Source organism: Grus americana, chromosome 2, assembly GCF_028858705.1.
Source record: "Grus americana isolate bGruAme1 chromosome 2, bGruAme1.mat, whole genome shotgun sequence".
In the NCBI taxonomy this organism is placed as follows: domain Eukaryota; kingdom Metazoa; phylum Chordata; class Aves; order Gruiformes; family Gruidae; genus Grus; species Grus americana.
Genome location: NC_072853.1, coordinates 141203469 through 141264416, shown reverse-complemented (window position 1 = coordinate 141264416; position 60948 = coordinate 141203469). Strand labels below are relative to the sequence as shown.

Here is a 60948-nt window from a genome sequence, read left to right as displayed (position 1 = left end):
AACTTCAGTTTTTCATCACCATAGTGCTGGGTAGAATAAAAAAACATCGAGAAATACTAGAGAGTGAAATAGTCTGAAGTTTGCTCTTTCCTCTCTTGCTCACATATAATGACTTGGGCTTTCGACCAGGAAGGACATTTCTATGACATTTCTGCGTATCCTGGAAAAGCTTAACACTCCCTGGGCCTACGGAAACCTTTCCTTTTTGTTTTGAAGTGATTTGCCTGCCTGGAAGGAGCTTGACAGGCACCCGTGATGAGGCAGGACTTTCGCCACTGCTGCCACCGCCTGATTTTCAGGCTCTTTGCTTTTTTCAGAATACCCACGACTGTTGACATTTGCAGATTCTTCCATGTGGGTCGGTTGGATGTGATGTTAAACAGCTGAAAAAACTTTACGGAGAGCTGAGGAGTCCCAGCTCGGGCTGTAGGTAACAGAAAGCGGGACCACAAAGTCCTGAGCAGCCCCACGGAGGCAGTGAGGTTTCTTACATCTCCTCTCTTCTTTCACCAGCGCTTAAAAATGCAAATAAATCAAATTTAAGCTTACGAAGCTTGGGTTTAACGGAGTAATTAATTTCAAAATTTACCCCGGTGTAAAGTGCACAGCTCTTTATTTTCTGACATATAAAGCAGAACTTTAGTTTCAAGACGCGCTTATACTCTGCAGTCGCTGAGGTCGGCAAGCAGTACTTCCCTCCCGGTAGCAGACGAACCCCGTTCTTGTCCACCCCGTCCCGTCCCTTCCCGTCCCGGAGCTCGGCCCCCTCGCCCCGCCCCCGGTGCGGCCGCCTCAGGGCTCCGCCGGGCCCTGCTCCGCCGCCATGCCGGGCGGTGCTCGGGGTCTGTACCGGCGGATCCTGCTGCTGCACCGGGCGCTGCCCGCCGCCCTGCGGGCGCTGGGGGACCGCTACGTGAAGGAGGAGTTCAGGAAGCACAAGGCCGCCGGGCCCGCCGAGGCCCAGCGCTTCCTGCGGGAATGGGAGGCAAGTGCCCGCCGCCCCGCCGGGTCTGACAGGGCGACCGCCTCCCCAGCCGCGGGCCCCTCGGGTGGTTCCCAGCCTCGCCCTCGCTTCCGGCGGGCGCCGCGCAGCCGCCGCGGGCCTTCCCCTGGCCGGGAGCGGCGGGGCCCGCCGGTGCGCGGGGGAGGCGCGGCGGAGGCTCAGGCGCGGCACAGGCGCCCGGCCCGGTAAGGGGGAGCGGCCTCTCGCAGGCCGCCCGTTAGCCGGCGCCTGGCTTGGCCTCTCTGGCAGCCCTGCTGTTGCCTGCCAGCTGCTGCTCGCTGGACATCGCGTTGTTTAAGGATGTGTGTCAGGGAAAGGGAGGTAGAAAATGCCTGTCGGCTTCTTCGCTGCTAATTACCACTGAGGTGTCGATTGCTGGTTCGTGTGCTTGGAGCGTTTTCCTCTGGCACACTCCCCTGCAGGGCAAACTCCTTACGGAGTTACAGAATTCCTTGTAATTCTGCAGGTTATCTTTTATAGTTCTTACTTCCTTGCCTCATCTATATGTGATTATAACTATGCACACACAAGTATGTATAACAATTATATCGTTAGTTATATATACATATATAAAAATATATACACAAAATTATCATTTATAATAATACATTATATAAATGTGTATATATATTTATAACTACATACATAGCTAATTGTATAATTATAATTAAATACATAGGTATAAATAGCTTCCCAGTGAACTTGTATTTAATTTCTGAGTGACATTTTTTCAGAGTGTTTCCTGAGGAAACAACTCCTATGTGAACATTGCTTCTCTGCTTACCACCCCCCCCCCCCCGCCTCTCCCCCTGAACTTAGTGGCTGGTTTCACCTAGGACAGAAAAGCAGGTCGCTTATGAGCAATAATGATGTAACAAGTTTCAGGAGTAGCAGAGGAGGGAGACTTGAGGTGCTTTCTTTACATGCCTGAATTCCAGCAGACACAGGCATGTTCATAGACCCCCAAAAACCCACACAACAGGCAAATGCTAAAGACACTTTGTAGAGGAAAAAACTTCAATTAAAGCGTGAAATCAATGGCAAGAGACAGATCTGTAGACAAGCTTCCCAGTAATTTTCATTTTCATTGAACTGCTGGTTTGGTAGTATTTTTGAATCTCAAAACTGTTTTCCTTTCTGTGGAAGAAAATTGTATTCTGCTCTGCCCTGGAAGCTGGTTAGCTGGTAGCATCCAGTGCTTCCCAGTTTACTGACAGAAGGACAATGGGGGGAGATCTGACCCATCCCTTCTACCCACTGAAGCTGAAATCTTGGGGGTAAAGCAACTCCATTACCCTTGCACTGGGGCATCAGGAACCAGCAGGGAAAACACCGCCTGGTATTCTCTTCAGAGGAAAGGAATAAGTGTATTTTAATTGTCTCTTGCCAACTGATAGATCCTGAAATCAGGAAAATTTGTATCTACCTCTCAAATACCCGATGATATTGTAATTCTCAATTCCTGTTTAGTTGACATTGCCAAAATGTTTCCACATCGCTGCTTCCAATTTTAACATGAGCTAAAAAGACAAGTTACAGGTTACTATTTTCAGTGCTAAAAATCTTCCTTAAAATAGTTTTAGAAAAGGAAGAAAATTTTTACATTGAAATATCTTTAGCCATTTCTGTGAAGTAAACAAATAGTGAAAATATTTCTCAGATTTAAAATGTTTTAAAAGTAGATTATAGGGAAAACTGGAAAAAAATTAGACTACAGGGAACAGAAGTCAAATTTTGAAACCTGACATTTAGTTCTATTAGGTATGATACGTTCAAGGAGAGGAAACTAATAACTGTTTTGAGTGTGTGTGTATAAAGGACTTTGCAAATATGTCTTCTAACAAGATGTTGGGAGATATTAGCACATAGGTGATGTCCCTCTTCTCATCTTTAATTTTTGTTTTGTTCTGGGATTTTTTTCTCCCCCAAATAATAATCTGTTTCAAGGGTGGAATTTAAAGCAGACTTTCATCACATTTTTGGCCTGTGGGACTTGCTCTGCATCTTATGCTGTGCTGTGGTTCCCAGCCCCTTGAAGACTTGAACTAGTAACTGAGGAAGGTGGACTGTAGACAACTGGGGTTGGGTAACAGAGAAAGATGCTCTAATTCATGTTGGAGTCCTCTTTGCACCCTTCCTGGGCAGCAGGACACTCTTTTAATCACAAGTAGGCTGGAGGCTCTACAATGATTCTTGCAAAACAAACCAGCATACCTGTGAAGCGCCCAGTTCTTCAGTTGCACAGTCAGCAGTGCACAAAGCTGTGATATGCTGCTTCATATACATGAACTGTAACTGTACTTCTTGCGTCTGTATCTATTTTTATTAAAAAACCCAGAACCAAACCAAATGAAAAACCCTCAGGCAAATCACTACAACATTAATACAAAATGATGTTTATGTTCCCTGCTAAGTGTTAGCCATTTTTAGGGGAAATATGCAAAGTTACATCTCTGTTAACAGTATTCTGGCATGTTGTACATGTCAAGCACTTTTCTTCTCAATTTGCTTGTTCATTAAGGTCCGTCTATACCTTACTGTGTGCACTTTAGTGTTGTGAAAATTCAGCTCCCATCTGGAAATGTTCTTACCTTGTGTCTTCTATTGCATGCAGGGTGTCTGGTACAGAGTGGTGTGATGTCTCATATTACAGAAAAATAGTACTCATAATTTTATATTAAAATAGTATATCTTAATGTATATTCACCAGAGGTTAAAGATGATGGATGTGATGTTTCTTGACTTTGAATAAGGACTTCAATATGAAGTGTAATCTTAATAAGCCACCCCATCTGCTTTTTGAATGAAAATTCGCAAGGATGACTTATTTTAACATGAGACTACTTGACTTCTGTTAAAACTCTTCAGGCTTTTTTGGATAGTCAGACCTTCTGTGTGTGCTTGAATATACAAGTTCGTAGCCTGTGGTATGCTTTCTTGTCCTCCAATTTGGTTTGTATTTGCTAATTGTTTAGTTAACAGGGCTGGCATTTTAATCGCATTATGGTTGTGCCAAATGAGGTTTTTTTCCCTTGGTATTTAAATCATGATGATTCGAGGGAACTGGGCACATTGATTGTTTATCAAAGAAAATAAGCTGAGCAAATTCCCTTTATTTCTTGTGAAACGTGGTGAAAAACCTGTAGGATTTTACTGTTAAAAGCTTTAAAAGAGCTGTTAAAGGAATCTTAATTTTACAGGGTGTTCAGGCAACTGTAGCTTATAGTATTTAATATTAGGTTCAATTCTGTGGCTTTTGGGAGGAACCCGAATATCAGTGCAGGACCTGAATACTCAGCCTAATTCTCAAACAGGGCTACAGGCATTTTGAATATCCTTACAGTCCACAAAAGCACAGGTGGAACATTAAAGGGAGATTTCTAAGATTAACTTTAAAAAGAAATGGGGAAAAAAAGAGGTAAAAAGGCTCCCAGATGATATTGTCTGAGTATGTGAATGATTCGTATTGTTTTCCTGTAAAGGAGATGAGAAAGGATCCCCTTGTTTGCTATGCACAGGAATTGAGGGCTTAAGGGTTAGAACGCAAATGCGTAGATGGCTAATGTCATTTTATGGGAAACCTAAACTGACCTGTTTGCATTTACAAAATAGGGAAACTATCCTTTGAATATTCTTGGAAGAGTTCTTAAGTGAGTAAGACTGATAGAAATAGTCTGCAAGTACGCATACATTTATATAAAAGAAGAACAATAAATTTTGCATTTTTCCTATCATTGGTTTTGGATCAATGCATCTTGAAACCTGCTGGAAAGTATTAAAGAGGGGTTGCAAAGAAAGCAAGCTTTGTTGTTCAGGAATCATGCTTGTTCAGGTAGATTCAAATTAAGTATATAAATTATTAATATATGTTCCTTTCTATTTTCTAAATATTTAATATTTTAATTAAAATAATTGGTACTCATTTACAGGAGATGGCTGATATAATTAGATTGATAGTGATTATTACCTTGGAATGCCATTGAATTAATGTTGACAGATATGATAAGTGAATTAGTTCAACAGTCTTCTAATATGGTAGCTGATGAGAATGCTTACTTAAGGATAGGTAACATAAAGATAATATTGATTACTTTATTCCAGTTCACAAATGATATAATGTAGAATATTCAGCTAAGTAATTTCAGTAATCGTTTGTTTTACATAATTTAAATTAATTCTTCTTTTAATTTTGAAAATGACCATTTTGCATTTAGCTTGTTTAAAAAGCCTGACCCTGTAGATGGGAAGGTCTGGACTATCTTGAGATGAGCAGAATCATTCTGCAGAATTACGTGACATTTTCTCACATTTAATAAATTGAATAAATTGCCTTTGAAATGCTTTGGCCACTCTTGACTCTGAAAGCCTTTTTATAAGCTTTCAAATGAACTGAGACTGATTTGGGAGCTGGCTGTTGTATACTTGGAAGAAAGGTGACATTTTTTTCATTCCTGATAACAAATCTAGGCATTATATTGGTAAAATTAAAGCAGAACTGTACCTCTCTGGGGAACCTAGTCACGTAGCCTCTCAAGAATAGTGAATTTTTTGAATCAGTATGATGTTTGATATGATACAAATAATTATAATTCATCAAATTTGTTTTCAGTTTCCTATGTCACTTGCAGTATTTAGTTTGCTGGGGTGATTGTGGGATGGTCTCATGATGTTTCCCAGGACACAGTTGTCCTGATAGATCTTTTTCTGCTCGTGAGCTGATACGCTTACAGAATTTTTTGCTTCTTAATTCTTTGGGCTAGTATGACCTTCCTTACTCTTCTGATTTATTTTTAAACTCCTGGCACTCAAAAATACATTGAGATGTTGAAAGGAGAATTTGAAGAGCAAATAGCCAAAGAAAGTTGCATGGGTGGAAGAGGAAGCTGTGGCCAGTACTGGAGTCAGACTGGGATGGGAATGGGATGTGTGGATTGCCCTTTGTACTGTCCGTCAGCAAATACGTAGGTTGCATAAGTATAAAACTGCTGCTGACTTTCTGTATTCTGCTCTCAGTTTCAGTGAAGTACATTATATAAGTGATCTTTTCTTTGCTTGACAAAGACATTTTTTTTGGAAGTGAAATATGACTTTAAGGTTTTTGCCATTTTATGACTTTTATTAAAGTTGTGAAATAGGATTTAAGAGTAGTATTTCATTGTAACATTACCGGACACATTGGAATTTGCTTTTAGTGATTTTTATGGCTATCTGGATGAAACCCTTCTTATTAAGAGTAAATTCCTACTGAGACTTATGTATTTAGCCTCCACTTAGGGTGTTCACTGGGTATTAATTTGTAAGAACTAAATTGGAGACAATTTCCTCTATTTTCTTTGATATTTCTCAAAAGGCAGGAAAGAATTTCTCACTTTTCTGAGAGCTGCAGAGTTGTGGCTGATAAATTGAAGAGCATGTGGGATTCAGGTCTGATCAGCCACAGGAAATCAGCCTGCTGCTCTGACCTGGTGTTCCTGGTGGCCTGCTTTGCTGTAAGATTTGAAGTCTACCTGTGTAAGAAGGCAATTTTGCCTTGGTACACCCATGATTTGGTGAGTTTCCTGAACCAGCATTCATGTGCAATTGTCTCTTTGACCAAGAAAATAAAGGCAAAGGTTGACCACATGAATCCCTATAGCACGGGATAAATTAATATATTATATTCGCAGTAATAACATCCTTTTCATGTTATGACATCACTTCAATCCTTTCAGTCCTCCTTCAAATTTGGATTTAGAAGCAGAAGCTGGTGTCTGCTTGTCTTCCATGGAGAATCTGGGTGGTCTGGGAGGTTTCTCCTGCAGAGACACTTGGTGTAACCTGGCGGATACCTGCTGGCTTGTACGTGGTGCACACCCATCACGGGAAGGGGCATTTGGTACTTCTCATCTGGAGAGCAGCGTCATTCTCTTTCAGATTCATCTGCCCACAGCTAAAGCCAGCGATTTCTTGGTTTTTTTTCCTGTGTACATATTGGTGTGGGATAGCATTTAATGAACTTCTTTTGTTTAACTTTGTTATGTGTAAATACACTGCATTTTTTTCCCCCTATTTCAAAAGTGGTGTGGTCTGGGGAATAAGACTGGAAAATAAGACTTAAAGGCAAATGTGGGATTTTGTTTTAGACCTTTACTGTATTTTCCAAATTCGAAATTTCATAAGCTGTGGCATCAGTACTCTCAATGGCATAGCAGCATGACAGAAGCTTTATATTATCATATCTGTGATTGCATGTAGCTGGTCAGATGACTGTCCTGATAACTGTGCCTGACTGCTAGTTGAAGTTTTTATTTACACCTGTTTTTACACAGCAGGAAACAATATCTGAGTTGTTGGGATCACATCAGTCACTTGCATGTGTCAGTCACCTCCGGTTATAATACATCACACAGTAAATTCCATTGAAGTGATGGAACTTTGTATAAATATGTGTGCAAATAGGTTTTTAAATTTCAGGTGATTTGATCATTGCATGTATTGGTAAAGTATGTAACATGCCTTTGATATTTAAAGTGTGGCATTAAATAAATCCCAACTGAGATTTGTCGGGGTTGTACAGCAATTTTTGTTAGTTATAACTTAGATTGAGAAGTTTAAATTGTCTGTAGAAATGGAGTAAATCTCTAATTTGCCTAAGAGTTTATTCCTTGTATTGAGTAGCACCAACTTGGGAAATGAGTAGGGTGTTTTTATGTTAATGCTCTCAGATTTGAAGACACTGTACCAGTTTTGTGTATGCCTGCTCATGGATACTTTCTTAATGTGTACAGGTTTGTGACAGCCAGTGTGTGATTAGATCTCTAAATCAGAAAATAGGAATGGTCAGACACAGTAGAAGCGGAACCAGCAATGGAGCATTTACAGAATTGTCAGTTTAAAAGGTAATTCAGGTTTCCATCTAGTGGTGGTATAAAATTCTGTCCAAGCCATAGGAGACACAGCATATACATAACCATGCTAGCCAACATACAGTAATACTTGTGTGTGTGTTTGAAACTTAGGAAATTGGAAGTCTTTATTATGTATAAATTATATACATTATATATAAATTATATACATAATAGCATGTAATTCTCAGGGCTTCCAGATTTTTTTAAGTTAGAGCTGTAACGATCAGGAATCCCTTATTTTGGCAGTGTGCATTCAGATTCCTGAGTACTCTTTGAATCTAACAATTTATCTTATTTGCTACATATTAGCCTGATTCTGCTTTTTCAGTGTTCCTTAACAGCCATTTCAAAAAAGTTTAAGTCGGTACAGGTTACAGAAAGAAAATTGATGTCTTAAAAAGTTGTCTTTAAGTTGTATGTGTGCAAGTATGAGTCTTGTTACATTTCTTATTTCCTCTTAGACTTAAAAAAAAAAAAGGAAAGACGAGGAGATAGGAGATGACTATTCTGTTTGCTTTGCCCACATCTTAGTGTTCCTGCACTGTCTATTTTTATTTTTAAAAATATTTTACAGTAGAATTTAGAGAACCTTACCAGGTTAGGTTTTCAGATGAAGGTAACATCAAGGTAACTAATCCACAAATCTTTTGAATTTTGTTGTATGCAGCGTATCAAACAGACAAACTGAATATGAATTGGAATTGCAAATTTATAAGAATTTCTGCTTGTTTGTATTTTATTGACACCTTCTAGCATTTGTTTGGTACTTGTGTGAATATTGTCAGCTCGTAGTGTTTTGTAAGCATGGTAGGTTTTGCTGTGTTTGCAGTGCATTTCCACTATCAACACTATAAACACTGCCAACTTTCCACAAGTGCTGTCAAGTACCATATTTTGTAATTACAGCAATAATATTATGAGTGCTGTAATTGCACATACTGTATAGATGTGCTTTTCTGTCCTGTGTAGACACAAAATTGATATTTTCTGCAAGTTAAAATGGAATCTGGAGCACATCTGAATAATTGTTTTGGAATTTTTTTTTCTTCAGCATAATGTGAGGTGTCTGCACAAGTAGTGCTATACAAATTGGAGGATTTTTTAAATCCCCAGATGTATTACATCTGAATATAGAACTGTATTTGGGACACACTGATGTGTTTGGACGCATTGAGGAATGGAGGCTTTTCTATACAGTTCACTAATATTAAAGTCAGTTAATCAAATATGATTTTTGCAAGAAACAACCTCAGATTTCAATTTAATAGCATCTTTATCAATCTTCATGTTGTTTTAGCCACCTTTTCCTAATGGCAACAGCTTTGGCTGTTTTAAAGCTGAAGCTGACTGTATCTACAACCATATATCTTCTAATTGGTATCCTGCTGTTTATGCAGCTCATTCCTGCGAATACACTGAGCAGAAAATTTCTACTGAAATATTTTTATTTCCGTGTCTCAAAGCTGCTAATTTCAAACTGTATTTTTTGAAAGATATGATTTGGAAAATGTGTTTAATCATAGTGTCTGATAAAATGTATGAATTTATAGGTTTTTAAAGGTCATTTCCAGAAGTAATGTTAATGAGATATTTCTAATAAAGTGTTTGTTATACTAAAAGTAAGTTAGAAGTGATACTAGAAGGAGCGTTACTGAGTGTTGGGTTTTAGGCTTAGTGATATGTGGGGAGCTTGACTCCTGTTAATGTGCTCATTTTTTGTTGTTTCAGGGTGTGGTGGGTTGACCCTGGCTGGAGGCCAGGTGCCCCCCAAAGCCACTCTATCACTCCCCTTTCGCAGCTGGACAGGAGAGAGAAAATGTAACGAAGAGGCTTGTGGGTCGAGATAAGGACAGGGAGAGATCATTCACCAGTGACCATCATGGGTAAAACAGACTCAACTTAGAAAAAATGAATCTAATTTATTACCAGGAAAAACACAGTAGAGTAATAAGAAATAAAACCAAATCTTAAAACACCTCCCTCCACCCCTCCCTTCTTCCTGGGCTTAACTTCACTCCCAATTTCTCTACATCCTCACCCCTCGGAGGCGCAGGGGGACGGGGAATGGGGGTTGTGGTCAGTTCATCACACGTCGTCTCTGCCGCTCCTTCCTCCTCAGGAGCAGGACTCCTCACACTCTGCCCCTGCTCCATTGTGGGGTCCCTCCCCTGAGAGAGAGTCCTCCATGAACTTCTCCAATGTGAGTCCTTCGCACGGGCTGCAGTTCTTCACAAACTGCTCCAGCATGGGTCCTTTCCACAGGGTGCAGTGCTTTAGGACCAGACTGCTCCAGCCTGGGTCCCCCATGGGGTCACAAGTCCTCCCAGCAAACCTGTTCTGGCGTGGGCTTCTCTCTCCAGGGGTCCACAGGTCCTGCCAGGAGCCTGCTCCAACGTGGGCTTCCCACGGGGTCACAGCCTCCTTCAGGTGCCTCCATGTGCTCCAGCCTGGGGTCCTCATGGGCTGCAGGTGAAATCTCTGCCCCCCATCATCTTCCACGGGCTGCAGGGGGACAGCCTGCCTCACCATGGTCTTTTCCATGGGCTGCAGGGGAATCTCTGTTCCAGCGTCTGGAGCACCTCCTCCTCCTTCTTCACTGACCTTGGTGCCTGCAAAGTTGTTTCTCACGTCTTCTCACTTCTCTCTTCTGGCTGCAAAAGCTGCTGCTCCTTTTTTTCCCCCCCTTCTTAACTGTAATCCCAGAGGCGCTACCACCATCACTGATGGGCTTGGCCTTGGCCAGCAGCAAGTCTGGCATTGGCTCTGTCGAACATGGGAGAACCTTCTAGCAGCTTCTCGCAGAAGCCACCCCTGTAGCCCCCCTGCTACCAAAACTTGCCACACAAACCCAAGACACAGGGATATTAGTGAGCGACAGAGCAGGCTGAGGCAAAAGAGAGAATGATGCACTTCCTCTCCCCCCTGCAGTAACTAGTTAAATCTGTAGAATACCTTCTAAATTGATCTTGTACCCATCTTTCAAGACTGGCTAGCAAGTAATCCTTAAAATGTAGATACATATTCCCTTGCTCCGCAGGAATTCCTGAATGATGCAAATTTGATACACTAATTTTATGCTATTTTAATCTATTTTCTCTTCTTCCTGAGGTCACTGCAACATTCTTTTCTTTTTCTTTTTTTTCTTTTTTTTGAAACTGAACCAGGAGCAGATGGGTGGAAGGGTTTGAGCTTAAGTCTTCTGTCACTGTTGCTTCTTTGGACATGTCATGACTGGAGGTATTGAATTGTGTTGGTAGTATTGATATCTGCATATAATGATGCAGAGCAGTTGGTTTGTTTTCTGTGGACCACCAAATACCATTTAGCTCATAATCACTTTCTTGCTTTTTATGATTGTGTAGCGGAAGCGTGCAGTCTTTGTAATTGAATTGAGTTTGTATGCTGTTTAATGTATATGCAATCTGTACTGAGGGAAGAATTCATATTACATTAGCAGTCTTTGAAACTTCATCACCTTCTAACTGAAGTCTGTAATGCCCTCTTATGTAGTCTGATAGCTGATTTTTGACTTGATAAATGAAAAGTATCCTTCATAAGATTGCAGTTTTTGAAGTGTACACATGATGGCAGCAAATACTTAAATTGAGAAGGCTTGTTCCTGTGCTAGATACAAGTAAGTCATTGAATTTTCTAATATAAAGTAGAATTTTCACAAATTCAATTCTTGTTAAATTGTTTATTAAAGTACATCTTGAGATTTGTTAACATACTGCGTTTTAATTCAAAAACTTTACGGTGATTTCCATCTGGTTTAGCCATAATGTTTCTATAATGTGCTTTCTCGTTTTGATTTGCGTTGGGGCAGTTTGCTACCCCAGTGGCGAAACACAGCAGCTGCCCCAGTAGTTTGCAGTGTTTAGCATGGCCACCCTTTGATACCCGAGCAAGAAGAAGGGATCTCGTATATTCCTCTTTCACGCTTCCTTTTTTAGAGTGCTGATTTCTCATTTTGTGATGATTTTTACTCAAATTGCTTTTCACAATTGGATTTGTAGATGAGTCAAACCTGCAATGGAGAACCAGCCTAAGATAAACACCCTGCACTAGCTTCCACGATATTTAAAAAATTTAAAAAAAAGAGTCCTAATTGCATTCTAGGAACTTTATATGACTCTGCATTTTTCAACAGATACTGGCATGGTAAAAGTCCCTTTCTTCCTGCAATTGGAAAGTTTTTGGAGTTCTTCAAAGTCTTTTTCTCACAGTCTTGTGATTAAACAGTCCAACATGATAGGTTTGCTTCGTTCATTCCTCTTCAGGCTTTTCTCTGGCACATTTATCAGCTTAAATACTTTCTTCTTCCTGTACTCCGTAATAGATGTATATTTTTGACACACTGCATAGAATTTTATTCTTTATTTTTCCCATTGCAGTCTTTCTTTGCAAGTTCTCATCTTGTAATCTAGATCAGTAATGTAAATTTTCCAGCAAGTGTTCTTGGCCCAATGAACTACCCTTAGTACCTCCATCAGTGATCGTGTCTAGGCTATGTCTCGGACTCTGCACTGAGACATGCACAGCAGCTCTCCGGTTTCCATCTATAGGCTTCTAATGTCTTGGACTGGAGGGGAGTTGGGAAGTGCTGGGACCAGGTCCCCGGGGGGTGATGAGGACACCAGCGCCGAGTTTTACTGAGAGCATGGTTTGTGTTTGCCAACGGCAGCCTCCCTTAATTTCTAAAAGTCTAACAAGTGGATGATTGTTGATGTTTCAAATCAACATTGGATAATGGTAGTTGAATAACCAGCTGGTTTTTTAGCTGCAGATCTGATGTCAGATGTTGTATATTATAACATACATGACATAAGAGCACAGTGTGGCTTGCTTCTGTGGTATCAGGAAGGGAGATAATTATCACAGTAGCTTTCTGCTGTGGTTTCATCTGACTAACCTGGCAGCTGAGAAGAGTCGTTACAAAATTCTGATCAGCCACGGTAGCCCCCAGTAAAGTATGCCTGGAGGAGATGGAGCCTTGGCATGTAGACACAAAACAATCTTTTTAAAAAATTGTATTTTATTTTATTGTATTTTATTGTATTTAGAGATCTATTGAATTTTAAAGTGATTATATTTTTGAAAGCGTATAGTAATAGCCCAATATGCATATTTTTTTCACCAAAAGAAAAACTTTATTGTTAATAATGGCACATTTTAGATGCTGTTGCAAAGTACGTTGCTATCGCATGGTGCTGTTAAGAGTAGGAAGTTTTCTTTAAAAATGAAAATATAGTATAAAACCACATTTATTCCTACTTTCATTCCTAGACATGGTTGAAACATTTAAATTGAATTTCTTTCTCCTTTTTTCTTTCCCTTCCAAAACAAATATGGCATGTGTCAGTCATCCACCATATTTTAAGCCAAAAAGCTATTGTCTGTGACAGTTACAGGAACTATGGCTTATAAGAATAGCACCTCGTGGAAAGTGTACATCAGCTTTAGGTACAACCAGGTTGCTCTAAAATTAAGGATATTCTGGTTCATGTTGAACTGACTTATTCTGTGTATGTACTTAATTTACAGAAATTTAAATTTGATTTCATGCTTAGAATTAATTTTAAGGTGTACAGCAAATCACAATATTCGGTGGTTTTCTGGGCTTCTTGAATTTTTACATTCAGTTGATTGTTTGCAGTGAAGCACACTAGCAATGTTTTTAATGACCATTACAGTGAGTCATTGTAAGAACTTATTTGAGAGATGCATGATACGAAGAATTTTAATGAAATAACAAATGTGTATTATGTCCTTAGTGGTTTACAAAGATGAGATCTTGTATAGTTGTGGGGTTTTTTCACTAGATCTGCCGCTGATTGACTAGTGAAAAGAAATTTCGTAGGCAGCGCTGGCCGTATTGTTCTGGTTCATGGGCAATTCAGGACCATCACCAGAACTGAAAGGAGTTACATTGTTAAGAGAAACATCATCATCCTGTCAGTCAAGAAGCAAGTGAAAGTTGCTTTGTGAATAATGTGAACTCTGATTTTCCTTTTTCTCTTTCTTTTTTTTATTTTATTTTATTGGTGAATGTGATTTTTGTGGAGTGCCTGTCTGCCAGCAGATGCCACTCCACAGCAGCAGACTAGTTTCCCAAACTTGACCAGATAGAGGAAAATAGTTGTGGTAGACCTTTGTTTTTAGAAACATTGATGGCAGTTTGCCTGGGATTGCCTTTGTTTTCCTTTATAAGAACAACTTATGCTATAAACAATTAAATATTTATCTTTTACAATGGTGCTGCTTAAAGTTTTGTTTCCTGCTGATGCATTAAACCCCAAGGCTGGAAAAATGGCAGTAATAGAGTAAGATGCCTTTGTTCTTCAAAATTTTGTGTAGAGCAGTATTTTAGGATGACCCAGAAATCTTTTACGACTTGGGAAGGTTCATTATGGAAGGACCTGGAGTGGTGGAAAGGTGTCTGTATTGGGTTTGCTGAAGAAGTGTAATGAGGAGGATGACAACTTAGAAGCCCAAGTCTCAGTGGCTTGGAATAAGACAAGTCCTTATAAAACCTTTAGGCGTATTGAAAAACAGCTGGCCAAGCTGTAAGTGCATCTGCCAAGAAAGAACTCAGAAGCTGTGCAGTGAATATAGACAAGAGAATTGTGGGCAAGAATATTCTGTTGTTGGTCCTTTCTAAATTTTGGAAAGGTATTTTCCTGGGATTAGCTGTCCTGGGATGCCTTCTGTCTGTGCGGATCCAGTCTGCCCATAATGGAAGGCTTCCTGGTGTGGCTAACCAATTGTGGATTTTTGTGTGTGGTGTTCTAAAGGGGTTAGTTTTATGTTCGTGGTGAGAGAAGATCTGTTAACTATATATCTATATATATTCCCCCCACCACTTTAAAAATAACACGGACCATTTTCTAGTTGCTGGTGGGAAACCTGCGATGATTGGGGGATACCATTTGAACCCTGGAGATCTAACTGTGAAAAAAGCCATTTGTGCCAGTATCATTGCATTCCTGTGTGTTTCCTGGGAAAGGGCTCCTTTAAATTGTAGTTTGGGTTTTATAACTTGAGTTTTGCTAGAAAGGCAGCCCAAGAACCTGCAGGATTGGAGCAGACCATGTGTCAGTTTAGATACAGCCCTTGCCCCTTCACTGCTGTCTGGTCCTTGCTGCTAGTTTTACAACACTGATGCCTTTTGGTTTTCTGGAAGAACCTAATTGCAAGATGAAAATATTTCATCTTTCTCAGACACTTTCTGTGTCTGAGATGTTTAAAAACTAGGATGTTTTAATTGTCGTAAGTTTATGTTTTTCCAGTGGTAAAGATTAATTTCTGTGGTCATTTATATTCAATTTATTCTGAATGGAAGAAAATAAAGGGATGCTTAAAATGTTTTAGTCCAGTGGAGAATAATGAAACAATTAAATTTGAAAGATTAAGGTGGAAGGTCAACATTGCCAACTACAGGTCCTTCTCCTGAGTGTATATTGCCCAATCCTAGATAAATAGGTATTAAGCTGTTTTGTAAGAAATGGGAAAATACGGAAATGGTATTTCTGAACTATTTTATGACTGATGTGTTCATCAAGCAGTAGAGGTTGGCTGTGTATCAAAACTTGCATCCTACAATAAGGTTTAACTAATTTAACTAATGAATGTCAAAACAGGAATGTCACCATTAACTTTCTAAAGTTGAATGAACTTATTATCATGGAGTGATTATTTTATGTGTGTCTAGCTTGAAAACCTATTTGAGAATTTTTTATCAGCATTTGTTTAATAATTATGTATTACTTTTTCTTAAAGGATAATACGGAGTTGTTCACGTTTCTGGACCTTGCTTTTATATTCCAGTTCTTCCTAGGAAATTTTATATTCTGCATTTTGTTTTATTTGCATCGTTTCATGAAAAAGTTTTTCTGATGTCATTTGACATTACAAAAAACTTGCTTCTGTTCTTAAGGACATTTTCTGTAGCATTGATTAGAATTAACTCTCCGGTATTAACAGGTATTTCACAAACTGAATTTTCTAGATGTTAACTACTTCCAGCCCTTTAGGATAGTGCTTTTTTTCCTAACACAATATACATATATGGTGTATTTCAGGGGCTTGGTGCCATTCACTTCTTTGAGTATTTAATAGTTATGACCTGCAGCAAAGCATGTTGAAATTATAAGATGATTTCACTGGGTTCTTCTGAAATTGCAGATGTGCCAGATGGTCTTCTCAACGGACAATAGCAATGTTGTGCTGCCTCCTGTAGGCATGTGGTTCAGTCATGGCCACCTGATCGGTAGCATCAGTCACAAACAATGGGAAAATGTTCCCTTTTTTTCCTGAGTTCATGGTGGCAGAATTGCCTGTCATTGAGAATGTTGATAAGTGCTTTAGGTTGGAAGGCGGCCAGTTTGTGGTGATGCCAGCAGAGGGGCAGTGAGTGAAATCTGAAGGAGCAAAAGGAAGTGTAACAAGATGTTGGTTGCCTCAATTGTGGAATAGTTCCCAAAGGAAACCGAGATCCGACTGAAGAGCTTTTAGGTTAGTAAGAAGGAAAATAATCTTGAAATTGCTGTACTTTCAGTACAGAGTATTTTGGACAAAATAATCAACTTTCCAACATGCTGCAGTTTGTAACACTGTTGGTTGAAATAGAGGCAGAAGCCTGCAGGGGGTCTGTTAAACGCTTTATAGCTTTCTTGCTGTTTTGTTTTGACTTTGCTAAATTAACACACATCAAACTTTCAAACTCTATTATTGAAATTGTGATTGATTTTGCAGTGATTGGCCTTTTTGAAGACCACTGGGTACTTCTTGCAACATACTCTACGGAGAACAAACTTGAGGGATTTTGTTGCCATATTGTCATTAATACTTGGAAGGTATTTCTTCTGTTAATGAAATAAACATGTACAACAGAATATGAGGAATACTTAGTATAGTACTAATTTTGGGTTTTGTTTTACTAAATAGAATTGAAAATTTGCAAATAGAAGACAAATTTGTATTTTGCTTAAGGAAGGATCAGTACCTGAAGGGGCCTACAAGAAATCTGGAGAGGGACTGTTTACAAGGGCATGTAGTAATAAGACCAAGGGGTAATGGGTTTAAGCTGAAGGAGGGTTGATTTAGATTAGATGTTAGAAAGAAATTCTTTACTGTTAGAGTGGTGAGGCACTGGAACAGGTTGCCCAGAGAGGTTGTGGATGCCCCATCCCTGGAAGTGTTTAAGACCAGGTTGGATGAGGTTTTGGGCAACATGGTCTAGTGGAGGGTGTCCCTGCCCACAGCAGGGGGGTTGGAACTACATGATCTTTATGGTCCCTTCCAAGCCAAACCATTCTATGAAGTAAAATACTTTTTTTGTTGTGTTCAATACAGCACAGTTTTAAACAGTAACTTTTATTTAAGCCACACATAAGTATTGCTTAGGGATGAGACAGGAAACCAGATAGACAAGGAATGACAAGGAAGATAGAAAAAAGAAAACAGTGAATTTTTTTTTAACTGGAAGTAAGTTGAGGCATTGCCGTACAATAGTAAGGAGGAAAATAGTAAGGATTAATGTGCCTACCAATCTCTTGCTATTGCTTACCTCGCTTGCTGTAGGTGAAGGTGATGTTTCAGCTCTTTTACTGAAGTATGAAGGTAAAGTCATTCATGTATCAGAGTATTTGGTTAAGGTAAAGGAGTCTGAATTTTGCAGGTGAAGAACTTAAACATTTACATGTTTACATTGAAGCAAACCTTTGTATTAAATCTGCGTGATAAGGTACTGCTAAATCCCGTCCCTTTCAGATGGTGTACTCTGCCACCCGGAGTCTTTACAAGATGAGCGATAAGGTTTTGGAAGAAACTACCCCAGTACAAAAACTGCATATCACAGAGGAGATTCTAAGCCAAAATAAAGCAGTGTGTGAATTAAGGATTTGACTTGGGAATACCCCTCTTGCAGAGCACGGTGGGATCTGTTAGTTTGACTGTTAGGCCCTAGTAGTGCTGGGCTAAAGCTGTGTCTGTACTACTGAATCGGATGTGCCTGGGGCAGCTTTGCAGTGGAACAGCCCATGTCCATGCTGTGAAACTGTTACCCTCCAAAGCGGGGTGGCCCCATCCAAACTGCCTGCTGGGAGCAGTCCCTGTCTATGCCAGCTCACCAGCCTGCGAGTTGTCTGGGAGAAAGCTAGTTATCCTTAATCAAAACCTGCGCCAGGGACTGTGGCATCCAGCTCCCAGGGTGGCTAGGTGAGGTCTGGTACCTTCTCAAGGCGTTCCCCGGCACTGTTGTAGGTCGTTACTGCACACAGAGCTCTGGCTCCTCTGCTGTCAAGTGCAAGTGCTGGTTTTTTTGCTGGATTCTCTTTCTCTCTTGCACTACCACATTCTCATCAATCATTAGATTTACCTAACCTTCTCCAAATCAAGAGCTGTTATCTCTAGAACCTGTGTGCAGGTCTGAGCTGTTTTAAGAAACAAGTTCTGAACTGTTTAATGTTACTCTGTTTCTGGTCTGGTAAAATAAGGGGAGATTCTCTAGGCCTTTATGAAATAGCATCTATGTCTGTATAGCAGCAACTGTGAATGTTCTGCTCTGAAGAGGTGGCAAATACGTTCCTGGAAGGAAAAGAAAGCAAAAAACCAAACCCTTGCTGTCTTTCTGGCCAGAAGGGATTGCCAGACGTGTCTTGTTACTCTGCATCCTAGATCTGAAAAATGTTATTTGAATTCTCTTATTTCTTTAAAATTTCATTTCTGCTTCAATTCAATGAGAGCGTTCACTTATATTAGCCCTTTTAGTGTCCTCTTGAGAAAATACTTTCAGCTGTCGTTTATACGTGCCCTGTGCACTGATAAGCCAAGTAAGCCCGCTTTCTCGTCATTCCCTTTTCCTGACCTACTTCGTGGGCTCAGTTTAAGCTTTCCTAGGCCACAGTGGCTGAGACAGTGATGTTGTGAAGTCTGTTGTGTGCAGTGCCTGTAAGAGGGTGTTGTATGAGTGAAGAGTAGCCCGAAGAAGTCCAGTTAAACTTGCTTGGGTAATGATGGGATTAGGGCAACTCCCGAGCTCTCTGGGAAAACTAACGCTACTGTCATCTTACACAATAACCTAAGGAGAAGCAGACAGAAAATACACTTTATTTCTCTTTGGGTAATGCCAGTGTGTGGATTAGGGCATTTCTAATTTATGTTTTATTGGTTTTGGGCCTAATTTGGTGAACTGGTATCTTTAAGATGTATTGCATGCAAGTTTTGATTGGATATTTTTTGATTGCTGTTGCATAATGTGTATTTGGTTTCAAGTGGAAAGGAGGTTTTGTTCTTCTTTTCACTTGCATATTGCACAACTAAACCTTTAGTGACTGTTAATTTAGGAAAGAAAATAAATGCAATTTGTATTTCTTTTCTGGGAAGTAAATGCCAATGAAGTTTTGTATTTGTTAGAGAAGAATAGGATGGAATGGGCTTTTTCTGAATGCATGCATAAGCTAATATTCTTGATACAGTTTGAATAAATCAGCTAAATATTGAATGATGATAATATTCTGTCACTAATCTCTTAAGTATGTGAACTTGTCTGTCTTAAAGTGAAATTTGTAGGTGGTTTAGTTGCTTTTAGACATTTGCCTTGGGGGGTGGTGGAAATAGCCATTTGTTATAGTACAGTATATTCAGTATTGGAACATTAAAAAAAAATTAAAATCTGGTAATCCTCAAAACATAATGTCAGATTTTATCTGCAGCCTGAGATTTGTATTTTACATATTTTTTTTTTACTTAGAGATAGTCATTAAAATATAACTTGGGCTAATCTTGGCTTTTTAATGAATAGAGTGTAATAAAGAGGTAGCCTGGAAGACCTTGGCTGGAAGGGAGCTCTGGAGGTCCGACCCGTGCTCAGAGCAGCGCCATCTTAGATCAGGTTGCTCAGGACCTTGTCCAGTTCTTGTGTGGAGGATGTGGAGAAAAGATTTGACTTAGAGTATAGTTTTCAAATGTTAGCTGAGAAAATTCCCAAAGTTTCTGGTGTTCAAGCAAAACTAATTACAATGATAAAGGTCAGAAAGTCATAATTTAAGTCAGCATTCACAACGAAATGGTATTGAAGTACAAATGCTAACCGAGTACTCTGAAACTACGTGATCACTGACACACATTGATATCCTTTGTGGTACATCTAATCACTTGTTTTCAATCCAAGAGTAATATGTCCCGAAGAATTGAAAATCATACTGTGTTGGGTTTTGCCTAATAATTTGTTTAGTTTATATATAAATGTAACTATGTAGTTGTGATGTTGGCTATGTGTTTACATTTAAACTATACGTTTAGTATGTTTTAGCTTATCTGATTTGTGAGACACAAGTCAGCCATATAAATTACATATGTGGCTTAAATGAGGGTTAATGTGCTAGACAGTGTAAGTGTGACTGTGATGGAAAGACTTCTATGGCAATTAACAAGGGCTTGGAAACTAGTATTATACTGGGTGTGAATGCTGTCTACATAATTATTAAATTTTATTGTATTGGTTTTAATGGATTTTTTGTGCACTTACGTGCACAAGTATACACTTTTAGTGCACAGTAACAAGTACAGGTGAGAATAAATTAAGTATATGACTTTGTGCAGATTTTTATTTTGAAAATAAATTTCATGGTATCCAAAAGACGTAGTTCCAGTCTTTCACGGCATTACAATTTTAGGATGCATTAGCTAGATTGATATCTAACAGTGCTTCACTTGAATTTATTTAGTTGTCTAGAAAAAAGCATGCGACAATGTGTAATGGATTTAATTGCAGTGTGAATGAGCACTTTGAATTTGTTTTATTTTGCTTTGTCTTTTTTTTTTCACCTTCAGATGTTCAGTTCTGTTGTGTGAGATGAAGTTCTCATGACCCCTTGTACTATTTAGCATATCCCATTTGTTGATTAAAGCTTTTGGTATAGTGATAAATCTATCTCTGGCACATGTTACCAAGTTACTTGCCAAAGGTTTCCTTTTTTCCCGAGTAATGGGACTTTTTTTGTTTGTTTTTATTTGTGATTAGATTGCTTGCAGGCAGCGTTTTTGAGGGAATATAGGATCCTAAAGATACTTCAAATAGGTATGATAATTTTGACAACAATAGCGACAGAACTTTCCCAGGGAAATTCTCCACTCACTTGACAAAATAAAGCTTTACTAAGCTGGGTTCTGCAAAGGAAGATGTTTTGCAAAGCTGTTGTTTGTAAAAATCACCGCTATAGTGGATATAGCAAGCAGTTCAGTGAAGAGATCTGTTGCATTTTTCTCGTAAATAAATACAGTGGAATACAAATGATCCCATTGCTTCCCTCCTTGCCCCCCCCCCCCCCCTTGGGTCTTGTTTTCAGTGCTCTCCTCTTTTAAGAAATTAAAAATTGATGTTAAAATGTTATGTTTTGACATAGGGAAGATAAGTTATGTTTTGTTCTGGTTTTCTAGGGCAGCAGTCAATAGTAAAGGCTAGTTCTGCACTATAACAGCAGGTGGACTTTATGGTTGAATTTACTGCAGTGCACGTGCCTGTGGGTCAGAGATCCACAGGAGCCCTGCGGGGTGAGCTGGGAGGTGCAGGATGGTCAGGACACCAAAGCGATGCCTGGCCACGGCCCTGGGAGCAGCCCGTGCAGATACCTCAATGTCTAGCCCATAGGGCCAGTTCAGCAAGCAGCACATAAGTGAGTTTTGGTGTTAACAACTGTTTATTCTAGTCTACCCATTTTTTCTCTGATAGAAATGGGGTACGTGCTGGGATGGTAGATGAACTCTCACAATCAGATGCCATCATATGCAGGGCCAGCACTCAGACCTGTGACCTGCTACATCTATGTGCTGTGCTCACCTGCTGCATCTTCATGATACTGGTGAGTGGGAGGAGTTCCCACCAAATGACTGCATAGATTTAGTTTGCCTAGTCTAAGCTGTCCCCTAGACTGGAGGCTTCACAAATGCAATGGGACTGATTTTACTTAGGGGATTACTATTAATTTTTTTCCCCTATTTAGCGAGCATGATTTTTTCAGAGGCACATGAAACGTTCTGCAGTACAGCAAAGCATGCTAACATTCATCCCTTCCTTAAGGCTGCTCATGAAGACCCCGTAATTTACTATCAGTGTAGTTCAAGGGTAAGCATCACTGTGTGGTAGTTGATGTAAATGTTTTTTCAAGATTATTCTGCTGGTGTTTTCAGGCAACTTATTTGAGAGTTTTTTCCTGTTTACCATCTTGGCCTAACTCTATAGTGAATCATGTGACTTAATTAAAAAGCAGAGTAGCTTAATTGGGAGTTTACCTTAAATAGGTAGCTCCAAAAGCCATCTTGCAGAGTGGAGAGTGAGACAAGAAGTCATTCTGATTCTCATGCAGCAGCCTACTTGTGGAGTACTCAAGACTTTCTTTTCCATATTTTTCTTGGCTAGCAAGCAGGACATACAAAAACTCAAAAAATAATTCAAGTTTTTATTGTTCATACAGCATTACATTGCTTTAAACAAGTTCAGAGTCATTTTAAAGCCATGTAAATGTAAGTTGAGATAATTCCTTAACACTGGGAAGTCTTAAAACACAAATGAAACCTCTTGAATAGTTTTTAGTATTCTCTGACTGGTAAAAACCTTGAGGCAATCTGTTTATTCACATCATCAGTGGATGGCAGGCAGAGATTTTTATAGAACTTACTATATAATCAGTTTGAAAACTCTTCCTGATCATATACCATAGAAAAATTACTTGTTTCTTAATACAATATAAACAAACAATGCAGCAGTTAGACATTGACACTAATGATAAAAGTATCATTGTATTAGTGTGGAGAGAGCATCTGAGCGGGTGTGCCATACCAAAATGATTAAATGGTACCACTTAACTCAGAGCAGAGATACTTTATCTCAGGGGCTTTTGACATACAAGTAGAACTAATATGCTACGCTTTCCATTCTTGATATCTTCTCTATAGGCAGGCTGCTTCTGCTCCAAATGTGAATGCTTTACCCATAGCTGAAGACTGTGGTACTCGAGGCTGGCAGCCAGAGCACAGAGCTAAGCCGGCTTGACCAATCTTAACGTGGTGAATTTGTGTTTCCGAAAGGTTGCCTCAATATCTTCCTGGCTCTGGTGTTTTTGCATTCTTTTAAAGATGCTTTCCTTTAAATTATTGAGGTAAATTATCTTCTATTCCTGTTCAACATACATTTTTGCTTGGGAACGGACAGCCTGTGGTTGCACAGAGAAAAAGGAGAGGTTCTAGGTGGGTGAGATTTTTTTTTTTAGGAATAAGTAGGCAGTCTGGATTTTTGTCGTGAAAGCTTACGTTTTTGTACAACTCTAAGCTATTTGACCTGATTTCCATCCCTTTATTACTCCCTTGCCCTGTTTTCCCTGTCATTTGCTAGTTCAAAACAAGCCCCCTTTAATAGTTGGAAAACCTTCTGCAGTAGCAGAAAGAAAAAAGAAGGAATAGAACAAGATTTAGGTGAGTTAATTTTGAAGTATTTGTTGTATAGAGATTACAGGAGAACGTGTTCAGGCTTGAATTTGATATGTATTTGATCTCCCCAAGAACAGTACAGAGTGTTTTGTGGAGTTTTTTCAGAAGTGCTTTCAAATTAGCTGTCTCTACTGAATTTTGAAACTTGTTCAGCAGATTGAATCTTCCTTTTTCCTTTTGTAATTAATCCCTCCACTCTTCTGTGACAGCCCAGCCCATACTTGCCGTATTGTGACAGATGCTATAAAAACCCTCTTAAATGTTGGAGCCATTGGATAAAGGGATAAATAGATAGTGACTTGCAGATGATGACAGAAGTTTTGGGGTTTTTCAGATTTGGGGGCTCTGATGTAGTCAGTAGAGATGCATGCTCCTTTACAGCGGCTCTTGAACATATTGATAACACATTTGTTTTCTTCAGTTAGCTTCTGTGGCTACTTCTCAAGCAGTTCAGAGATCGTATAAAAATCTGCAAGTTAAAAACCCCTGGTAAGATACATAGATTTGTAGGCTTTAGATTTTTTTGACCTTAAGAAACTGCTAAAAAAAATCAGTACAATTTTAGAATTATGTTTAGAATGGGAACTTTTAATTTTTCTGACCTTTTTTTTGTCAGCACCATTATATCAGAGGACTTTCTGGCTGCATATATGTTATATCACAATATTTTAGGAAAATAAAACAGGGTAAGTAACCTCCTGTTGTAATTCTGTGAGCAATAAAACTAAAGAAGAAGGAAATGCTGTGATTTGTTCTGTTGCTTGGAGGATATGGAAGATTTTTTAAAACAATTTACATTATTACATTATTAGTTTCATTTGACAGAGGTGTATACAAAGTGTATGTCTGGTCTAAAACTTGAACATCATTTAGCATCTTTTGCTGCAGCAACAAGAACTTTAAGCGTTTGCACTGGGTCTGGCACAGAGACTGATGAGTTAATCTTTTTTGCCTTTGTACTATGAAGTAGGTGTTAATTGCAGTAATAAGCCTTCTTTACCATAGAGTGAGTTTACAAATATATACCACTATGTTGTTAGTTGTCTTAAGGAAAATGTCAGTTACATCAGTATGCATTTATTTTCATAGAGATGCCATATGGCTGCTATTTAAAAGTGAGAAGGACTGAATTGTAACCAAATTATTGTTGTCAAATACACCGAGTTATTTCTATAGAGTAGAACTTTCAAAAGTACCAGACTGAATGTCACACTTATCTAAGTAACACCCCTGTAAGAATTAACCTTTGATTCCCAGTGGCAATATTTTTTTTTTATTTTTGAAAGCATATTAGTCCACCTATACGTAGGCTTTCTTTTATTGATGGCCAACCTCCCAGGCAGTGGTGTATGAAGAGTACACCCCAAAATGTTTGTGCCATGTTGAAGAAGCAGGCAGATGAGCTGTAATGACTACTTGCTTGTCTGTTTTAAATGCCTCCACAAGCACCCAGGTAGGGTTTGTCTCTCTCCCCTGTTACTAGAGGGACCATGGTACAACTGGCCAAGAAAATCAGCCTTTGACTTAGTATTTTCTGTTGCCAGATTTGCTTTGCTACAACAAGGAACGTAGAATGTGTTCACTTAAAACTGGGGAAGTTTTTATTTGTCCTAAGGGATGGATCTGACTTTTACACTAATGACGTTCTGGGCTGTTTATTAAATATTGCCCATGACTTTTTACTTAATTCATTCAAGCACATTATTCTTCTATGGGTCCATTAAAGTAAAAAATTCAGTGTACCCTCAGCAGAAAGGTTATTTGTGGTGTCAGTGAAATCAATGCAAGATGCCTATTTGCAGATTAAATTTTTGTTTATACTTGAGGATTTCTTCGTTACTGTATTAGTTTAAGGTTTTGGCTCTAATGAGCATATAGGAATATGAGTAATGGAAAAATAAGAATACTGAGTCTCTTTTGGATATGCTTTATGCTTAAAATACTTCATTGGGTATAAATTGAGTAGAAGAACATGCATGAAAAGTCTTTCAAGTGTCATCATCTGGGATATGTAATCTTTTGCATGTTCTTGGTTAGTATCTAGCAGTCTGGAAACTAATGGGGTTGTCTTGGAAACAGGCTTTATTTTTCTTTTGTGAATATCTAGATGTGAAATCATTGTCTTCCTTGAAAATCTGGAAGTAATACTTCTGAAGGAAATAACCACAAATTTAAGATATTTGTCTTCTGTTTAAAGAATTAACAGGAGTCTGTAAGTGATGTTTGCATTGCGTGCTTTAATTATAGTTGTGTGTTTATATTGCTAAAACAGTCCGTAGGTTTTTTAAGGTAAAATGTCTGTACTTAGTGTTGATATTTGTCTGGGAATTATCTGCAGTGAAGCACTTTGCCAAGATTTCCTAGCTTAATATTTAAATAAAAATATTACAGTACAACTGATGCATTGAGGAAGTTAAGTTCCTAAAAACGATCTGATACTTCCAGTCTTTTCCCTTTCCCCGCTTTAAATTAACAGTATGTGATAAACCCTTGAATTTTCTGTGAGATTGTAGCATAGTATTTGCCAGACAAAACATCAGTAGACAAAAGTACACAGGACAGCTTTTTATTAGCCAAAGAACTGCCATGCACAGCATAACATGTCAAAGCAAAATAGAAACTGAGTCAAGAAATAACTGTCTTTCAAATTGCTGAGGATTTATTAGGATTTGTGTGAAAATATGAAACAATGTTCTTGAAAGAAGTTTAACTTTTCCGGTCTGTACCTTATTTGTTCAGTCACAGCAGTCTTAGAGTTTGTTACTAGTAATAGTGTAATTTCATCATAATTTTTACAGATAAAGGTCCAAATTGAATAATTCTCCATGTTTTGTTCTTAAATTGTTAGCTATATTAAGTTCTAATGGGGGTTTTAATATATTTATCTTCCAAGTATTTTTGTCTCCAGTACCAATTTAAAAGCCTCTCAAACACTGATATTTACTTCAGAGAAGAATATTTTTGTTCTTTCTTTCATAAAAGAAATCTTGCTTTAGGCAGAGCTCATGCTTTGAATGATACAACCTGTCCAAGGGAAGAGGACCATCGCAGGACCTTGTTAAGCCATTGGGTCCCATTTGTGTGACCATCTCTCTTGTTCTGCCCTGTTTCTTGTGCTGCATCTACATTTCAGATTGATCTCTCTTTTCAGGACTTAATTGGTAATTTTATTTTTTCTTAAATGATGTTTTTCCTTCAAGTATGTTCCTGTTATTTTTCCTTTCTTCCCTAGAACGAGCTCAAGCTTTCTATTTAAGGCCCGAGATGAAGCTTATTAACATAAGTGGAGAGGATCTTAAAGACTATGGTTGTTATCAGATGGTGCAAAAAGCTTTTAGTGACCTAGATTTTGGCCCTGATGTACAATACTGACGTAAGTATTGTGCATCCAGAAAGAAATAATTAATCACAGCTTGTTTTTCCACAAATGACAGTAAAGTCAGTGATGTACTGTAATGCTGTTGTGCTCCGTTTTGGACTTAATAGCATTGATATATGTTTACCTTGATGGTCAGGCCACAAACTTCCCACTTTCACCTCAAATTATGATCTCATAAGTCTTACATGAAGAAAGGACATTAAAATAACATGTTATTTAAGCTATAAACAAGGCTGAGTTAGTCCTGGAGCTTTTTTCACATTCCTCTAAATAAATGTCATTTCTCCCAGTTTAACAATATTAGTAAACTGTGTTCAAAAAAAGTAGTCCATTTATACCTTCCTGATCAAATAATAATTCTCCATGCTGATTACTAAGTATTACATAATTATATTCCCTGGCTCCGTTTTAGCTGAACAATTTTTCATTCTCTCCTCCCAAACTGCAAACAAGCAAACAACCAAAAACCAAACCCCTTATACGCTAAGAGTTCTGTATAGTTGCAGTATGTGCATCATTATATTACGGTGATCACTACCCTGATATTTGGTCGATAATCATGTGTTCTAGCACCCTTTCTGAATCTCCTGGGAAAACATTATATTGTTAAAATTATTGTGGCTTTTTCCTTTCAGATTACCTTTAGAAAACTTGGAAGTTTTCTGGTTGTTCCCATGTTTTACGATCCAGTGACTTCGTCCTGGAGAAACCTGTTTTACCTCTGTGCATTGTAATTAGAAATGGTGACATGGTCTTTCATCCTCAAAAATTAAAATATACATAATTCAAAGTTTTCTAAGGATAAAAAGGAACTCCAGTTTTCTTTTTTTTCCCACCATGTGTTTCACTTCAGGATGTTGCTGCATCTGACTTCAGCAGGGTTACCCAAAGAGAAAACAAACTCCAGGGGAGAGATTATAGATTCATTCAAGGAGAAATGGTGTTTTTGTTGCCTTTTGTAATTAAAAAAACCACAAAACAAAACAACTAATGAACACTAGCGAACTCTTTTCGTTTTATGGTAAGAGAGGAAGTTGATTGAAGCCAGTCATCCACAGCCAGAGAGAGAAACACACGCAGTGATGAGACCCCCATCTCTGGAGGACAGTGTATCCAGTCATCACATCATGATTAAGACAGAAGTTTTTCTCTCTGATGCTCAGCACGAAGACAACCTACATCTCTAGCTTCACTTAGATATGGAACATTTAGATGTAGACAATCCCATTGCAAGTGTTAGGCCCTATCAGATGAGGAGATTTGTAAAGGCCATTTCAGGCCATCTAGTAATGGACTGAAATACAAAATGGCTTATCCAAGCTGCTCTTCACACAACTTGTTTTTAGAGCTCCTCATTAATTACAGTTGGATATATTTGTTAGAAAAGGGAGGATTTTATTTCACCTGCATTGTTTTTCTTTGGGGGTAGGAGATGTATCCCATAGGGAGATGGCTTCCCCACAGCTGTGGTCTTGAAGGGTATGTGAGGAACCAGTTTGACCTCTGGCAAGCTGTGTAATTTTTGTACCTTTTGTGTTTTCCATTTGTGCTTAAATGGACTCTGTCTGTGTGCTGCTCTGCTGTCCCTGTTTTTCCTTCCCTTTCTTGGAGTGCCGCTGTAGTGGCTGCCTCGGCAGAGGGGCAGGGACAGTGGCTGTGAGTTACCTGCTCTGGTTTAGCCCCGCTCTGGGATTTTTTTCCCTTTGGGAATTCCTCAGCTCCCCTGCTCAAGAGGTGATGATGCACAGGGGAAGAACAGGGATCTTGTCCTGGGTGGAATGCAATTTGCACTGTTGCTGGATTAGAAAAAAATGCTTTAAAAAATTTGGTTTTATTCTGTCACATAATCTGAATTTTTCAAAAAATTGTATGAAAATATGCTTTAATTTCTGAGAAGAGTGTTTCTTTTTAAAATGAAGTAATGTTTCAGCTTTAATAAAAATAAAGCACTCTTTCTTGATACCCTTTTGATTCTTACTTACATGTACTTAAAACTTTCAACTCAGTTTCCTTATGACTGGTCATGTAAGCTACTCAGTTGTTTTTTAAGTCTTCGTGTTTTTATACATAGCAAACCTCTGAATAAAATGTACCTATTTAAGATGTTGCATCCTTACTTCTGCTTAACTGAACTCTTTTGAACTTAACAGAAAATATCAAGGATGGCTGAAATTTGAAATGTAAAAGAAATGGCAGATTTTTTTTTAGCTCACTTAAGGCACCTTACTCTTTATGTCTAAGAGCTGTCAGAAGGTGGTAAACAGGTCTCAGAACAGCAACATTTATAACCAAATTGCTCTCATGAAATATAGATAAGTCATACAACAGAACAGCTAATTAAATCTGCTGCCTATAGCAGTCACTGCTACCCCGTACATTAGCAACCCTGGTGCTTCACTCAAGCCAAACAGCTTGAGTTTACAGTGTGTTTAATTTGAGCGACAGGGGTTTGTGTGTGAATGCAAGGAGGATTAGAATATTATTTAAGTGGTACTTCAAGATAAGCCGTGGTGAGCACAGGACTTGAAGAGCATTTGCTTACCTCCGTTGTCGCAGCCTTTGATGGCTGCAGCGCTGTCTCAGGTCTCTGACTTTGCAGCTATGGCTACCTTAGCCCAAACCACCCTGTTGAAGGGCTGTTCTATGGCTTTCTTTAACGTGTCCATGCTGGGACAGTCTTCCTGGTTTCGAAACCAGAAAACTTTGTGTTACTTTGCACAACTTTGCGTCTCTTAGTAGCTATTAAGCATTTTGTTGATGGATTCTGTGCTATGGCATTGGTAATGAAGGAGATGCTAGAACAAGAAAACATGAAGAAAAGTACTGCTTTCTATAATGAATAAGCTTGTTGTTACTTTTTTCTTGTATGTACTTGTTAAGCTTACAGCTTAACCATATTTTTATGAAGATCAGTTTGTTGCCAATGCTTTATTTAACTGCAGCACAGTGCTGTTTTAGAGGCCTTACTTTTGCCTGAGAATAAGAGTGTTGGCTGCTCTCCCGGAGCTGAAGCACGTATGGATGAAACATTTGGCCTCATACCTTCTGGAGGGTGGTGTTTTCCAGGGTCACGTGTAAAGTCCTATAGTGTTTTCAGAAAGATTAGAAAATAATTTTTGATATTTCCCTCTTGTACTCACAGTAGAGTCAGTACTTTTTTTTTTTTTTTTTTTTTTTTTTGGCGAAGCCGCCCAGCAGTAACCGCTCACCTTACATCAGTCATGCTTTCAGCAGGAGGTGAAACTGTTAAGCCAGTGCTCTGTGTTCATGCGAGTTCTTCTCACTAGTAGTTGCCTCTGGTTTGCTGTTACACATATGATGGATGCTTAAGTGATCTACATTCCAGAAGAGAAAGTTGTTCTTTCATCTTCTGTCAAGACTTGTGCTAGGAGCTGGACATCTTTATCCCCCAGAGTCCTCTGCTGTGCTGAGTACCTCAGAATGAGATTCCTGTCTTCATTCTGTTGCCCTTTTCCCAGCAATTACTATTTTAATTTTCCATGTAAGAAACTCTGATAATGCCAGCCGTATGTCATTACCTGGTATCATTCAAATACCATTTGATGTGTATTTTCAAAAGCAGGAGGAAGACTTACTCCCTTATATTATATTTACCCTTTGTAGTATATTGACAATTTTTTTGAAGTGATCATGGCGTGTCCTTTACACAAACAAAGGTGGTTTGAAATTGTCTGATAATACATTATTCTTGTTAGAGAATGTGTGACTTCACATGGCTGTTTATTTAGAGTAGGTAATTTATTTGACAGTAGTTGTGTTTTACACAATTTTAAAAATGTTTATGGGATATTTTAAATGGTCTTACAAGGTGAAGCTTAGGTTGTTATGGTTTAACATGTATGCAAGTGTATGAAAAATACCCACTGAAATTGTGTATTAAGCTGAGCTTAAGTGTGATAGAATTTTCCTGGGTTTGTTATTACATTTCTAACTATACTTGCTCCTCCAGGTAAAATAAATAATGATGCTCTGGAATTTTATGAGGTGTATCTCCCATTAAAAATTACTTCTATAAAGATTTTGTCTTTTTGTAGAATCTTAGAATGGTTTGGGTTGGAAGGGACCTTAAATACCATCTAGTTCCAACCCCCCTGCCATGGGCAGGGACCAGGTTGCCCATTTGCTGATGCTCAATTAGTTTAACAAACAAAACAGTTTTGTAGTAAAAAATACTGTAAATTAGTTGCAGAATTCTGTCTGAACGTGCATACCATAATGCATTCAGTGTATCTCTGCACAGTAATCAGAACAGGTTGTTCCTTGCTGCGCTGTTTCTTCACAGTAATTTCTTCATGTTACCGTTCTAGCAGCATGTGTTTGATTTTGCTCCTAGTAGTAGCAGAAGAATTTGAAATGCTGCAATTTAAAGTTAGCTTCCAGGGAGCTATGAGGGTTGCCTGTCAGGCCATGTTTGTTTTTTTGATGTCACCCTGAGAAAATCAGTTTAAAATAATTTTTGCCTGACTGTGCCCCGTTTGTTTAACGTGTCTCGGAGTAGCGGCTTCTGATCTGGCAGCAAAGTGAATCATATAGGTAGTTACTGTGGACAGACATATCCATTCTGACTTTTTCTGTCTACATGAATGACAATCTTTTAGACATTTTTTTGAGCGATCATCTAAAATGTAAGGTTCTACATGTTAAGCCTACCTTTGAGGAGGACACCAAAGAAAATATAAATTATGATTACCATTCTTCCCAGTGAAAATGGGCAAATGGGTTCTTAACTCATTTAATCTTACGATTAAATCATAAATGTCTTATCAGCATTTTGTATTTGCATATGAGATAAATGTCTGTCAGCATGCACTGGACCAGATAGAAGTCTGTCCATGTGGCAGTCAGGGAATGGGGCTTTTGGTTGTGTGGTTTTTGCTTTTATTTTTGTATTTAATCCTTCTCGACTTTGCAAACAACAAGGCTGACACCTTTTCTGTAATGTGTGGTATTTTAAAACCTCAAATGTCACCCATCCCCTTGCCCTTTTGATGAATTTGTGCATTCTGTGAATGCTTATGAATCAGAGGGCAGAGGAAAACTCTGTATTTGCTTCAGTTAGTGAATTTAAATTAAAAACTCTGTGGTTATTGATTACAGCAAATACCCACCTTCTGTGTTTTTGTAGAAATCACTTAGAGGTTCAAGTATTTAATCATGTCATAGGATTTTAAGAGAGCCTAATGGCCAGGTTTCAGCTTGCACGCTGTAGGGGCCAACGTGAACTGCGGGCAGAACCAGCGTCTCTGAGGAAAGCATCAGAGCATTCAGGTGAGGAATCTGCCTCTCTGCATCGGCGATATGGAGAGTTTTGGGGTGTCTGCCGTTGCTCGTACTGTTGGCAATGCAGGGACGTGGCCAGTCTGCACCTTGGACTGTTACCCTCCTTTCAGACTGGGATGGATACGGGGAGGAGCGGGACTCTGAGGTGTCTGTGATATGGATGGCCAGCATGCTGGGATTGAATCCTGGATAAAGCAGCTGCTTTTTGATCGTAAACTGTCAGGAGAGGTTGTCTTGACTTGAACTTGATTCTGATCCCCTTTCTTTCTGGTGGCAGTCATATACAAGAGGCAAAGGCTTTTACCGTTCAGCTGGTTGTCTGGCTTTTGTTTGTCTTTTTTTTTTTTTTTTTTAATGTAGGTTCCCAGAAAATGTATGGCTGGTGCAGGCAGGGGATGGCTGCAGTAAGAGCTACTTACAAAGAAACTACCAACCAACCTAAAAAACCCTAAGGTGCAGAGGCTGTCCCTCAGGCCTGCTACACTTGGCCATCCGTCCAAGGGAGGAGAGCACATGTGTGCCTCTGCCATCCTCCTGTACACCGACCCTGGCTCTGCGAGGGTGCAGGTTTACTTGTCTTCTTCCATTTTGTGTCTCCTGTCTCTGGTTCTGTGAGCAGAATGCAAACCGTAATTGGAATAAGATGCCCTTGAAAAATCTGCCAGGCATTTGTGTCGTGATTGACAAAGGAGTTTTGTTATATTTAGAAGATGTAGTTATATGTAAAATAAAATGAAAGGCAGAAGCGAAGTAATTTTCCTTGTTTGGGAAAGTTAAGCAAGGGTTTGTTTCTGTTCTGCTGGTAGGGAAGATGACAGTCAGAAATAGTTCAGTTCTGTAGGTATTAAGTTCTAATGAAAACTAGAGCATACACAAACATGCTGCTCCTCCTTATTGGCTGTGAGGGACTGTGATCATCATATTTTGTGACTGAAGGTATATAACTGAAAGAACAAGTATTAGCTTTTTTTTTTTTAAAATTTTATTATGCTTTTAAACCTATTACTGAACTTTGGAGTTCAACATATTAAAGTTCATGTGCAGTTAGCAAAATGGTGTATTTTCTGTATAGAAGCCAAATCTTAAATTACAGAGCTACGTACCAGCAAATTATGTACTACCTTTCCACAAATCACTGGTGTGTTGGGTTTGCGTGGCAAGGTTTTGGTAGCAGGGGGGCTACAGGGGTGGCTTCTGTGAGAAGCTGCTAGAAGCTCCCCCTGTGTCTGACAGAGCCAATGCCAGCCGGCTCCAAGACAGGCCCGCCGCTGGCCAAGGCCAGGCCAATCAGCGTCTCTGTGATAACATATTTAAGAAGAAGAAAAACACTTAGAGAGAGCTTTTGCAGCCAGAGAGAGGAGTGAGAAGATGTAAGAAACTCTGCAGACACCAAGGTCAGTGCAGAAGGAGGGGGAGGAGGTGCTCCAGGCGCCGGAGCAGAGACCCCCCTGCAGCCCGTGGTGAAGGCCATGGTGAAGCAGGCTGTCCCCCTGCAGCCCATGGAGGAAGGATGAGGGGGTGTAGCGATTCCACCTGCAGCCCGTGGAGGACCCCACGCCGGAGCAGGTGGAGGCACCTGAAGGAGGCTGCAGCCCATGGGAAGCCCACACTGGAGCAAGTTCCAGGCCGGACCGGTGGACCCGTGAAGAGAGGAGCCCACGCCAGGGCAGGTTTGCTGGCAGGACTTGTGACCCCGTGGGGGACCCCACGCTGGAGCAGTTTGCTCCTGAAGGTCTGCACCCCGTGAGAGGGACTCCATGCTGGAGCAGGGGAACGATGAGAGGAGTCCTCCCCCTGAGGATGAAGAAGCGGCAGAAACAACATGTGATGAACTGACCGTAACCCCCACTCCCCGTCCCCCTGTGCCGCTGAGGGGGGGAAGGTTGAAGCCGGGAGTGAAGTTGAGCCCAGGAAGATGGGATGGGTGGGGGGAAGTGTTTTAAGAGTTGATTTTATTTTCTCATTCCTCTACTCTGTTTTGCCTAGTAATAAATTAGATGAATTCCCTCTCTAAGTTTGGTCTGTTTTGCTCGTGACGATAATTAGTGAGTGATCTCTCCCTGTCCTTATCTCAACCTACAAGCATTTCGTTATGCCTTTTCTCCCCTGTTTAGTGAATGAGGGGAGTGAGAGAGCGGCTCTGGTGGGCACCTGGCCTCCAGCCAGGGTCAACCCACCACAACTGGTCACATAACAACAGTATGAATTTCTGAAGGAACAGTAATGTGTTAAACACTTAAATATCCCAAGCTTTGTTCGTTCCTCATCTGGCATCATAGGCAGTGAAAATGAGATATGCCATGTATTTGATCTTTTTCCATCGCTTTTGTAAAGGCTGAAACATATTTTCTTTGGTGCATCACTGCCTTTTGGTAAAATGAGGTGAGAAAGTTCCATTTTCTGTCATGACCCAACCAAAACCCAGCATTCTTTCAGGGTCCAATTTGGAATTCTTGTTCACATTACAAATCGATGTGAAATGGCGACTATTGAGGCTTTCTGGCATGTACAAAACATTTGTTCAGCTAGAAAATGAGTGGGAGAAAAAGAGCCAGCTATGACATGTCCAGATGGGAGCATGTTACAGTGCTGCGAAGCAGAACACCTGACATCAAGGAATGGGCAGATACAGTCCATCGCTGCGTGTCTGGATGCAGGGCATCTGTGAGAGTGGGCGTTGTGGCTTTCTCGAGGACCATCGCTTCCGAGATCTGGTTTCTTTAACACAGATGCTTTGTGAAATGTGGTGATTTGATGCTAGATTAAAAAAAATAAATTTGCAGACTCTTTACCGTTAATTAATTTGATATTTTTGGAAAGGATGATCTAGTCAACAAAGTTCATAAAATTCTAAACAGTCTTTAAATGGGCATCAGTTATTTCTCTGTACCATAGCACACACCTGCAGCAGTAGCCCCTGGCTGCTCCCAGGTGGTTGATCATGAGTGATGGGGAGAACTTTTCTCCCGCTGTGTAACCTTCACTGGTGGGACATCGTGTGGAGGGGTTCTCAGGGTTTGTGCATTTACTCAGGGCTCTTGATAAGACGTGGAGAATTTCACATTGCTTACTTTCAGTATTGTTTCTGAATTATATACTGTGAATGTTGTTATTTGGTATACTTTCTTTGGAGTCCAGAATCAATACTGATCGGATTGTTCTGTTTAGCAATTTGAAGATAGAATGAGGTGGAATATTTGATATGCAACATGTTGGTGTGTTACTGGTCTGCTGTTGGTGTCAGAGATCACATTTGTCCATCTGCCTTGATAAGTGTCCTGGTTTCAGCTGAGAGGGTTGATTTTCTTCATAGTAGCTAGTGTTTTGGATTTGTGCTGGAGACAGCATTGATAATACAGAGATGTTTTTGTTCTACGGACCTGCTGTTGAGCAGTGCTTACACAGAGCCAAGGCCTTTTCTGCTTCTCGCACTGCCCTGCCAGCGGGATGGCTGGGGGTGCACAAGAAGTTGGGAGGAGACACAGACAGGACAGGTGACCCCAACTGACCAAAGGGATATTCCATACTATATGACGTCATGCTCACTCTATAAGGAGCTTGGGGGAAGCGGGGGGGGGGGGGGGGGGGGCGGCAGCGTTCAAAGTGATGGCGTTTGTCTTCCCAAGTAACCATTACGTGTGATGGAGCCCTGCTTTCCTGGAGATGGCTGAACACCTGCCTGCCCATGGGAAGTGGGGAATGAATTCCTTGCTTTGCTTTGCTTGTGTGTGCAGCTTTTGCTTTACCTGTTAAACTGTCTTTATCTCAACCCACGAGTTTTTTCCAGTTCTCTCCCCCATCCTGATGGGGTGGAGTGAGCGAGCGGCTGCGTGGTGCTCAGCTGCCGGCTGGGGTAAAACCACGACAATAAGAAATTCTGTAAATCACAGAGTTGAAGACTTTTAAACCCATTATTCTTTTTGCTCTTGTTGTTACTGTTTGATTGTTCAGTCATCAGGAAAAAAACTGTATTTAGTTCCTCCTAAACCTAGGACCAACTCTGCCGTAAGGCAATACCACTGAGGTGTAGGATTACTACAGGGATTAACAGTATTGTCACTGTTCCTGAATGTGTATTTAATGTAAAAAGGGGGGAGCCAATGTAGGGAAGAATCTTGGTATTATGAAACTTGTTATCTTTCTTATTAGGTAACTTTAATGCAAAATGCTGCTGCTACAGATCTCTCTACAAGAAATGAGGAATCAGTTTAGTTCAGAGTCTGTATTAATATAAATTTACTTTTGTTTGCCCAGTTTGGTTTATCTATCTATTTGTTTTAAATAGCCATGAATTAAGCTTTGCAGCAGGGGTGGTAAGATCCTGCTGACTTTAGTGAGGGTTGATGTGGTCCATAAACAATGTAGTGTATTTATGTGAGTAAATGTTGTCATTTTGAAATTTATCACATGCTCATGAATAACATTCTTCCTTCTCACCCACTTCTCTGGAATTATTAGACACGCAGCTGAAGTAGTGGCTTTAGTAACTTTGCTGGTAATTGGATTAACAATTCAGTATTCCATAAAGAGGCTTCTTCCAGCTGAAAATTTGAAATGAAAATAATGCTTATTGCCAAAATCCCGTGCTTTTGAATACCCCTGATATTTAATCCTTTATTTAAAAAAAAAAAGTGTTACCATGTAACACAGTCATTATTCTTATTGATTCAGAATATAGGTTTTTTTAGTTCGATTTCTTATACTATTTCAGAGTTGCCATTGAAACTTTAAGGATACTTTAAAGGCTACCTTACTAAAATAAGAAGCCTATATTTTTTCCAATAAATATTAGTTTTTGAAATTAATTTCTCAATTCTGGAGTTTGTTTTTAAGTTCCTCTTAAGAAAAATAAAAGTTTAGACTCCCTGCCAACCCAGTGTTTAAATGCGGGCTTAGCTTTTAAACACCTGAGTAGGTTCACCGACTTCAGTAAGTACACACGCCTTGAAGCTTTTGACAAATTCACTCACTACAACTTGTTTGAGAGCCGATGCAGCGAGGCTGGTGCTGGGCAGGGGACCAGGGAGTGCACGGGAGCCCCGCTGATGGACTTTGAGCACAGCGGTGTCAGCGGTAGCTCCGCCAGCCAAATTAAGTTTGCAGAACTGCTGTTCTTGCAAACCCCTCGAGTATTGTAATTTAGGAGAGTCGTAATGGTCAAAGATTGCTCCAAAGTGGGGAGAAAGCAATTTTCCGACTATGCCCACATTACTGGTGTAACCTGTTGGCCACTTCCATTTCTGACCTTGAGAAAGTTTTGCTTTTATAATGGCCCTCAGCCTGGTATTGATCGTCCGTCTTGCTTGTCCACTGACATAAATGCTGTTATTTAAGTAAATATGGTCCAAATGCTTTCTGTTACAACAGGATTGAAATTAAGTCTGAACAGACTTACTTACATCCAAAACAGTACAGAGAAGTGGTTATCCTTTTTTTCCTTCAGGGCATGAGTATGCAGTGTGGCGGTATCTGTCCTTATTCTCTCTGAACTTTTAATTTTTGGAACTAATTTCTTCCAAAGCTGACGGAGCGACAGAAGTGTCTCAGTTGCTGAATTCCTACCACCTTTGGAGCCGGCCAGGGCTGGGGGCAAATGACCTTACTAGTTCCCAGAAATGCAGAGAGTGGTTAGGCAGAAAGGCTGTAGGACATTGTGGAATTATAGATGGCTTTTTCTAATACATATCTTCAAAAATACTACTTTTCCAGATGTATAAGTTTACAAAGTGAATCCTATTGATATCCTGCTAGATAAAACCCCATATATTTTAATAGTTTTAACTACATAAATATATTTGATCTATAATTAAATTTTGTTTTCAGGAGTAGTATGTGATATGACAGAATTAAATTAATCTGTACATATACGATATACATTTTAAACTAGCTACTTAAAATTGACCGTAGATACTAGAAAAGTCTTAATAGCGTTTTCTTCCTTATAAAAAGTGTATTTTTTGTCATTTGGTGTTGATTAATAAACTGTTGTGGAAGGTTGAGTAAGAGTATGTTATTACGGTAAAATGGCATTAAAAAAAGTTGACCTGAATCCTGCATTTGTCATTTTGGTGACTATTATATTCCTTCCTCATTAGAACTACGCAGCACTGATACAGCAACAAATTAATGAGGACAAACAAAACTTGAAAGAAAAGACTGTATATGGAATCCAGCTCACAGAAGAAAAACTTAATGACTTCCGTGATGAACAGATTGGGCAGCTGAAGGAACTGATGGATGAGGCTACCAAACCTAATAAAAAAATCACCATTTCTAAAGACTCGGAACACAAAACCTAAAAGGGTTTAAAAATTGTTTTAATGCATATGGAAGCATTTCGAAACTTCCTTTTCCAGTTGGACTTAAATGTGGTTTCTGTGGAATAATGGGTGCTGCTGATGCCATGACTTGTCTGAAATGGATGTCTCTGGGTATTTGACTTTCTATGCAAGAATAAATGTTAAAATGGAATAATCACAACAGTTTTATGTTAATTGCAATATTTTTTTTCCTAATGGAAGGTGGAGACCGAAAGAATTCAGTGAAAGTAAATAGACATTTTTAAAATAGAAAGTTTTTTTTTTTTATCTTAGGACCCATAGGGCAAAACATCTTTCTGTTTGTATATCATCCTCTGCCTTAATGGAAAAGATGCAATTAACGTTTGTTTTCTGATGTGGATTCAGTAGAGAATGAACAAAAGTATGGTACTAGAGTGGGCTTATTTCAATGGAAAGAAATGAGCAGTATTAGAAATGCATATTGCCATTGAAATTGAAAGTTGGTTTTCTTCTTGAGCTTTACTGTGAAATGTGCTTTACAATAAAAGTTGTAATTAATTATTAAATTTACCTTGAAGGAACCACTGGCTTGTAAGGAAAATTCTGCACTTTCTTCAAAGCTAGACTCAGATTATTAGTAGCATCTAAAATTTAAAAAAAAAATTCATGAGTTTGTTGTGCTGTAGGTAGAATTCAAAGGCTCTTTAAAAGCTCAGTATCTCATATTATTCAATATTTTATAGAGACCAGAATTTATACAGTCCTCAATCACCGAAATTATCATGTTGATAATACTGTATAACAAACAAAAAAAATTTATAGGTAGTAGGTTGAGTCTTCATCAGGACAATGCGTGCCTATTGCAATACTCATACTATTGAGACTAAAAAAAGTCCTGGGTTTTTTTTCTGCTAAGAAAAACCACCCCCTTTCTGTGCGAAAGACAGCTTTCATTTCATATTCCAAACCCAGTCTTATATTATTAGTTGTGTTCTATTTCTGGACCTTTCCCTGTCTGTTACCCACAGTGTGTTCACGACAACATAATTTCTTTCCTCTTGGGGGATAACAGCTCTGACAAGTAAGCACTTTTCCGTCTGTCTCAAGTTGTAACAACACGCTGTTTGCCAAAGTTACGCTCCTGGATCCTCACTGGGGGCAATTCGGGGAGCAGCCTGCTTCTCTCTGCCTTAGCTCTCCTCACAAATCTTTGCTAGGATTTTAGGTTGCAGGTTGTTCTTTTCTATTATAAATGTCGATTGCCAGACTCTAGTGCGACTTAAGAGTTGCTTTGCCACATCTTCCTCTGGTGCAAGCTCCGCTGCTTGCGCAGTACGAACATCCTTTAACCTAATTCAGACAGGGAGAGAAGGGTGGAGATGACATCCAGGCTGCAGGGCTGAGGTTCACGAGTCCTGGTTCGTGGTGCCCCAAGGGCACGGTTGGAGAGAACAGCGGCTCCGTTCTGGCCCGCTGCGTACCTAGCTCTTGCCCCAGCATCAAAGTGGGAAGCAGATTGGGTGTGCGTGCAGGCAGCTTGAAAATTGTCTCTGATATTGCCGTTCGCACATACCTAAAGCTTTTTTTCTTTTTGAACTTCAAAGGCTGTAAAAATGTAATCCAGCTCCTAAGTTTTAGGGCATAAGGATGTATTCTTCTTGCATTTCCATCAGATGTACAGTAACCACTATTTTTTGTGACTAGATCTACTCAGTTTTAATATCAAACCCAGTGTTTGACAACAGAGTTTGTTTCCACTCCTTGACTGGTAGGACACGTGTGCCGACTTTCCAGTCAACATCCAAGTTTCTTCCAATTTATTTCGAATACTGCGATTTAGAGCACAGTTATTTTTATCAGCACGTTTAATGAAACTTGTTAGTTCAGTGAAACTAGTTGGAATACTTGCTTTCCATCTGTCTACTCATGTATGTTCCTAGATAATGCACATTTCTAGGGGCTAAATTAATTTATAATTACTATTTGGTATGAAAAATTTAAAGTTATAATGAGACCCGAAGTGGGTTGGAGGTGAGGGTAAACATCTTTACATCCACAGCCCCTTTTCTGGTAAATCCAACTACTTCTTTTTTTTTTATTATTCCCAGTGGTAGCTTGTATTTTGTACAATGTTTGTATTCTTGTTTAAAACAACTCTTTCAACAGCAAAAAAATCCACAGTGGGAATGAAACATCTTTAAAGGTAGCTGTCTGTAAGACAGGCGGTGCTAATGGCAAGGCATGCTCTCATCCGAGCAGCGCTTACGTGGGTGGCCGGCACGGGTGGCCCCACGGAAGCCTTGCAGCACCAACACTACCACGCGTCAGTGAAATTCTTTGATTTACAAGTGTGAATAATGACAGTTAAGCTGAGGATGACAATGGGCATCTCATCCTGACCACAAAAAGGCTGAGTGACAAAGATGCTGTTTTAAATTTTCTTTTTTCTTTTTTTTTTTTTTTTTAGGGTATAGGATACTTTTTTGGGGAATTTTACACAAGGTTTGAACAAAAGACAGCATCCATCAACATTACTTCAAAACTGTAAGCAGCTTGCAATGTCAATGGCAAAACAGTTGCTTAGAAAAAAGATAATAATCACCTTATAATGAAAAATAGCTGTGATCACTTTAGAAATGAGTGCAAAGGTTTAAGCTGTGTTCTGTGCGTGTTGGTATGGATTGCTGTTGCACAGCTAAACACTAAAAGCTCCTGCCACCCTTAAAGGACCCGTCTCCCTTCAGCTTGACTGTTAAGAAAGATCCGTTGTATTTTGATGATAAATTCATTTGGCTCTCTAGAACTAAAAGAGTGTGATAAAATTCACTGGTTAATTTGACTAAACCTTATCTCAACCCACAAGTTTTATCTTTTTTTTTCCTCGGTTCTCTCCCCCATCGCAGTGCCGGGGGGTGGGAGCGAACGGCCGTGTGGTTGTTTAAAAGCTGCCTGCCGGGTTAAACCACGACAGGTAGGAACATTCTCAGCAGTGTCAGTGGCCACAGCTCTGCCCTGGGAACAGACTCGACAGCGCTGAGTCCTTCCAGCTGTTTCAGTGGTTTGTGTCTACCACTTAAGGCACATGAAGACCACAGAATTTAATTTTATTTGGATGCAACCATTACATAAGTATAATACAAAGTGTTCTTTGTTCATCGAAATCAAGAGCTATAAGTCAATGTATAAATTCAATGTGTGAATTACCAAGAACTGAATGGTTTTGCCACTTACAGCAGTGTGTATTACAAGTAAATGTCAGGTGTTTCAACAAGCCCATTTATGTGATATATGATCCTACGCAACAGATACTCGTGTCTGGGGAGTTTGGTGTTTAATCTGCGTTCTAACAATTTCAAAGCGAGTACTTGAGACTATAAACCAACAATCCCTTATTTAATAAAATGACCTTTACTTACTGAATATCTGTCAACTTGTTATAAATGCTGAGGAACATCGAGACAAGTGTGTATTAATACTGTAAAGACCTTAATAAGTAGTTTGTTGAAATACCATTTGCAACACTATTGCGAGCACAGATGAGCCTTCTGGTTTATGCCAGTTACATTCCTGGAGGGATGAAGTGAAATTTAAATCATCTGTTAAGTGAGCTAACATATTTACCATTTTTTTCCCCAAAGGTTCCTATTTCTGGTTTTGACTGGAAAAACAACTAGTACAGAATCTAAAATAGTGGTATATGTTTATCCTGAGAGATTAACAGCAAAACTAGTAAAATATGTAGAGGAAGGTAAGCTGGCGGTACTCTTGGGGTTGTACCAAAGGCAGGATATCACTTAGCTTTACTGTGGTGGAGTAATGTACAGAATCTATAGCACGGGAAGTCCGCCGGAGCAATGGCAACTGGCCACGCTCTCCCCTTGTACAAGAGACGCACATCGGAACCAGGATGGTGCGGTCAGGAATCGGTGTGTAAGCCAAGCAGAAGATGGACCGTGGTGGATCCTTCCGGCAGGCTCTGCTGACCAGACTGGGTTTAAACTGCGTGTGGCCCAACGCGAGGCACGCTGTCTGGCAGCGTCCATCCTGTGGGCCTGCACCACCCGTGCGGCCCTGCTGGGGTTGAAGAGAGCTGCTAAGAGAGTCTGAATTTTCCCTTTTTGGGTGCTGTAGGGAGGCAGTAAGGAGCTGCGGACTGATTCAGCTGATCACAGTCCGTGTTTCCTACTCACAGAGGGATTTCCTCCTAGTACATCCACTCTACTACTCGAGTGCAGGTTAACAATATCATGCTGTCATCAGTGAGGTCACCTTTGATTACGATCCAGTAAGTTAAAAGAACTTTTCAAAGGTGAAGAAAAATCCCTGTCAATCAAAGACCCAGTTAGAACTGATTTGAGAATTTCTATTTCATTCTATTTAATTTTATAACATGAGCACATGCTACTGGAGGGTGGGAAAATGGACCTGACCTAAATATCTTAAAAGGACAGTTTCTTAGCCTCTTGGGCAAAATCTTGCAATCCTTTACCACTGGAAAACTTTAACTTCAGATGGTATTGTGCAGTGCTCCCAGAATATACCCTCAGGTACAGTAAAAAAGGAATGCTCATTTGGGGCTTTTCGTTACAAACGATGAAACTCAACTCTTCTGCTTTGTTTTTTCCTTTGAGTTAAATTACACCATTCCTGTCCAGTTCAGCTATTCCAAATTAACATTGTCAATGGGAAGATCAACTTGGAAAAGAAATTCAGCACATTTTTATGTGTATTGAGGTACAATAAGGTTTGTTCGGTTGCGTCTGTATTTCAGCCTGCTTTTGTTGTCCTTCCTGTTGTGCTTCAATTGCTGACTTCATACGGTGGGACTTTGCTCAGGTTGTGAGACAGAGGGAATCGACACCTTTTATCGGATGCCGTAGTGACGTGTGGCTGACACGCGTTGTTGCAGCAGCACGGGCAGGAGCGTGGCGCATACAACTGCACGTCCGCAGCCTCTGCCCAGCAGGCTGGCAGGCAGGGAAGGAAAGAAGATTTAGGAAGAACTCGCTTTACAAAAAAATAGACAAGTCTTCCAAGCACCTCTTGGTACTTTCCTCCGGAGAGGCCTCTGACCAGTGCTCATCCATCACGCAGAGCGCTAGCGCCATGGCAGAGGTCTTGGTGCCAGAGGCTGACCGGGGCTGTGGAGTCCAGTCTTCGTCAGGCTTAAAATTTCCCAGTCCATCCTGGGAAATTCATTTTGTCCATCACAGGTTCTGTGAATTTTTCTTCTGAGCGTTCAGCCATTTTAGCATTTCATGAACACGCAGGAAGTATCAAACTGTGGCTGGCAATGGCTCTCGGCTTCCCCGAGCTGGGGCGGTGCGGCATGGCCTGCAGGTAGCCGGCAGTCTGCATAGCTGCGGCGGGTTCACAGCACTAACCTGCGACAAGGCCGTTGCTTTGCTTTTGGTGCAAATACAGCAATGCAGCCCCGTGTTCTCGGGGGAGTTAGTACAGCATTGCTTTCCTGATCCCACAGCGGCGGGACGGTCAGTCAGAGGAAGAATGGCGCTGTACCATGTTACCCTTGCTCTTCTCCATCACTTTCTTTGCTGTAGCCGATTTGTGTTACTTCACCGCATGTGTGTGCTTTACTGCGTGCAAGTCCCACAGAGGTAAATACGCTATTTCCTGCCTGCCCTTCCCAAGCCCCTGTCTCGCATCCCAGAGCTCAGGAAAGCTTTTTGGGTCTCGCTTGGTCCGTGCTGCTTACGCTCACCCCAGTAGCCTGCTTTTAAAAGTCGACAATGAGCAAGTAAGTCAGGAAATGTTTTAACCTCTCGCCCCTCACCCAAGCCTCTGTTAAGATTATAGAACTGGAATTGTAAAACTGAGGAAGGAAAACACTTGTCATTGTTGCTATGGAGTCTGGAGTTTATATAGCAATGACTTGTTACGTTTCCCATCTCCTTGATCTTACACCAAAAAAAAGGAAACACAAAAAATCACTGACAAAACCTCTGGTACATGAGATGACAATTGGAGTGATCTCTCAGCAGTATCGCAAAGGAAAACAAAAATGACTAATTGGGAGAAAAAAGTCTGTGTCAAGACAGTCTCATTTTGCAGAGTAGGAACTAGGAAGCGGCTAGAGAAGGAACTAGGCCGTAATGGACATGAGCAACCACCTGTTGCAGGTCCTTTGGAGGATCCAGGTTCCCCATCCAGAGCCACTGCTCCAGCCCCTCAGCTCGTGCACTCTGGTCACGATCAGATGCTCAGAGAACAGCGTGACACTTTCCCACAATAAGACCTACGCACATTTTCTCTATAATCTGTGTCTTTGGACAACAGGGATATGGATTCTGGGACTTTACCTTCTCCTAAACGGCTGTGGATGAGGTCTTCCCTTGCTAGTCCACTACCCGAGGCAAACTCTGCTGCAGTAACTGTGTGGCAGTGTAGTGAGGCACAAACACATACGTGCTCCTTGGGGGCACGTGATCAGTATGTGTATGATGACACCGCATGAAGTCTGTACCCTGCTCTACTGCAGATCAAAGCATGAAGTGTGTCTGATAACACTGCTACAATGAATAGACTATTGCAGGATTTGCATAGGCATGGTTTTGAAAGCAGCTCTGAAACTTCAAAAAAATGACACATCTTAAGCATAATAGATTGCCCTTTAAAAAAAATACCATATCCACACCAAAAAGTGAGACTCTGCCAGACTAAAGCTATTTTGATGTCATAGGATTTAAGACCTGGAGCAGAGGCACAAGGCATCCCTAACACAGTGGTCAAACAGGTTTCAGAGCACCATGGAGACAGATCCCTTTTGGTTTGTGAGCACTGAAGTCCTGTGCTGAAGGATCAAAGGCGGAAGCCACATGGCCCCATCCCTAACCATTCAGATCCATCAGCAGCCTCTTCTGGTTGTCATGATTCAGGACATACCTGAATCATGGAGCTTTGCCATGGTCATGTGTGTCTTAGTCCAAAACAAGCAGCCCACCAAGTGGAGATGCTCCAGGACAAGTAAATCAGATGGAATTAGCTTCTCCATTTTCTCTTCTTTGTTCATATTGGCTCTGCAAAGCCACAGCTGGCTCCCAAAGCCAGAGGTGCCTTCCTGGCTATTCATAAAGGTCTGCTATAGCCTCCATGCATGAAGAGCAGCCAGGATGAGGGTGAGCAGACTTTTGTGCTGACTGGCAGTGATTTAAAGCCTGGCTAATGGCTTTCAGAATCAAAAAACCAAACAGAAGTGAGATGCCAGCAGACACGCTATGGGAATTTACTCATTTGATCCCTAATCCCAAACTGTGGTAGAGATCTTACTAGATATCGCAATAGAAGCTCACAAAAAGCTATATAGTGAGATAAAGCAAGCAAGGAATATGGACCTGGAATGCCAAGAGGATACTTGGACTTAGAGGCAATCCTGTAAAAGCTATTTAGATGTTATTGACATCCTACGATGTGGATAGTTATTTTGAAACCAATATTCAGCAAGTTTATAGGCCAAAATATAATTCTGCCCATCTCAAAAACTGGATGAGCTCTAAAAGTCCGTGTAAAAATCAATCTCAAAGGAAGGGGGAGTAAAGCAGCTCCTGAGAAAACATCTAGAGAACTGGAAGGGGGATCTGGGAGATGTGCAGGAGGTCCTTCGAACCCCAGAGCATCTTCAAATACCAAGCGCAAGTTAAGAAATCGGTACTACCTTGAAGTCAGTTGTTCTGGCCTGTCGCAGTGAAGTACGGTGCTTTTCCTCTGTGGTGGGATCCAGGCAGAGCAGGTCACACACGGGCTGGAGCCGCTGTCTCTTCTGCTCCTACCTGCGACAAATCTTTCTAGCTCACACATGGCCAGGGAGTCAAAGGGCCTTCTGAGAGCAAATCCCAAACTTTGCAGGACAAAACTTGCTTTGCCAACTTTCCGTGAATTGTGATAGTTAAGCTGTGGCATGCATTTCAAGGTAAGTATCTTCATCTTGACCCAGCTTGTTTCCTTGGTTATTCCTATCAGATTGGGGGGGGGGGGGGGTGCTTTCGATATTTTTTGTTTAATTCTACAAAGTTGAAATTACCCTCTGGTATGGGAATCCCAGATGATCAGCTTTGCTGTTCTTTGTATTTCATTCTGCTTAATTCAACTTTTTATTACCATAAGAACTACTTGATGAGTGAAAAAAGGTAACTACTTCTTTTCAAATTTGGGAGTAATTACAAAAACTGATGGCAAGGGTTCTTAAGACCACTATAAAAGTTCTTGTAAGTAACTAAGACAGTAGAAATCCAAAAATGCCGGGGCTATATTGCAGAAAAAAGAAAAAGATGTAGAAAATGAATAATGTTATTGTGTACTCCTGAACATAATATATGTAGCAAGATGTGTGTCACATGAACCTTATGTGTGATTTATAATCGCTTCTGAGTCTCATCATTACCACATAACCCCTTCTATTAAAACAAACTGATCACTATGTAATTAGTTATGGTGTAGTCATTTGTAAGAGCAGAACTCTGTTCCCTGCCTAAAGGGAGCTGGGCAGAGCTATAAACATGAAATATCGGTGCTACCTGTGGGATTCAATCGCTGTTTTCCAATAGCTGTGATGATTAATGGCACGTTGCTGTAGCACGGATGTTTTGGGAACACGAGGCGTGATGCGGAGCCGTGATTAGAAACTAAACCACATGCTCTGCCTTTTATTTGGTGTCTTTCTAAATCAGGTATCACTGGATGTCGTACCCTCGCAGCATCCTCTTGGTCCCAAAGGAGTGCTTGTGCTGGGGGGAGCTGGGGAGCGTCCCCGCATGGGAGAGGGAGACCCATCCCCGGGAACATTCACTGTGGTCCCTGCTCCCGGCACCTCCCTGGGCTGTGTCACCAGCATTCAGGGGGCTCGGGGCAGCCGCCTCCATCCTCCGCTTGGCAGGGAAGGGCACTTCTGGTACGGCACAGAAAGCACTGAGGCAAATCCTAAGGTTATCCTGCAGGGATGTGCCCATTGCCCTCAGCGGGCTGAGATTTGGACTGCGAGGGATTCGCTTCCCCGTGCAACACGCCAGCGTAGCATCTCCTGGCTGGGGTGGTGTGCCCACGGTCTGCCTTTACCTTTCCCTTGGGGAGAAAAAAAATGGAAGGAACTGAAAATTGCATCAGACCAAATCCAGTCCCAACTGTGTTTGCTCTGACTATGGTCAGTCCCAAGGTGGCATTTCTTTACCGGAACTATTTGCTTTTCAGCTGAAAAAACTGAAAGACCGTCTAGGAAAAAAGACAGTCCTTAGCTCTGCCCTTTTGCAGGTCAGCAAACTTGCTTAAGATTATTAAAATTGATGCAATTTTACAGCAATATCTGAAGTTTCGGGAAACTGGGGACCCACTGCCCTGGGCTCCACACAAAAGGTCCCCTCTGTCCAAATGAGCAGGGGCCTCCAATGTCACTCCAAGGGATCTGTGTAGATTTTCTGACTTATTTTTAAGTCACAGAGGGAATTTAAAAGGAAACTTTGTACCGTCTGTCTGTCCTGGACTGCAAGTGAGCTTTTCTGGAATTTACTCGCACTCTTTTGTGTGGACAGGCTGCTCAGATGTTGGTTTCTTGTGAACTGTTTGTCCCTCAACTTGGGACCCAATGTGCTATTGCTGCCTCTCCTCAGGCATTTACAGAGCACAGATCAAAGCATTTCCAGGTTGTGGGTTTTTTTCAGCCTCAGGGCACTGCATAAGGCTTGTAACACCAACTTTTTAAAGCGAATGGCCTTAAAATGCCCTGTCTTTAAATAAAAAATGAACTTTTTAATGAACATTGGCAATAAGCCCTAAAAGAGGGTGGTTATTTTATTTTTTTTAGAAACCAATGTGCCAATGGAAAGATCTATTACTTGTCTCAGAGCAAGTACCAACATCTGCTGCATAAAAAGCACATCTGCTCAGCAGGGGGAGAGGGGGGAGGCACAGACATTGCCCCTGGAGAGCATGGTAAAGAGTGGGGATGCTCTCGGGGCATCCTGCAGCACACACCGCTCCCCTGCCCTGTGCCGTCCCTGGTTGGCCTCCTTCAGCGCGGAGGAGGAGGCTTCCCGAGCCCAGGGAATGGGGCTCCTCACTAGACTCATAGTCTCTGCTGTCAATATGATGGTTTTTTTCCCTACTCTTTCCGTGACATTCTGCCCAGATTGTGTGCCATGAAAACTGAGAGCTGTCACAGAGCCTTGGGGTGGCGTGCTGGTGAATAGCTTGTCCAGTTTTAAGTGTATTTTCTTCCCCTTGCCAACAGATGGGACAGACAGCTCCTCCTGCTAGGCTTGGGACCGCAGGCCTTGCAACGCTTTCGGTGTGCACCAGGCTTCGGTGGCGGTCGGGAGCGGCTGTATGAAACAATTTATAGTACTTGGCATCTTTCTGTGAAATATTTATAGACGTACTATATTCCGGTGAATTTTATTGCTGGCTCATGCAATTCAGATGATAAAAATGCCCTTTGTAATCTACGGAAAAGGAACCCATCAGCGCTGTAGAAATAAGATTTGCAACCGGCAGCGTCATCGACTAGCTGGAATCCAGGAAATGGGCAAGCACTATTCCTCCAATAAATCCCAGATACAGGGGAGAAGGTGGCAAAGTTCACCTGCGCCCATGAAGCCGGGCTGGTGCTGCTTGTGCCGGTGATGAGATGGGGCAGTGCCTCAGCCTGAGAGTGAACCTGGACTTCCAGTCAAAGCAGCGACAGATTGCGGCCAAGGAGCAGCATCGCTCACGCTCGCACAGCTGGTGTAGCAAAAAACCCAAAAGCCGCAGACAAATAAATTCACAGTCTGAGGCTCCTCTGCTGGAAGATAGAAATTGCAAGGATCCATAATGTATGCCTAGAGGCAGGAACAATATTTCATTTCGTTAAAGGGAACCTTCCCGTTCCCTGGGCACACACATAAATGTTGGTGCAGAAAAAACCCCTAATGAATGAGTTTTCATAAAAAGCAGAAGTTGAGCTATGAAATTGTGTTCAATATAGCTGTGATTTTCTCTTTTCACTGCAGGACAGGACTCCAAGGGATGCAAGACAGAAAGTCTTCCCTTTCCATGGAGATTTTATTTTAATTCTTCCTCTGTGCCTTATTTTACTTCCTTGAACGTGTGTCGTCATGCTGAAGTCCCTGGCATGACGTGCCCTGACAGCCCCCATCCCGCAAGAAAATGAGGTGGCGGTGGGTCGGTCTCCCCCTTGCTGCTCAGCCCAGCCGTGCCCTGCTCTGGGGCAGAGCTGGCTTTGGGGGAGATGCTGGCTGCAGCCCCAGCTACTCCCCATGTCGGTCTGTGAGGTGTGGGGTGAGCTGCCTCCCTTTCAGAGACACATCCTGGGGATCCTTGCGGGGATGCTGCGGTTGGAGATCCTCTGGTCAAAACTGCCCCCGGGAGCCAAAGGATGTTTGTGCTCCTCAGTGCTCAGTCGGAAGCAGACCAAGCTCTTCCCACAGGTAGATTTGCTGCTTTTGGAGGGGTTTTTTGGAAATATTTTTATGCAAGCTGAAAATAAATCAGGTACTTGTAAAAAGTCTCAAATGGTTAAGTTTAGCCGGTCTTATCGTCCAGGTTAGAAATGAACCATCACCTGGAGGGGACGGGTGAGCCCAGCTCTGTCTGTGGGGATCTCTCAGTGGGGATTTTAGGTGAGGGGCTGGCAGGTGAGGTTGGGGTTTGGGAGTTTGGTAGGAAGCTCTGAGTATTGGTAATGCAGCACATGGTATGGGATGGTACAGCAGGAGCCGAATGAGCACTTCCCGGGGTCGGGAGCCGTGAGCCTCCTGCATGCTTTCCAATTTGCCGTTAATTCACAGCAGCCGGCATCGGCTGGCCTGGCATTAACTGCAGCTTTTGCTTCAGGGCAAAAGTGGAATAAGGGATTAGGTAAGGAGGAGCTGAATGAAGTGAGCTTTGGGTCAGGGGAGATGAAAGAAAAAAGGGCTGGAAAAACAAAACATGTGCTGTGTCACGGGACTTCCCTTCCGTATGCACGCGGAGGGCAGCACGCTGCTAGAGCCACCGGAGAGCACGGGGTACTTTGGGCAGCTGGGTTAGCAGGGAATAAAGCTGTCTTGTTTTTGCAGGAAAGCCACCGCTGTCTTGTTTTTGTGGGAAAGACGCACTTTTCCTGCTTCGGGGTGTAAGTTCAGCCTTGGTGAAACGAAACATGCTCCATGCCCGAACTGGTTTTCTGCACCTTGAACTTGAATAGTTCTGAGATACTGGAAAACATCATCATTTCCTCCTCTCCACGCTCATCTGAGTTTTCTCAGCTGTTAGCAACATGAACTCATAAGTGACATTTCCTGTAATAAGGCTGTTTATAAACAGATGTGCAATAATTTCAGGATCATCCTTCTTTAAGTGTTGCCTTACACAAATTTGTCTTTGAATCCTTTGGATGGCTAATTCCTCGTTGAATCCAGTATAAAAGCACATGGTGATTCATCGCTGAAATAATAATCACTATACTGGCTGCACATAGTTTAATCTTTCAGCAAATAGGGAAGTGATTGAAACTTGCTATTATCAAACCAGACCAAGTTTGTTTCAGAAGAAAATAATTCTGTTATTTTTGTACAAATTGGTATAATGAGCTGTCTCTGTGCTGTTATCTTTGAGCATTAACTGGCTGTGTTATGCAGCATAATACTCGGAATAATTATTACTTATCTGCATGTACGTACATTGAGTAATAAAATAATTAGACCTTTTAAAACAGGATAGAAAAGATTCCATTTACTGTAATTCTGGCTTGCTGATTGTAAGGTTGGAATAAATAGTGTGATATTTTATCAGTGTGTCAAGTCAGTAAATGCTGGATTTATAGATATCAGTGCAGGCTGTGTGTAAGGTATGTATTTTGTCACACTCTAGAATGAGCAGAGATTTACATAAGGCTGTGAAGGATCTGGGCTGTTGAATTTCAGAGGTGGATGAAGGCTGCTGAGAACAGCACAGCCTGCTCTTTCTAAGAACAACACGCTCCTGCTGCATGCAACTGCATTTTGGTGCAGGGGCTTGCAGCACGCGTCCCGTGGCAGCCTGCGCGTACGCAGAGCGGGATGCACGGGGCTCTTGCAGAGGTGGACGCTCGTCTCTTCTCTGGGCGAAGGGCTGGTCCCTTTGCTCCTGGCTGCTTGAACTCCTCCTGCAGTGGAGTGAACACAGCCTGCCCGACGGCTTGGGCTGATTTCTCATGCAGGGTTAGCCCGGCCATTGCATCTCAAAAAGGTACCTGGGCTCTTGGACGCTACCGGCACACTGAATTCTCCTGAAAGAATGCACTTCTGTGGAAGCTAGTTACCTAGGGAGCCTCTGTGCTTTGACTTTGGGCTCTGCCTCAATCTCCCATCTGTATGATGGGGCAGCTGCTGTCTTCTGCTTCACATCAGTACTGGGAGGACAAAAGTGGTGACAGTGTTAAAAATGGTGATAATCACCGTACAGGAAGGTAAAGAACTCCAGACCTGGTATCCTGGCAAAGCCCCACATACTGTCCTTCAGACATGCCCAAAGACCTCCCTGCTGTCCACAGGAGAGGGGTGGATGTGACCCCCACTGCTGTCAGAACCTGGGGGGGCATGGGGCAGCCCTCTCTGTCCCCAAAGGGCTCTTCATAGCTGGGAACCAAATCACACATATGGGTTAGGGATTCTCTTTTAACACAACTGCAAAAGCAGAGAGACTCTGGGGATCATCAAAACCTCCTCACTGTGCCAGTCCAAACACAGTCGAATCAATGGGACATGGATACTGCAGAGGACAATATCAAGATGCTGAGTTGCGGAGGTGAGTGGCGCTTCGAGCTTCACCATTTCCGCTGTTGCTCATTATTTCCAAGAATTGCATTTATATATATCATACGCTGAATGCTCTTTCCTTCTCCCACATGTCTTCATGAGCAGGCTGGCCTGAGCCACGCTGGTCATACGTTTCTTCTTGGCCTGGGATTGATTTTGCTTCATTTGTTGTCTCTGGAGCGTGACCTTCCGACTTGCATATACGCTGCGCGATGGTCCTGAGGTATGGCAGTGGGTGTTATCCATTGCTTAATGGATAATGATCGTAACGGGGGGGTTGTTGTTTTTAAGACACCTCAGGAATAACTGAACAATGTCAGATAATGAAGAGAAACCAATTCATCTCATGCTCTCTTGCAAATCCCAGACACTGGGTTAATCGCACAAATGATTAGGAACTCGAGGCAGACTGGTGGAAGATTTTAATTCTGTTTGTTGAGAGCTGTAAACATAATTGATTTACATTTTTCTCCAGTAAGTTAATTTGAGAGAGTGTTCCCATTGTGAATAATATCAGATCCAAGGCTTACAAATCTCAATGACTCCACTGGAGAAAATACAGATCACTCCTTGCTGCAAAAGGATGAAAAGGATAAAGACTAATGACTGGTAAATGTTGGCTTCCTGTAAACAGAAAATTACCCAATCTGACAAATGCTATACATTAGCACTGTAACACAAGAAGCAACACACTCTCCATTATCCCTGATAAGTTAATGGATCAGTGCTGAAATTCAAAAAAATAATTAAAGAAAATCTTCTTTGGAAGCAAAGTCTCCAGCTTCATTCAGAACAGTTTTGGATCTAAAAAACTCTGTTTTCTAGAAATATTACAATTAACTGAAGGTTTGGTGTATGAAACATTTTTCCATCACAAAATATAGATTGGCTGAAGATAAAGATCCCTGCAGAAGGACGTCCCTTTAGATAAAATATTTTGCTTTAATTTTGGTGGGGTCAGAGGGAGGGAGGGCGAGAGCTGGAGAGCTGAGGACTGAAATGCATCAGACCTAGATTCAAACTCCTGCTGATGCTGCATATCTTAATCTTCACTGGCTTGTCCCTGATGTGTCGTCTTTTTTTTTTTTTCCTTCCAGAAAAAAATCTCTGTCTTTTCTCCACGGAACCAGATCATGTGTGATTTTTTTTTTTTTTTTGGAAAAAGAATTCTTGTTTTCTGGCCAGCCATCAGTTCCCTCCTGAGAAGGCAGACGCTGTGAAAGATCCCTTGCATGCCGTTGTTACCTACTGTTTGTATGGCAGAGTGAAACAATCCAGAGACTAGAAAGGCTCAGAATTCAGTTTCATCAAAAAATGCTAAAAATTCCGTAAGTAGCAACCCCCCCCCCCAAGCCTCACAAAGACTGGTGGGACGAAAGCACCCTTATCAGCATGATACAGACAACTGGGTGAAAAGAGCAAGAGAGAGGACCTCATTCGTAGTCATAAGAAGTTTAATTAAATAACACTTTAAAGCATTTCAGCAAATATTAATAATTGCAAACGTGGAAAAAGTTTCCTTCTGACACAGCCTAATCATGGTGACAGGCCAAATACTCCCCCTTCTTAATGTGATTAATGCGGGTCAGGGTTTGCCATGCGCCTTCGCAGGCACGGCTTGCATTAATCACACGGAAGTCACGAACATCTCTGCCCTTGCCGACGCTCCTGCTCGCAGCTCCCCTCGGTGCTGCACGGCTCCCCAGCCAGCACACTGAAGTGCTCGGCCCTGCTCAGCCGGCCAGGTGAGCTCCTTCGGTGCAGGATGCTTGGGGTCCCAAGCCTGTCTTCTTTTGCTGGTGAAAACATATGAGGAATGCTCCTTTTAGCAGCAAAATTTGAAGGTATTTGTAATTACCTTCAATCGTTAGCATCTTGTCAGAGTTACAAAAGCAGCTCACCCCATAGTACCTTTTAAATATCCCTAGTAATTCTAACCCTTTAACAGTCCAAATTTACATCCAAATCCCTTACATCTTTGCTAGTTACTGAACCATAAAATGATTTTTATGAGGTTATTATGAAGGTGCAATTAGCTACCACTGTAAATCTGATTCTTTCTGGACAAAGTGCCTGAAAAAGGAGAAAATAGTAATTTTGAAATACATCTAAAAATTCTGCTGCTTCGCTAGAAAAGATGGGCTGGATATTTTCTACCTTATCCAGTGAATTTTAGGGATGCCACTGTGGATGCCACCTTGCCGGTAGGATGTGCTGGATGGAAGCCGTGTGGATGGTGCTGGGGGTGCATGGGGGGCGGGCGGGTGGTCTTAGCTCCTTCTCCTCTGCCAAAGGTGCAGTGCGAAGGATGCCAAATTCTCCAAACTTCCATCTTTCCAGGCATGGAAAATACTTATGACTTCTTAGCTCAAGGATCCTGACCGGGACACTCAGAAACAACACGGTGTGGACTGTCACGAGAAGTGGATGCATATTAAAAATGTTGCCGCAGACTAACATTAATGAAATAACATTTCGTTGAGTTATGAAAGAAATAGAAAAGGCCCTTGCGCTGTGAATTGTACCTAAAGTCAGTGCTGACTGAGTGCTGATCACAGAGTTAGGCAGGGTGCAGGTACTGATTCGTAGCCAAGGACTTGCCCAATACTGCTGGCCTGAGACAGACACAGGCCCCGTCCTTTCCTGTTTCCTAGCGATCTCCAGTGATTTCTTTCTAAGCTTTACTTTCTCAGACACATGAGAATAATTACCCCACCCTATAATGGTTTTTTAGGGTCCCGTCTAGCTCAAATTAGACAGAGAAGGTTCTCCAAATGTGCAGCCATCTTTGCAACATAAGCAGAATATGTTTCATCCTGTTTTTCTTGCTGTGAGTTTGATGGCACCCGATCTGTATAAAACACGCCCTAGTCTTTAAAAGCATTGTGGTTTTCCCATTTTGATCTACTTTTCAAAATCTGTTTTACTCATGAAATGTATGACAATGGCATATGTATTCTGAATATGTCCCCGGTAGCCAGATATCAGCTCTGCTTAAAATGAGGAATGCGGATCTGACCTAATTTCTATTGTGAAACCTTGTCATGACCTTGGAAAACATGATCCTGATTTTGTATTGATTAGCTCATTTAGAAACAAGTTTACAGCCCTTTGCTTTGTTTTACAGCCCCAAGTTCCTGATGTTTTTTTCTTATGTGAACACATTTTTGTGGCACCTGATGATTCTGATGACTCTTGCAGCACACTGCACAGGGACCTGGTGGCTTGGCTCTTCTGAAGCTGTGCCAGCCGGAGGCTGCTCTGCGTGCTTGTCTGGATCAAAGTGCTTCAGAAGCGACCTGGTTCACAGATCGGCTTGCTAAGCCTCACGTTGTGTTCCCTGGGAAAAGGCAGATTCATCTTGCTGCAGAGATGGGTCATATCCAGCATAACTCATTCATCAGCGCTTTCTGACAGGACAATATTTCATTGACAGAAAAGAAAAACATTTTTAAAACTATCCTTCACAGGATGAGCTGTTGCCTGAGGCTATTCATCATAGTGATTAATTGCAGCTTCTTTTCTTTCGGGAAGTATTCTCACTGCTGCTCTAGACCACTATGTACCAGTATTTGTCAGGTGGGGTGGGCCGGCTTGCTCCACGGGGAACCTGGCATTGGTAGGATACTGAGATGTATAAAAAAGTGGAATTATTGATTACTTTCCTCCTCAGATGAGTTTGTTCAAACAGATGAATGCACACAGCATGCCTTGTTAATCAGTTTCTTGTAAGCATACTAGTTTTTCATGGCTGAAAGTATTGTGTTTGCTCATGCTTGGTCCAAGAGCAGCTCTGGAGGACGCCAGCTCTCGTAACACTTCCATTTGCACCTATGCCTCAGAAATTCTGGAAATCTGCTAGTTAAGTAGGTTTCATATTTGTGCTTTCTATAGCCCTTCAATATCCATCAGTATACGCCCTTGTGAGTCTTACACTGCTTTTTACCCAAAGTTTTACTGATCATTTGAGACAGTGGAACAGAAGCTCTGGAAACAAGAGCTGGGAAACATCGTGGCTCTCTGCATGGCCCTTTACAGCTTCACCAGCTGTAAACCTCAGAAAGGGCTTAGAAAAAAATTCTGAAATACCTGCACTGCCATCCCCTCCTCTAGTCTTGCATCATTTGCTTACCCCTTATAAAGTCAACCCTGAAGTTTAACTCGCATGGAGAAGTGCTGAGGGGCGGCCGAATCCCAGGACCGAAGAGGTGCCAGCTAAGCTGCTGGGAGGACTGGCACGGGTGCCCAGAGCTAGGCTTAAGTCTTTGAGGAAAGAAGAAAGAAGTCCCATCTCCAAGCTCACTCCACCACTGCTTCTGCGGCTCAGCCGGCTCCTCTGCGCCGTGCCCAGGAGGGGAAGGGGGAAGCCCTTGGCCACTGGAGCTTTCGCTGCTAAAAGTCATTTATATTCCCACTGGTGCACAGACTTTCCTCAGTGCACCACAGCTGTTCATGTCTTGTAGTTAGCTTTGGTCTGCAAATTGATTTTCATTCTGAGCTGAACTGATGTCTATGTTTTGAACATACACATGAGAAAATAAAGGAGTGTGGAAGAGACAAAATAATGCCCAGTGCTATTTGAATTTCTTATAGGAAAAAGATTTCATCTACTTTTCTGATGGTTTACTTGCACAGCAGCTCCTTTGAAGGAACAACTATTTAAAGTTTTCTTTGTCTAATTAATTTTGGTGGCTTCATAGATAAATAAAACATACTCAGAGTTTCATTTCATAATTAATTTAACTTACAATTTTTAAGGTAATCCTTCCTGAGAATTAAACAGGCTACTTCATTTTTGGGTCAAACGTAATATCTGGATATTAGATTACCCAAAACTTGCTTGGTTTTGTTTTTTTGCATTTCAGTCAGTGTTCTAAAACTTGTACAGGACATACTGGGGATGTTTAACAAGCTTTATCAAACTTGTCTGTTTCTGGTAATGACAGACAGGATAAATGTCTGCAAGCTAATGTCTGATTTTAAGTATCATATTTTATGGGAAGTCTGTTCTAACTTATTCAAGAGACACAAGGCAATAGCAAGGGGCAACATTATACAAATTTGTCTGGTTAACTCCGGTAGATATGCTCATGCAGCAAGTAGTGTGTGTCTGTGCTGAGATGGGATTTTTAATGGCTTGTGTTATCAATTCATAAAAACAAATGCAATTTACTTAATTTCATTAACCAATTGCATTATTTTTATCAGAATCTATAAAATAATATTTCACAGGTAATTTAACACCACACAGGGACACTAGCATTGCAGATATAAATGTTGACTTAAGGACAATTAGAAATAAATTTACAGGTGCTAGCTAATAGATTACATGAGGATTAATAAGCTAAACCAATCAATTTTGGCTGGATAGCTTAATTCCATGTCCAAAGAAGAGCAATGAAGCTGGTGAAGGGTCTAGAGCACAAGTCTTATGAGGAGCGGCTGAGGGAACTGGGGTTGTTTAGCCTGGAGAAAAGGAAGCTGAGGGGAGAACTTACCGCTCTCCACAACTACCTCAAAGGAGGTTGTAGTGAGGTTGGTGTTGGTCTCTTCTCCCAAGTAGCAAGTGATAGGATGAGAGGAAATGGCCTCAGGTTGCGCCAGAGGAGATTTAGATTGGCTATTAGGAAAAATTTCTTCACTGAAAGGGTTATCAATCATTGGAACAGGCTGCCCAGGGAACCGATTGAGTCACCACCCCTGGAGGTATTTAGAAGACATGTAGACATAGTGCTTAGGGACATGGTTTACAGGCTGAGAGAGTTGGGGTTGTTCAGCCTGGAGATGCGAAGGCTCCAGGGAGACCTTAGAGCGGCCTTCCAGTGCCTAAAGGGGCCTACAAGAAAGCTGGTGAGGGACTGTTTACAAGGGCGTGTAGTGATAGGACAAGGGGTAATGGCCTTAAGCTGAAGGAGGGTAGATTTAGATTAGATATTAGGGAGAAATTCTTCATGATGAGGGTGGTGAAGCACTGGAAGAGGTTGCCCAGAGAACCTGTGGATGCCCCATCCCTGGAAGTGTTCAAGGCCAGGTTGGATGGGGCTTTGGGCAACCTGGTCTAGTGGAGGGTGTCCCTGCCCATGTCAGGGCGGCTGGAACTAGATGATCTTTGCGGTCCCTTCCAACCCAAACCATTCTGATTGTAGGATTCTATGGTTTAGTGGTGGGCTTGGCAATGTATATGGTTAGACTTGATGATCTTAAAGGTCTTTTCCAACCTAAATGATTCTATGATTCTCTTCTATGATTGTCGCGCCCCATATTTGCAAAAAGATTACTCCATCAGATAACAAAAAATATGGTATTCAAATGTGTAGCTTTTCTCTCATATATAAAGTACATATTTACATGGTATCGTCATCTGCAGTGACCAGAGGTGTCCTGAGAGGAGTGCGCAATTCATGCTCCAGGCACACTTCTCCCTCGTGCTGGTCAGGAGGAAACTAGGATCAGACTGGCTCACGTGTCGTCTGCAGAGTCCTTGTATCACCTCTGGTGTGCCTCTTCCTCTCATGGACCAAACACACCAAGGATCTGGGCTTGCCACGCTGGATTTTGTAGCTGAGTATATAAATGAGAGGAAGGGACAAGTCTACTGAGCATTCAGACTGATGCAGAGACAGTGGGGTGGGAGGTACCATGACGTACATTGGCCTGGATGAACTGGTTACGGTTACTCTAAAATCAATAACATGAAATAAAGCTGTGAGATAAATGTACAGAGTGGAACTTGCTCATAGCAAGTCTGATACAGGGGGACCTTGTCTGCCATTGATAAATGACTTCACCAAATTGGAGTTTTACAGGAACAGGTATTTCAGGAAATTTATCACTGGCATAAGAGTGAAAAACTTATCCCAGTGAGGAAACTACTTGTAACATTTGCAGGCATGTAATGATCTTTGGAAAATGGGTGTGCAGAGTCAGGCATCAGGTACCAGAATGCAGCCGCTCAAGAACAGCCTTGCTCTGATCTAGAGAGATGTGCCAACTACCTGCAGTCTTAAATATCAATCATATAAGCAATATCTAAAAATCCTTACTCAGTTTTGCTGAAGACAGACATCCACTGAATCACAGTTTGACCCAGATTTTTTTCAGTCTTGTTTTTTTATTTTCTTAATAAAACAGGAATAAGAAGCCCAAAAAACCAAAGCCCTTGCAATGTGACCATTCATGCCCAGCGCCAAAGGTGTACTTAGACACTTTTAGCTACAGTTGTTTACTTGCTTAAAGTCAGTAAGCAAAGTCAAGCTGCCATCAGTTTTTCAGGTGATTATCTCTGGGCAGTTCCGTTTTGAAGAACCTGAGATTAATTCTGTTTTCCAGCACAATGACAATGGTTATGTCCTCCAAAAATGTATATATGTATCAATTTTTTTTTAAGATAATTGCATTTCTTGCTAATAATGAGCTGAAGTAAGTATCCTGCAGGATGCAAGCTATGCTGTATATTTAATAAAGTCTGAAGGAATAAATAATAGACTATGAGAGGTTACTCTTGAGTAAAGAAGAGATATTAAAATGATTTCTTTATCCAATTTCTAAACAAATGGTAGCTATTGAAAATGGAACACATCCTTTTAACCTAATGCACTTTGATACTTTACAAGCAGAAGAGTATTATGTTTTCTACTGCCAGACAGTGCTATATAATGGACTCAAAAACAACAAGAAAAAAGGCTTAATAAAAAAAATCTTTGAAATATTGTGAGTCTTAGTTACAAAATCTTTCTGGTATTTTGTTGTTGTTCCTGCACCCAGCCTCTTCCACTCGAGTTTTCCATGGGAAATGGTGCTTTATGCCACCATGAGGAACAATATTATCTTCTTCTTTAATAGACAGCTACCTTTTAGATGGCTCCAGGCAAGATTTACAGACACGGACAGGAGGGTGCTATATATTAGGATCCTTGATTGCACCTGCTTAAGCTGATATCAGTAAGCACTGGATATCAATCACTGCAAACTACCAATTTCTAAGTGCAAGGTCTCATTCAGATAAAGACCCACTGAATTAAGTGGGACTAAAATCTGTGCTTGATGTAAAACATGCATTTACATCTGAATAGGGATGGATCGCAGCCCGTCCTTAGGTACCTCCCTTGAGTATGACTGGAGTACTGATGTGTAATTTTGGTTCTTGCTGGAAGCAGTCCTCCCAACTCTGATATCCTAATTTATGTTTATTTTAATATCAGGTGATTCCTTGGTATTCATTAGTCTTGTTTCTGAAACAATCTTTTTGTTGTTTCTTCTTATATGGAAGAATTAATAGAATTAATATCTTGTGTAAATGGGGAAAAAGATGATGAGAAAAAGTACCTCAAGTCAGGTATGAATTTTGTGGTTAAACTGAAAGTAAAACCAGCATATCCTGAATCTCAGTCGTATGTATGAGCCTGCTTTCACTTTTCCTGTCTCACACTTGCTAACTTCAAATCAGGTGCAGATTTTGCTAGTGTCATTGCCACAGATTCAGCTCTCCCCCCCCCCCCCCCGAGATATCAGCTCTGTGTGAGCAAATCCAGTGAAAGCAAAACCAGGGAAGAACCTCCATCATTGTGCAATTTTTAAGAATTAGGAGTGAAAAGCAATCCCTTCAATCCAATGTGTTATATAGTTTGAATATGAGCATAATGAAATAACTTGGGAGACCTGTGACCCTGCAACAGGAAGTGTGACAACACACTGGTGTATTTCACACCAAAGAAGTCCAAAGTGCACTTGGAGAGCCTTTCTCTCTGCTATGAACGAGCGTATTGCCTCCCTTTCACCAGCCTGGCCAAGCATCTGTTTCACCGATATGCACGGAGCGAGTGGGTCT

The 60948-nt window shown here is 41.1% G+C and overlaps 1 protein-coding gene across 1 annotated transcript; it reads left to right on the top strand.

The window, feature by feature from the left end:
- The first annotated feature begins 772 nt into the window (after positions 1-772).
- On the top strand, positions 773-41754 carry SDHAF3 (succinate dehydrogenase complex assembly factor 3). The gene is made up of 2 exons (XM_054818003.1): positions 773-985; positions 38152-41754. Exons 1-2 carry the CDS (start codon positions 824-826, stop codon positions 38353-38355), a joined length of 366 nt encoding a protein of 121 aa, XP_054673978.1. The 5' UTR covers positions 773-823; the 3' UTR covers positions 38356-41754.
- Positions 41755-60948: the final 19194 nt, after the last annotated feature.

What these genes read in the sequence shown, in the direction of transcription:
- SDHAF3 (XM_054818003.1), top strand. Translation starts at nt 824, where the DNA reads ATGCCGGGCGGTGCTCGGGGTCTGTACCGGCGGATCCTGCTGCTGCAC. An exon ending in GCTTCCTGCGGGAATGGGAG is followed by an intron (nt 986 to 38,151) that starts GCAAGTGCCCGC and finishes CTTCCTCATTAG; the next exon opens with AACTACGCAGCACTGATACA.